The 71,403-nt window shown below is 42.9% G+C and overlaps 4 protein-coding genes across 9 annotated transcripts in view; 2 read left to right on the top strand and 2 right to left on the bottom strand.

The window, feature by feature from the left end:
* Positions 1 to 19,925: 19,925 nt before the first annotated feature.
* Positions 19,926 to 42,117, top strand: LOC115121014 (diamine acetyltransferase 1-like). The gene is made up of 6 exons (XM_029650011.2): positions 19,926 to 20,184; positions 35,789 to 35,840; positions 35,937 to 36,020; positions 40,128 to 40,229; positions 40,331 to 40,371; positions 41,616 to 42,117. Exons 1-6 carry the CDS (start codon positions 20,119 to 20,121, stop codon positions 41,790 to 41,792), a joined length of 522 nt encoding a protein of 173 aa, XP_029505871.1. The 5' UTR covers positions 19,926 to 20,118; the 3' UTR covers positions 41,793 to 42,117.
* Positions 42,118 to 46,912: 4,795 nt separating this feature from the next.
* On the bottom strand, positions 46,913 to 57,968 carry LOC115121015 (acyl-coenzyme A thioesterase 9, mitochondrial-like). 3 transcript variants are annotated; one of them, XM_029650012.2, is made up of 16 exons: positions 57,795 to 57,968; positions 56,700 to 56,794; positions 56,484 to 56,510; positions 55,286 to 55,331; positions 54,960 to 55,130; positions 54,847 to 54,884; positions 54,690 to 54,773; positions 54,429 to 54,532; positions 54,277 to 54,350; positions 54,054 to 54,121; positions 53,858 to 53,969; positions 50,965 to 51,055; positions 50,790 to 50,875; positions 50,143 to 50,230; positions 49,874 to 50,024; positions 46,913 to 49,777 (listed from the first exon to the last, which is right to left on the bottom strand). In XM_029650012.2, exons 1-16 carry the CDS (start codon positions 57,806 to 57,808, stop codon positions 49,719 to 49,721), a joined length of 1,308 nt encoding a protein of 435 aa, XP_029505872.1. In that variant the 5' UTR covers positions 57,809 to 57,968; the 3' UTR covers positions 46,913 to 49,718. The 3 variants fall into 3 exon arrangements, with proteins under 3 accessions (XP_029505872.1, XP_029505874.1, XP_029505873.1); XM_029650014.2 differs by having other exon boundaries at positions 57,742 to 57,817; XM_029650013.2 differs by lacking the exon at positions 56,484 to 56,510.
* A 4,180-nt stretch (positions 57,969 to 62,148) lies between these two features.
* Positions 62,149 to 64,788, top strand: LOC115121010 (diamine acetyltransferase 1-like). Its single transcript, XM_029650004.2, has 6 exons — positions 62,149 to 62,408; positions 62,773 to 62,824; positions 62,918 to 63,001; positions 63,749 to 63,850; positions 63,945 to 63,985; positions 64,311 to 64,788. The coding sequence occupies exons 1-6, from the start codon at positions 62,343 to 62,345 to the stop codon at positions 64,485 to 64,487; spliced, it is 522 nt and encodes a 173-aa protein (XP_029505864.1). The 5' UTR covers positions 62,149 to 62,342; the 3' UTR covers positions 64,488 to 64,788.
* Positions 64,789 to 67,762: 2,974 nt separating this feature from the next.
* apoob (apolipoprotein O, b) overlaps positions 67,763 to 71,403 on the bottom strand; it is an 8,786-nt gene continuing 5,145 nt past the window's right edge. For 3 of the 4 annotated variants that reach the window (XM_065019338.1, XM_065019340.1, XM_029650001.2), the window contains 4 exons: positions 71,393 to 71,403; positions 69,895 to 69,986; positions 69,224 to 69,313; positions 67,763 to 69,118 (listed from right to left, as the gene is read on the bottom strand). The exon at positions 71,393 to 71,403 is cut by the window's right edge and continues 85 nt beyond it. In XM_065019338.1, the coding sequence (XP_064875410.1) occupies positions 69,083 to 69,118; positions 69,224 to 69,313; positions 69,895 to 69,986; positions 71,393 to 71,403 (229 nt within the window). In that variant the 3' untranslated portion in view covers positions 67,763 to 69,082. Of the gene's footprint in view, positions 69,123 to 69,223; positions 69,314 to 69,894; positions 69,987 to 71,392 lie in introns of all 4 variants that reach the window. The other variant, XM_065019339.1, reaches the window with a different exon arrangement.

Genomic DNA, 71,403 nt, shown 5'->3' on the forward strand with positions numbered 1-71,403 from the left:
CAACATCCCTGGTCATCTGTACTGCCTCTGACAACATCCCTGGTCATCCATACCCTCTGACTAAACAGACAACATCCCTGGTCATCCATACTGCCTCTGATCTGGCAGACTCACTAAAACAGACAACATCCCATCCATACAGCCTCTGTCATCCAGACTCACTAAACAGACAACATCCCTGGTCATCCGTACTGCCTCTGATCTGGCAGACCCACTAAACAGACAACATCCCTGGTCATCCATACAGCCTCTGATCTGGCAGACTCACTAAACAGACAACATCCCTGGTCATCTGTACTGCCTCTGATCTGGCAGACTCACTAAACAGACAACATCCCTGGTCATCCATACAGCCTCTGACTCAGACTCAAAACAGACAACATCCCTGGTCATCCATACAGCCTCTGATCTGGCAGACTCACTAAACAGACTCACTAAACAGACAACATCCCTGGTCATCCATACAGCCTCTGATCTGGCAGACTCACTAAACAGACAACATCCCTGGTCATCCATACAGCCTCTGATCTGGCAGACCCACTAAACAGACAACATCCCTGGTCATCCATACTGCCTCTGATCTGGCAGACTCACTAATCACACATGCTTCATTTGTAAATGATGTCTGAGTGTTGGAGTGTGCCCTTGGCTTTCCATAAACTAAAAAAAAACATTTAAACATTTTGCCATCTGGTTTGCTTAATAAGGAATTTGAAATGATTTATACTTTTGATACTTAAGTATATTTAAAACCAAATACATTTTTTACTTTTACTCAAGTAGTATTTTACTGGGTGACTTTCACTTGAATAATTTTCTATTGAGGTATCTTTACGTTTACTCAAGTATGACAATTGGGTACTTTTTCCACCACTGCCGACACACACGACAGGCAGTATTGACGCCAGTGCATGTTTATGCATCTCTCTCGTTGCAGTGTGTCCAGCAGGATAGACACCAGGAGGTGACGCAGTAAGTAATGTCTACCATAATACCACATGATGTTACTAATCAGTCCTGTACCCAATACTAACAGAGGGATGTTTTATCCAATCACTGAAAAGCCTGTTGGCCAAAGCAGGAGCTGTGAGTGACAACCCCAACACCTGGTAAAAGCGACACTCAACAGCTGACCAACCAATCAGATCTAGTCTCAGCTGTTGATTAACCAAATCAGTCCAATTGACAGACAAAAAAAATATTTTAAAAAATTAAAAAGCTGATAAATCAGTTACCTGTAACTTTTACAACCACAAGATGGTGATCAAACTCCTCACACACTTGTCAGAGAAATCAAATCACACTGCAGTTTATAGAAGGAATCCATTTAATTAGAGCTCCTAGCACTTAAGGTGCAGAAACCCTAGTGTTATTGTAAACAGAGAGGACAGCTGCAGACCCGTTGATGGTATATAGCACACTTTAGGGATATACCTTCTGGACTGTTTGAGTTTTGTAAAAACATTATTACATGCACCGTTTATGGAGCACTGTGCTGCTCCAGCCTTGTGCTAAGAGGAACCCCAAATGCTGCTTGAATTGAATATATATTTATCTAATCCTGGATAGACTGATGTTTGTCTCTCCCTAGATTATCCCAGGGGTTAAAGCAACAACAAAGAATCTCTGAAACTTAAGTCAACCTCAGATCGATTGTCTGTGACTAAGTTCACTTCCACCTTTCATGCTGTTAGGGAAAGAGGATCATTTTGTAAATGCAATCATTTAAACCTCCAGAAATGAGCCCAATAAGATATTGGTCAAATTGTCAAATTATTTTAATATATTGGACCATGCATATAAGGAAAGGGGTAGTTAGTCAGTTGCACAACTGAATGCATTCAACTGAAATGTGTTTTCCACATTTAACCCAACTCTTCTGAATCAGTGATGTGCAGGGGGCTGCATAACATCGATGTCCACAGCACCCGGGAGCTGTTGTCAGGGGTTAACTGGGCAGAACAGCAGATTTCTCCACCTTGCCAACTCGGGGATTCTAAACAGAGACCTTTTGGCTACTGGCCCAAACCGCTAGGCTACATGCCGCCCTTAAACAGTGTATAGCCTATACATGGTCTATATTATAAGATATTCCATTAGCACTAAGCATTATCACATGTAGCCAACCAATGCAGCATGGTGGATATAAATACATAGGCTGAAGCATGGGGCTTGTCCATCTGCATTTACTCCATTGGACACAACATCCTGATTGGTATTATGATTATTCACTCGCGCAATTGTAATAGTAGCGAAATAAACGTGTTGTCAATGGAAAACTTGGATCCCCCTCTTTTTTTTAAAGGCCAAAACTGCTTTCAAACATGTTTTCCCCGTGATTGCATTAAGAATAGTTGTGTATTGACTGCTTGCACACAAAACGGCAAAGAGCAGTAACAACATAACAGTAAATTCGAGAAAAATGGCCTAAGCTTTTTTGCTGTCCAGGCAAATATGTTAAGGTAGAAACAGTAATAATGCACTGATGCATTCTCTTATAAATTAAGAAACTTTATACACAAACCATGACCACTGATCAGACCTATGACCACTAAAATGCTTATACAGCCCTCTGCCTTTGTATGACCTTAAACATCTTTATGGGTAATGCAAAAGCAAAGTGCATTATCTACAATCTAAATGTGATTATCAACTTTTTGTTTTTCTGTTTGAGAGTTCTAACTACAATCCAACTGTATTTAATGGCTTTATGTAGTTGAGTTGTTTTGAATGTTGTATTGTAGTAGGCCTAGCCCTCAATGCATTTCCTTTTTAGATAAAACTATACTAATATTCACATCACCAAATAATTGATTAAAACATACTGTTGTGCAATGAAGGTCTACAGTAGCCTGAACTGCCCACTGCACCATGGTGTAGCCGGAGGACAGCTAGCTTCCGTCCTCCTCTGGGTACATTGACTTTAATACAAAACATAGGAGGCTCATGGTTCTCACCCCCTTCCATAGACTTATACAGTAATTATGACAACTTCCGGAGGACGTCCAACCTATCAGAGCATATGCAGCATGAACTGACACGTCCACCCGATTCAAAGGATCAGAGAATGAATCTAGTACTGAAAGCATAAGCTAATGATAGCTAGCATTGCACAGCATAAAATGTGGTAGTTGACTCAGAAAAACAGTTTAACGAATTAAATTTATTCCAAAATTAAGGATAAGTAGGAGACAGCACTAGCTTTATTTGGTAGTATATAATTTCACTTAGCTAGTGTCAAATGCAGCTAGCTAGTTTAGCCTACTTAAAACACCAGGCTCTGTTTGAGGGATGCTATGTTAGCTAGCTGGCTATCCAACGCTGGAACTCTTCCAAGTCAAGGTTAGCTTTTGGCTTTATTTATTTATTGCCACCGGGGCCTGCTGGTGTTACTGCTAAACTGATTGAGGCTGACTACACGGTCCTGCATGATTGAAGGTTTGGCTTGGAAAGGTTTGTTTGCCTGGTCACAGACAGCTGATGTGTTCTGCAAGCGAAGGGAAAAGCTGAGGAGGAGAGCGCATAGATCAATGCGAGAAGGGATTACACACACGTTTGAATGTGGATGTGACTATGAAAATGAAATGTTTGCATGTGATCAAGGGTGTATTCATTGCGGCGATTCTGTTGAAACATTTCTTGAATGGAATCAAACTGAACGGGGATAAACATACCTGACTTTGTCCAATAGAAACTCTTGTTTGCAACTGCTGGACTAATGATTCCACCCTATATCAGCTAGATGCAGGCAAGAGTCTGCAGGGCGGTATTGAATGTGTCACCTTAATTACTCAATTCTACCTGTGCACCTACGTTGTACATTTTTAATTCATAGGCTAGGTTGTAGCAACCTCATGATGGGTATAGGGATAATTAGACTATCATGTAGTAGGCTAAACTGATCTGTTACATTGAGCTGGGTGAATGGAATATGAATGATGGTCATCCAATATGTTGTAATGGCAATAAGGTCATGTTCATAAAAAATAAAAAATCCTCCCTCATCTAAAAACATCTCCAACCGCCGTTGGTTTCATTGTAACCCTAAAATTATGAATGTGTGAACTGGTCATCTTTTGGGCTAACCTCAAGAATAATCTTGCCCAAATTGAAGGACCAGACATGAAATGTGTTTAGAATATTTGAGGAAATGGATGTGAGAAAGAGGATTCAGTGGGGAAGAATGGACTGGAAGTCAAGGGCTGTAGATGAATGATCCCAAAGGGGGGGGGTCTCTGTAGTGTTTGGATTGGAGCGCAGGTAGACATCAGTCAGGCCATGGTAAGAGAACTCCAAGTTACCCTGGAGGTGAAGTGAGTTGTTCTGGACTGCAGGTGCTGAATGTTTGGCGGTATAGCTGAAGTCGTACAGGCATATGGACGAGATGTCCACTGAGTGAGCCAACCTTAGACCCCAGGAAAGCAAGCAGAAGCAAATGTGACAAAGAAAAAAAGCATCCTTTGAAGGAAGAACACCTTGAGGAACCAGGCTCAACTAGGGAGACAATCCTGTTTTGGCTGGTTGGGTAGGATACTGGGCATGAGGTAGATGGTGTCTGAAATGAGGCAGAGACTGGAGGACTGTGCCTGAATTAATGCAGGTTCAGAGAGATGCGCATATTGTGAACTGTCCTGTTGTCAGAATGGATGTAGGACCAGCAGCCAAGGAGTTATACAATGTGGTCTTGGACACCATGTTAGGATGCCATGGAAGCGGCAAATTGGTCAGCATTTGTTTCAGATGGGAATGGAACCATTGTTGAGAGGTGACGGAACCAGAGTTGGTGATGAATAGTGGATTGGATGGATAGGCATGCTGAGCTTGTCTGAGCTGCAGGAAGTAGGTGAGTGGTTCTTAAGGGCAGCCAGAACATGTAAACTTGTGTGGTTCTGCCAAACAAAATGTTTTTCCAGTTTTGCTGTGTTTAATGGTGAAGGTATCTCTAGCGAGGATGGCGGCGTCAGACATGCTGGGATGACAAGGGTTGTAGATAGCGATGAGGTGATACACTCTGAAAATCACAGGAATCCCCAAATAATGGCAAAAGAAACATTGATTATAACATGGAAGAGTCTGCAATGGAGAAAGACCACAGCATCTAGATGTGAAGCGTAATGGACTTGCGACGAGTGGTGGGGGGGGGGGATTTTGGTGCATTGGAGGCCCTTGAAGAGAAGGGTGACCCAGTAAGCAACTTGAGACAGAAGTTGATCCCGGCCAGGTACATCCAGATGGAGGATGTCCGCATGGAGATAAATGAGCTGGCATGGGTGACAAAGGCAGACATGGTAATCAAGTCATTGAAGGGAAAAGGAAGGTGATAGATGGTATGGAAACACGAAGAGTCTCCAGGCTTTCCAGTAAGAGGACAGTGTACTTGGTGCAATGGCTGAATAGGATGGAGTGCCGTGACTGGGAGATGAGGCAAAAGAGTGGATCGGTCACGGGAAGGTCATCATGGAGTAAAGGAGGGACTGGGGTTGGTAGGGGGTTCTGCATACGAGGCCTGGCACCTGAGGCAGGACAGAAAATCAGCGATTGAGTTACATTGGCCAGGTACATATGCAGCTCTGAGAAGGAACGAATGGGTGATAGATTGCCAGGTTAGACGTCTTAGGAAACTCATGATTAGGAGGGAATAAGAACGGCCCTTGTTAATGATAAGTACCACGGAAGGTTGTCGGAATGGATGAGTACGGTCTTTCTGTACCATTTGTTCCCCCAGGAAGAAGCGGCTACGACAAATGGGTGCAACTTGAACAGGGGGGTGGAAGGGGCTGCAGGAGAGATGACAAGTTCGAGAGGCCATGGGGCAGTAAACCAACAGCCGCTGTAGAAACTCCATACCCGGTGGAAGGGGTAGCGGTGAACAGCTGTACATCTTCGGGATGTACAGCTGACAAGACAGACATGGAATAAGGCGATGTCGTGCCAAGGCCTGAGCTCAGCGAGGCATGAGGGGTCAAAAACCTGGTTATGCATCTTGTTGACATTCATCCAAGGACACCTCACTGCAGAAACATTCTTATCAAATCATGTGAGTATTTTTAACATTTTCCTGGGATGCTTGATTGTTTTGTTTTTCTTGTTTTACTGCTTAGCAGAGGTATACATGCTGGGGTTATTTACGTTAGTGGATGAGGTGCACGTAGTGGACTTCCTGCTAAGGCACACCTAGCTGTAGGATTAGCAGAGGCTTGCTATGCATCTTGCATAACTGGTTATGCCTATTGTTGACATTCATCCAAGGACACCTCATAAGAAAAATTCTTATGAAATCATGTGACTTAGTTATTGAAAAGGATTTCTGTAAACGCACCCTAATACAAAAAGGAAACCAGAAATGTGACGTATGTTTTATTGTAACCCTAAATGATGAATGTGTAAACACTGGTCTTTTTGGCTAACCACATTAGAACATTTAAGGATGTAAACTGTCAGAACAGATTTAAGCCAAGTTTATTTTTATAGGGTCAGTGCACATGTCACGTGTGCTCCCTCTCCGCCCTCCAGGTCACCAGGCTGCTCATTATGGAGCACACCTGTCATCACCGTAATGCGCACTTGCGTGTCATCAGACTCACCTGGACTCCACCCCCCTTGATTACCTGCCCTATATATGTCACTCCCTTTGGTTCCTTCCCCAGGTGTCATTGTTTCTGTTTCCTGTCTGTGTTTCTTGTTTTGTTAATTTGTTTATTACATTTTGCTTACCGACTCCAAGTACACACGTTACAGCACATTAATTAACGTTTCAATAAAGGTGCCTGTTTTAGCCAACCGGCTAATTTTAACCCACAGTCCCTGGGCAGGTTATTAAGAAAAATACAAACAATGAGCAGTGATCACATGCATAGTAACATAGAACATGCTAAATGTAGCATAGAACATGCTAAATGTAGCACACTCAGATGTAATTTACATACAAAGAATTTGTGTTTTGAGAGTCTGAGTTTGCCAGAGCAGAGGCAATAATGATAACCAGGGATGTTATATTGATCAGTGAGAGAATATGACCATTTATGTCCTGCTAAGCATAAATGTAACTGGTACTTTGGGTGTTGTCACGAATCTCGCCGAAGATGGTGCCTCTTCCTGTTCGGGCGGCGCTCGGCGGTCGTCATCGCCGGCCTATTAGCTGCCATCGATTCCCTTTCCGTTTGTTTCTGTTTATTGGGTTTAATTGGGTACACCTGTTTTGAGTTAGTATTTGTTTGTAGGCTATTTAAGGGCACTAGGCCCGCTGGGTATTTGTGCGGGCTTGTTCTCTGTTATTTTGGTGTTGGTGTAGAAGTGTATTCCTCATTATTTTCCGGACAGTTTTAGTCCGGTGTATTTTGGTCGGGTGGTTTCTTACGCCCTAGTGTTGGCATGTCCATGTCTCCGCTGTCATTGGAATAAATAGATACACGTATGACCTTACCTGCTCTCTGCGTTTGACTCCTCCACCGCACCATTTGTAGAAGTCATAACAGGTGTCATAAAATGTATGGAGTAAAAAGTAGATCATTGTGTTTAGGAATGTAGTTAAGTAAGATGTCACATATATAAATAATAAAGTACAGATACCCCAAAAAACTACTTTAGTACTTTACACCACTGGCTACAGATATCATGGACTGTCTCTTATCGATGGTGGTTATGATATCGTTTAGTACCTTGAGCGTGGCTGAGGTGCACCCGATGACCAGCTCGGAAACCGGATTGCACAGCGGAGAAGGTACAGTGGGATTCGAAATGGTCAGTGATCTGTTCATTAACTTGGCTTTCAAAGACTTTAGATAGGCACGGCAGGATGGATATACAGTATGTCTCCATAGCCACCGTCTCCACCCCGTGAGAGCCCTCTGTTGCCAGGAAATGGTGGGGTTATGATGAGCCAAACAGGGAAGGCCTAGTACAACGGGAAACGCAGGAGAGTCAATGAGAAAGAGACTGATTCTCTTATCGTGACCCCCCTGCGTCTCCATGGCCAGGGAGATGGTGGCCTCCCTGATTAGCCGGGACCCTAATGGTCGACTAACCAAAGCATGAACCGGAAAAGGTCTATCCACAGGAATAATGGGGATCCCTAAACTAAGTGCTAACGCTCTGTCAATAAAACTCCCAGCTGAGCCTGAATCGACGAGTGCCTTATGCTGGGAATGCGGGGAGAACTCAGGGAAACAAACAGGTACAAACAGGTGGACAACAGAGGACTCTGGATGAGAGTGGTGCAGACTCACCTGGGGTGACGCCCGAGTGCTCTGCCTGCTGCCTCGACTCCCAGAGGGACCAACCCGGCACTGACCGGCAGTGTGCCCTCTGCAGCCACAGATGGTGCACGTTAAGGCCCCTCCTCCAGCCTCCTTACGCGCAGCCCCTCCCAACTCCATGGGCACCGGAGCGAGAGTGCTGGGAGATGGAACCGACAGAGCCCCCTCAGGACGTCCATTCAACCGGATGGACATATCCACCAGTTGGTCAAAGGTGGTGGTGGCATCCCTGCAGGACAACTCCCGTCGGACGTCCTCACGTAAGCTCATCGATAGTGGTCGATGAGGGCCCTGTCATTCCATCCTGCTCCGGCGGCCAAGGTCCGGAACTCCAGCGCAAAATCCTGTGCGCTCCTTGCCCCCTGCCTCAAATGGAAGAGTCGTTCAACCGCCGCTCTACCTTCGGGCGGATGGTCAAAGACGGCCCGGAAACGGGTAAACTCCTCGAAGTGGTCCAACGCCGCGTCTTCCTCTCCGCACACGGCGTTCGCTCACTCCAGAGCTCTCCTCGAGAGGCCTGAGACGAGGGCGGATACTCTCTTCCTTCCTGAGGGAGCTGGGTGAACAGTGGCCAGGTAGAGGTCCAGTTGTAAAAGGAACCCCTGGCACTGTGCGTCCGTCCCATCATACTCCCTGAGAAGGGAGAGACGTATCCCACTGGAGATGGATCCGGACGGGACGGATAGAGGTAACCCCGGTTGCGCTGGTCGAGGCGCTGGAGAGACCTCCTTTCTCTACCAGCGGTCCATTGTCTGGACAACGCGATCCATCATGGCACCGAGATGATGTAGTATAGCCGCGTGTTCCTGGACCTGTTCCTGGACTCCTCTAACCAGGGTACCTGCTCCTGCTGACTCCATGGTAGGTGTAGGGTTCTGTTAGGATTGTGTATTGGAGGTGATGTCAGGTGCAGGAGAGCAGAATGTAGTGAACAGGTGCACTTTTTATTCCAGTCAAAATGACAGCACAAAGTAACATAAAATGTGCCCAGAACATAGACAAACAGTAATGCTCATAACAATATCAAAATACACGTAACACAAACAATCCTACACAAAGACATGATGGGGAACAGAGGAATAAATACATATGAATTGATTGGGGAAGGAAAACCAGGTGTGCAGGGAAGAAGACAAAACAAATGGATACATGAAAAATGGAGCGGCGATGGCTAGAAAGCCGGTGATATCGACCGCCGAATGCCGCCCGAACAAGGAGAGGAGCGACATCGACCACCGAATGCCGCCCGAACAAGGAGAGGAGCGACATCGACCGCCGAATGCCGCCCGAACAAGGAGAGGAGCCGACTTCGGCGGAAGTTGTGACAATCTGATTCAATTAATGATGGAGTGGAGTTTTCATTTTTGCCCAACATTTCATTTAAGGTGCTCCAAAGCTTCTTACTATCATTCATTATGTCATTTATCTTTGCTTCATTGTGTAGTTTCTTATTCTTTTTATTCAGTTTAGTTACAATTTCTCAATTTTCAGTACGTTTATCAATTGGTTGTCCGACCAGACCTATTTGTCATTTCTTTTGCCTCATCCCTCTCAACCATACACTTTTTCAATTCCTCATCAATCCACAGGGATTGAACCGTTTTTACAGTCATTTTCTTAATGGGTGCATGCTTATTAGTAACTGGGATAAGCAATTTCATAAAAGTGTCATGTACAGCGTCTGGTTGCTTGTCATTACACACCAACAAATATTCTTTACATCAGCCACAGCTCCACCTTTGGCATTTCTGTATAGTTAGGCATGTTGTTGACATTCATACAAGGACACCTCACTGCAGAAACATTTTCTTAGGAAATCATGTGACTTATAGGTATTGAAAAGGATTCCTGTAAACACACTCTAATACAAAACGAAAGCTGACTATAGACTAACCAGAAATGGGACATCTGTTTATATTGTAACCCTAATTTATGAATGTGTGAACTACCTTGTCGTCTTTATGGCTAACCACATTATAATCTTTAATGATGTAAACGGTCAGAACAGGTTTTTAGCAACGTTTGACTTTCATTGCTCACTCTGGCACACTGGGTTTTACCTCCAAGGTATGATTTCATACATCAAGGCATCAGGGGAAAAGTTGAACCTAGTCAGTTTTGTGATGAGAACCTCACGGGTAACAGTATCAAAAGCTTTCTTTAGGTCTAGAAATACAGCCCCAACACCACCCCCTTTGTCCATCTTGGACATTTTCCAGAAGAAAGTAGTTGGCTGTTTCTGTGGTGTGTTTGCTCTGAGGCCAAACTGCATGGAGTGTAATGTGAAGGTGCTGTTGTTGAGGTGGGCAATCAGTTGCTCAGCTACACACACAGGTAGTATACTAATGGTCCCGTAGTTACGTCAGTAGGGTCGCCTGATTTACAGATGGCCGTTATTACGGCCGACTTGCAGACCTTTGGAAACACCCCCTGACAAACAGATGTGTTGGTGAACTTAATTGGGCCAATTAGTATCTTTGTAGTTTTTAAGCAAGGTAGAGTCCAGCCCAAACACATATTTGGCTTTAGTTCTTTAGTGAGCTAATCAGCTTGTTTATCTCTGGCTCAGAAACCTCCTTAATGATGAAGAAAGGTTGAGTGTAATTCACTGGCACTGAGCCCAAGAAACTAGTGGAGGGGTTATGTGTTAGTACCTTGACAGAGTCAACAAAGTAGGAATGGAAGGCTGTTGATATTTCGACTGCATTCTGTATTAGACTGTCATTCACATTGATTTCTAGTCATTTTGCAGTGTTACTATGGTCTTTCTCTGTTAACTTTTTTAGATTCTCCCAGATCAATTTAGAATTTTTCACCTTGCTTTACCAATTTTGTTGATAAAAAAAGTTTCCCCTGGCCTGTCTGATTTCTTCCATCACCTTATTTCTCAACATGGCAAACCTACCTGTCATGCTCTAATTTGGACTTTAGGGCTGTTTTTAGAGCATGTTCTTTCACCAGAGCATGTTCTTTCATCGTTTTCCAGATTTCTCCATTTTGCCAAGGAAGAGTGCTTTTTTTGGCCATAAATACTAAAGGCTGAGAAATGAGGGGTCAGGAGACACTGTGGCCCCCTCCGATGATACCCCCGGACAGGGCCAAACAGGGAGGATATAACCCCACCCACTTTGCCAAAGCCCAGCCCCCAAACCACTAGAGGGATACCTTCAACCACCAACTTACCATCCTGAGACAAGGCCGAGTATAGCCCACAAAGATCTCCACCACGGCACAACCCAAAGGAGGGGCGCCAACCTAGATCGGAAGATCTCGCGTCAGTGACTCAACATGCTCAATTGACACACCCCTCCTAGGGACGGTATGGAAGAGCGCCAGTGACTCAGCCCCTGTAATAGGGTTTGAGGCACAGAATCCCAGTGGAGAGAGGGGAACTGGCCAGGCAGAGACAGCAAGGGCGGTTCGTTGCTCCAGAGCCTTTCCGTTCACCTTCACACTCCTGGGCCACTACTGAAGAGATGAGTCTTCAAAAAAGACTTGAAGGTTGAGACCGAGTCTGCGTCTCTCACATGGGTAGGCAGACCATTCCATAAAAATGGAGCTCTATAGGAGAAAGCCCTACCTCCAGCTGTTTGCTTAGAAATTCTAGGGACAATTAGGAGGCCTGCGTCTTGTGACCGTAGCGTACGTGTAGGTATGTACGGCAGGACTAAATCGGAAAGATAGGTAGGAGAAAGCCCATGTAATGCTTTGTAGGTTAGCAGTAAAACCTTGAACTCAGCCCTTGCCTTAACAGGAAGCCAGTGTAGAGAGGCTAGCACTGGAGTAATATGATAAAATTGGTTTGTTCTAGTCAAGATTCTAGCAGCCGTGTTTAGCACTGAAGTTTATTTGGTCTTTTATCCGGGTAGCCGGAAAGTAGAACATAGCAGCAGTCTAACCTAGAAGTGACAAAAGCATGGATACATTTTTCTGAATCATTTTTTGGACAAAGATTCTGATTTTTGCAATGTTACGTAGATGGAAAAAAAGCTGTCCTTGAAACAGTCTTGATATGTTCGTCAAAAGAGAGATCAGGGTCCAGAGTAACACCGAGGTCCTTCAGTTTTATTTGAGACGACTGTACAACCATCAAGATTAATTGTCAGATTCAACAGAACATCTTTGTTTCTTGGGACCTAGAACAAGCATCTCTGTTTTGTCTGAGTTTAAAAGTAGAACATTTGCAGCCATCCACTTCTTCCTTATGTCTGAAACACAGGCTTCCAGCGACGGCTATTTTGGGGCTTCACCATGTTTCATCGAAATGTACAGCTGTGTCAGCAGCATAGCAGTGAAAGTTAACATTATGTTTCTGAATGACATCACCAAGAGGTAAATTATATAGTGAAAACAATAGTGGTCCTAAAACAGAACCTTGAGGAACACCGAAATTTACAGTTGATTTGTCAGAGGACAAACCATCCACAAACAGAGACAAACTGATATCTTTCCGACAGATAAGATCTAAACCAGCCCAGAACTTGTCCATGTTGACCAATTTGGGTTTCCAATCTCTCCAAAAGAATGTGATCGACGGTATCAAAAGCAGCACTAAGGAGCACGAGGACAGATGCAGAGCCTCGGTCTGACGCCATTAAAAGGTAATTTACCACCTTCACAAGTGCAGTCTCAGTGCTATGATGGGGTCTAAAACCAGGCCGATAGTTTTTTATATTTTCTGGGTCAAGGTTTGGCTTTTCCAAGAGGCTTTATTACTGCCACTTTTAGTGAGTTTGGTACAGATGCGGTGGATAGAGAGGTTTATTATGTTCAGCATAGGAGGGCCAAGCACAGGTGATAGGAGGGACAGGCGGCAGGTAAGGGTAATGTTTAACAACTGTTAAACATCTGAGCTTGTGGTTGTTTGTGGGGGGAAAGGGTGTGTGTGTCCCATATCTGTTATGTGTGTGTGTCCATATTATGCATATTATTAGTCAATTGTGGAAATTAAGATACACAAGATTTTGAATATACAGTGGGGAGAACAAGGTTGGAGTCTGTTTGATTGAGTGTGTGGACAGGTGTCTTTTATACAGGTAACGATTTCAAACAGGTGCAGTTAATACAGGTAATGAGTGGAGAACAGGAGGGCTTCTTAAAGAAAAACTAACAGGTCTGTGAGAGCCGGAATTCTTACTGGTTGGTAGGTGATCAAATACTTATATCATGCAAAAAAAATGCAAATGAATTACTTAAAAATCATACAATGTGATTTTCTGGATTTTTGTTTTAGATTCCGTCTCTCACAGTTGAAGTGTACCTATGATAAGAAATTACAGACCTCTACATGCTTTGTAAGTAGGAAAACCTGCAAAATCGTCAGTGTATCAAATACTTGTTCTTCCCACTGTATACATACATACAGTTGAATTCGGAGGTTTACATACACTTAGGTTGGAGTCATTAAAACTTGTTTTTCAACCACTCCACAAATTTCTTGTTAACAAGTCGGTTAGGACATTTGGCAAGTCGGTTAGGACATCTACTTTGTGCACGACACAAGCAATATTTCCAACAATTGTTTACAGACAGATTATTTCACTTATAATTCACTATATCACAATTCCAGTGGGTCAGAAGTTTACATACACTAAGTTGACTGTGCCTTTAAACAGCTTGGAAAAATCCAGAAATTTATGTCATGGCTTTAGAAGCTTCTGATAGGCTAATTGACATCATTTGAGTCAGTTGGAGGTGTACCTGTGGATTTATTTCAACGCCTACCTTCAAACTCAGTGCCTCTTTGCTTGACATCATGGGAAAATCAAAAGAAATCAGCCAAGACCTCAAAAAAAAATTGGAGACCTCCACAAGTCTGGTTCATCCTTGGGAGCAATTTCCAAACGCCTGAAGGTACCACGTTCATCTGTACAAACAATAGTATGCAAGTATAAACACCATGGGACCACGCAGCCATCATACCACTCAGGAAGGAGACGCGTTATGTCTCCTAGAGATGAACGTACTTTGGTGCGAAAAGTGCAAATCAATCCCAGAACAGAAAAGGACCGTGTGAAGATGCTGGAGGAAACAGGTACAAAAGTATCTATATCCACAGTGAAACGAGTCCTATATCGACATAACCTGAAAAGCCACTCAGCAAGGAAGACGTCACTGCTCCAAATCCCCCATAAAAAGCCAGACTACAGTTTGCAACTGCACATGGGGACGAAGATCATACTTTTTGGAGAAATGTCCTCTGGTCTGATGAAACAAAAATAGAACTGTTTGGCCGTAATGACCATCGTTATGTTTGGAGGAAAAAGGGGCCGAAGAACACCATCCCAACCATGAAGCACGGGGGTGGGAGCATCATGTTGTGGGCGTGCTTTGCTGCAGGAGGGACTGGTGCACTTCACAAAATAGATGGCATCATGAGGGAGGAGAATTATGTGGATATATTGAAGCAACATCTCAAGACATCAGTCAGGAAGTTAAAGCTTGGTCACAAATGGGTCTTCCAAATGGACAATAACCCCAAGCATCCTTCCAAAGTTGTTGCAAAATGGCTTAAGGACAACAAAGTCAAGGTATTCGAGTGGCCATCACAAAGCCCTGACCTCAATCCTATGGAACATTTTTGGGCAAAACTAAAAAAAGCATGTGCGAGTAAGGAGGCTTGCAAACCTGACTCAGTTACACCAGCTCTGTCAGGAGGACATGCACGATTGGTTACGGGATCGTAAAACGTAAGTCCAATCAAAGTAAGCTAAATATGATGTGTCTGGCCATGGTTCTGATTTCTGTGTGTAAGTAGAAAAACATGTTGACTGACCCTACTTGTAGAGAAACGCCAATGCCATCCTCTCTTTCATGTTGAGAAACTGTCTATTACTCTGTCATACAGTGCACACTTGTTTTTTGATGTCCTAGGCTACCTGGCTAAAATGCTTTCTCGCTAGTTTAACTTCCATTCATGTGCAACGTTAGCTAGTTAACATTAGCCTTCTACATATAGCTACACATAGAACTCCCATCGTCTCAACAATGTATGCATTAATAGTTGGATAGTTGGATCAGAATCGCCTTTATAATCATTGGTCAGTGTGTAGAATGAAGTAAAATCCCAAGTCAAAATCCATATCTCCATCCATGGCTAATTTAGAAAAGGGACAAGTTTTGCTAGCTAGCCACCGGAGGACAACAACAACGTGATGCAACAATTCTAGTTTTTCTGTCAATTATGTGTGCTCTCAATGGGATTTGATAGGAGTGACACAAATCCACGCTGCTTTCCCTTGACACTTTTTTTTTTGGTGCGCCACGACCATTCACAGTTGAGGTCGCTCAGTTTATATTAACACTGATTGGCGTCCAAATTTATTTTATTTTTTATTTCACCTTTATTTAACCAGGTAAGCAAGTTGAGAACAAGTTCTCATTTACAATTGCGACCTGGCCAAGATAAAGCAAAGCAGTTCGACACATACAACGACACAGAGTTACACATGGAGTAAAACAAACATACAGTCAATAATACAGTAAAAAAAACAAGTCTATATACAATTTGAGCAAATTAGGTGAGAAGGGAGGTAAAGGCAAAAAAGGCCATGGTGGCAAAGTAAATACAATATAGCAAGTAAAACACTGGAATGGTAGTTTTGCAATGGAAGAATGTGCAAAGTAGAAATAAAAATAATGGGGTGCAAAGGAGCAAAATAAATAAATAAATTAAATACAGTTGGGAAAGAGGTAGTTGTTTGGGCTAAATTATAGGTGGGCTATGTAGTAATCTGTAAGATGCTCTGACAGTTGGTGCTTAAAGCTAGTGAGGGAGATAAGTGTTTCCAATTTAAGAGATTTTTGTAGTTCGTTCCAGTCATTGGCAGCAGAGAACTGGAAGGAGAGGCGGCCAAAGAAAGAATTGGTTTTGGGGGTGACTAGAGAGATATACCTGCTGGAGCGTGTGCTACAGGTGGGAGATGCTATGGTGACCAGCGAGCTGAGATAAGGGGGGACTTTACCTAGCAGGGTCTTGTAGATGACATGGAGCCAGTAGGTTTGGCGACGAGTATGAAGCGAGGGCCAGCCAACGAGAGCGTACAGGTCGCAATGGTGGGTAGTATATGGGGCTTTGGTGACAAAACGGATTGCACTGTGATAGACTGCATCCAATTTGTTGAGTAGGGTATTGGAGGCTATTTTGTAAATGACATCGCCAAAGTCGAGGATTGGTAGGATGGTCAATTTTACAAGGGTATGTTTGGCAGCATGAGTGAAGGATGCTTTGTTGCGAAATAGGAAGCCAATTCTAGATTTAACTTTGGATTGGAGATGTTTGATATGGGTCTGGAAGGAGAGTTTACAGTCTAACCAAACACCTAAGTATTTGTAGTTGTCCACGTATTCTAAGTCAGAGCCGTCCAGAGTAGTGATGTTGGACAGGCGTGTAGGTGCAGGTAGCGATCGGTTGAAGAGCATGCATTTAGTTTTACTTGTATTTAAGAGCAATTGGAGGCCACGGAAGGAGAGTTGTATGGCATTGAAGCTTGCCTGGAGGGTTGTTAACACAGTGTCCAAAGAAGGGCCGGAAGTATACAGAATGGTGTCGTCTGCGTAGAGGTGGATCAGAGACTCACCAGCAGCAAGAGCGACCTCATTGATGTATACAGAGAAGAGAGTCGGTCCAAGAATTGAACCCTGTGGCACCCCCATAGAGACTGCCAGAGGTCCGGACAGCAGACCCTCCGATTTGACACACTGAACTCTATCAGAGAAGTAGTTGGTGAACCAGGCGAGGCAATCATTTGAGAAACCAAGGCTGTCGAGTCTGCCGATGAGGATGTGGTGGTTGACAGAGTCGAAAGCCTTGGCCAGATCAATGAATACGGCTGCACAGTAATGTTTCTTATCGATGGCGGTTAAGATATCGTTTAGGACCTTGAGCGTGGCTGAGGTGCACCCATGACCAGCTCTGAAACCAGATTGCATAGCAGAGAAGGTATGGTGAGATTCGAAATGGTCGGTAATCTGTTTGTTGACTTGGCTTTCGAAGACCTTAGAAAGGCATGGTAGGATAGATATAGGTCTGTAGCAGTTAGGGTCAAGAGTGTCCCCCCTTTGAAGAGGGGATGACCGCAGCTGCTTTCCAATCTTTGGGAATCTCAGATGACACGAAAGAGAGGTTGAACAGGCTAGTAATGGGGTGGCAACAATTTCGGCAGATAATTTTAGAAAGAAAGGGTCCAGATTGTCTAGCCCGGCTGATTTGTAGGGGTCCAGATTTTTCAGCTCTTTCAGAACTTCAGCTGAATGGATTTGGGAGAAGGAGAAATGGGGAAGGCTTGGGCGAGTTGCTGTTGGGGTGCAGTGCTGTTGACCGGGTAGGAGTTGCCAGGTGGAAAGCATGGCCAGCCGTAGAAAATGCTTAATGAAATTCTCAATTATGGTGGATTTATCAGTGGTGACAGTGTTTCCTATCTTCAGTGCAGTGGGCAGCTGGGAGGAGGTGTTCTTATTCTCCATGGACTTTACAGTGTCCCAGAACTTTTTAGAGTTAGTGTTGCAGGAAGCAAATTTCTGCTTGAAAAAGCTAGCCTTGGCTTTTCTAACTGCCTGTGTATAACGGTTTCTAGCTTCCCTGAACAGCTGCATATCACGGGGCTGTTCGATGCTAATGCAGAACGCCATAGGATGTTTTTGTGTTGGTTAAGGGCAGTCAGGTCTGGGGAGAACCAAGGGCTATATCTGTTCCTGGTTCTAATTTTCTTGAATGGGGCATGTTTATTTAAGATTGTTAGGAAGGCATTTAAAAAAATATCCAGGCATCCTCTACTGACGGGATGAGATCAATATCCTTCCAGGACACCCCGGCCAGGTCGATTAGAAAGGCCTGCTCGCTGAAGTGTTTCAGGGAGCGTTTTTCAGTGATGAGTGGAGGTCGTTTGACCGCTGACCCATTACGGATGCAGGCAATGAGGCAGTGATCGCTGAGATCTTGGTTGAAGACAGCAGAGGTGTATTTAGAGGGGAAGTTGGTTAGGATGATATCTATGAGGGTGCCCGTGTTTAAGGCTTTGGGGGTACCTGGTAGGTTCATTGATAATTTGTGTGAGATTGAGGGCATCAAGTTTAGATTGTAGGATGGCTGGGGTGTTAAGCATGTTCCAGTTTAGGTCGCCTAGCAGCACGAGCTCTGAAGATAGATGGGGGGCAATCAGTTCACATATGGTGTCCAGAGCACAGCTGGGGGCAGAGGGTGGTCTATAGCAGGCGACAACGGTGAGAGACTTGTTTTTAGAGAGGTGGATTTTTAAAAGTAGAAGTTCAAATTGTTTGGGTACAGACCTGGATAGTAGGACAGAACTCTGCAGGCTATCTTTGCAGTAGATTGCAACACCGCCCCCTTTGGCAGTTCTATCTTGTCTGAAAATGTTGTAGTTTGGAATTAAAATTTCTGAATTTTTGGTGGTCTTCCTAAGCCAGGATTCAGACACAGCTAGAACATCCGGGTTGGCAGAGTGTGCTAAAGCAGTGAAAAGAACAAACTTAGGGAGGAGGCTTCTAATGTTAACATGCATGAAACCAAAGCTATTACGGTTACAGAAGTCATCAAAAGAGAGCGCCTGGGGAATAGGAGTGGAGCTAGGCACTGCAGGGCCTGGATTCACCTCTACATCGCCAGAGGAACATAGGAGGAGAAGAATAAGGGTGCGGCTAAAAGCAATAAGAATTGGTCGTCTAGAACGTCTGGAACAGAGAGTAAAAGGAGGTTTCCGGGGGCGATAAAATAGCATCAAGGTATAATGTACAGACAAAGGTATGGTAGGATGTGAATACAGTGGAGGTAAACCTAGGTATTGAGTGATGAAGAGAGAGATATTGTCTCTAGAAACATCATTGAAACCAGGAGATGTCATTGCATGTGTGGGTGGTGGAACTAATAAGTTGGATAAGGTATAGTGAGCAGGACTAGAGGCTCTACAGTGAAATAAGCCAATAAACACTAACCAGAACAGCAATGGACAAGACATATTGACATTAAGGAGAGGCATCCTTAGTCGAGTGATCAAAAGGGTCCAGGGAGTGGAGAGGTTGGTTTGGGGGTCACGGCGATTTAGACAGCTAGCCAGGACATCGGTAGCAAGCTAGCATAGGATGGAGGTCTGTTGTTAGCCACCTCTTGCGTTCCGTCAGTAGATTAGTGGAGTTCCGTGTTGTAGAGGGGATTAGTCCAAATCACACAACAACAAAAAAATTAAAACAATAGATATAGTTATAGAGGCCCAAGAAGAAACATAATAATAATAAAAATAAATAAATTGTCCGATTGTCTATTCTGAGAGCAGCCGGTAAGACAGCTAGCGGTTAGCAGGCCGCAGATGGGCGTTCAGGTAACGTCGCGACGGAGGAGCCAGCCGGTGACTTCCCTATCCTTCAATGCTACAATGTCATGTTCGTTTGGAACAGACAGCATCAGATAGATGGGATGGCCTACACGTAGAGACATAGGGGCGTTATTTCGCAAGCTCGGATGTGTATCATGTGAGATACATTGAGCCTCTTGCGAATTTTAGGAAAATTATGAAAAACAATACTACAAAAAATATAATCATATTGATCCATTAATATAATAATATTGATCCAACCGTAAACACACGCCACTGTGTAATGAAGCCTCTCTGATGCATGTATGACAGTACAACAGACACGCCTTGTGTAAAAACAACCCGCGCGTGGGCTGGCTCACACAACAATGGGATAAAAAGGCGCTCCCAATCTAACCTCTCCACAATGTCTTTCAATATATCTAGCGAACATTTTGCTTAAAGGGACTTGGTTTGAATAGAACCAGCAAGGTAGCTAACGTTAGATAACTAACTAGCTTTTAAGTCGACTGTTCAGCTCTTATTAATATAAGAAAATGACAGATTTTAAAATACGGAAAGCTGAACCCAAAGATGTGCCTGACATACTGCGACTGATAAAGGTAAGCCGCAAACTAAAATCACTGATTGCTTAGCTAGAAAATCGACCTGGTTTCACCCTTCGTCACTCTTCTCCGGCGACAGTATTTCCGTGTGTATCGTTGATTTGCTATCTAAAGATGCTTGAGGAGTTAGTTGTATTTTGGTATTTAACTAGCTAACTATGAAAAGCTTGTGATGGATGAAGCAAATCTTGCCAAGAGTAACGGGACAATTGACAGCAATTAAAATTGTACTTCCTTCGGGACGTTTGACATGCCTGTACGTACCGTAATGTTAATATAAGTGAGCAATTATCTTTGGAATATAACGTACGGAGTAAAAGCGCTCTCAAATTCGTGGTTGTGATGGGGTACCATAGTTGAACTTAAATCCTGAGGCATTTCAAAGTTATGTTCTTCACGAATCAGCAGTGGCGACCCATTTTTCAGATTTGAGCGCCACGTTCTTGGCAAAAAAAAAGAAAAAAAGATGTATCTATCGGTGCTCATCGGCCATAAACATTACACAACAAGTTGGAAATCGCTAATTCAACAATGAGGGGTTTGGAAGGTATCATTGGCTAACTGCAAGCATTGAAAATCAATCATTAGCCTGCTATTCATAGGAGTGGCTGTGTGGTCCCAAGTCTGAGGGTCTCTTTTCCAAGTTTAAAATGATAAACATTCAACATTGGCCATGCTGTTAATGAAGCATGATTTGTGCCATGCTCAAATCAACTCAACTCATGGCTACAGCTGTATGTCTTAAAATAGCCAAATAAGCTGCAGCTATATGTCTTAAAATAGCTAAATAAAACTTATACAGCTGTGTGATTAGCTTTGGTTCCCTCTACAGCCTGGGCATTTTCAGCATCAGCATGGGAACCAGTCTGTCTGGAAGAAATGGAAAGTATGTCACATAGTTAGTTAAGCAGTCATTTACACAAATGCACTTCTGCCATACAATCTTAAATGTTACTAAATGTGTAAATATTTGAATTAAAATCTTCCATTGTCTGGTTGGAAGAGTTTGTCTGAATGCTATGCTTCTTTCAGCCAGAGGCTGGGTGATACTTATTAAACATGTAAGGACATCCTGCCATGTCTTTCTTTCAGCCAGAGACTGGGTGATCCTTATTAAACATGTAAGGACATCCTGCCATGTCTTTCTTTCAGCCAGAGACTGGGTGATCCTTATTAAACATGTAAGGACATCCTGCCATGTCTTTCTTTCAGCCAGAGGCTGGGTGATCCTTATTAAACATGTAAGGACATCCTGCCATGTCTTTCTTTCAGCCAGAGACTGGGTGATCCTTATTAAACATGTAAGGACATCCTGCCATGTCTTTCTTTCAGCCAGAGACTGGGTGATCCTTATTAAACATGTAAGGACATCCTGCCATGTCTTTCTTTCAGCTAGAGACTGGGTGATCCTTATTAAACGTGTAAGGACATCCTGCCATGTCTTTCTTTCAGCCAGAGACTGGGTGATCCTTATTAAACATGTAAGGACATCCTGCCATGTCTTTCTTTCAGCCAGAGACTGGGTGATCCTTATTAAACATGTAAGGACATCCTGCCATGTCTTTCTTTCAGCCAGAGGCTGGGTGATCCTTATTAAACATGTAAGGACATCCTGCCATGTCTTTCTTTCAGCCAGAGGCTGGGTGATCCTTATTAAACCTGCCATGTCTTTCTTTCAGCCAGAGACTGGGTGAAGGACATCCTGCCATGTCTTTCTTTCAGCCAGAGGCTGGGTGATCCTTATTAAACATGTAAGGACATCCTGCCATGTCTTTCTTTCAGCCAGAGGCTGGGTGATCCTTATTAAACATGTAAGGACATCCTGCCATGTCTTTCTTTCAGCCAGAGGCTGGGTGATCCTTATTAAACATGTAAGGACATCCTGCCATGTCTTTCTTTCAGCCAGAGACTGGGTGATCCTTATTAAACATGTAAGGACATCCTGCCATGTCTTTCTTTCAGCCAGAGGCTGGGTGATCCTTATTAAACATGTAAGGACATCCTGCCATGTCTTTCTTTCAGCCAGAGGCTGGGTGATCCTTATTAAACATGTAAGGACATCCTGCCATGTCTTTCTTTCAGCCAGAGGCTGGGTGATCCTTATTAAACATGTAAGGACATCCTGCCATGTCTTTCTTTCAGCCAGAGACTGGGTGATCCTTATTAAACATGTAAGGACATCCTGCCATGTCTTTCTTTCAGCCAGAGACTGGGTGATCCTTATTAAACATGTAAGGACATCCTGCCATGTCTTTCTTTCAGCCTCAAATTGTCATTTATATTTGGTCAAGAGTCTGTCCCCGACTTAGGAGCAGATCAAGTTCTCTTCACTTAATCATATTGTCTGTGTGTTCAGGACTACCCTCGTGGTGTTCAGGACTACCCTCGTGGTGTTTCAGAATGGTGTTGATATTTGACCAGTCATTCACACCTTCCTTTATTATTTTGTAGTCTTCTGTAGAAAAGAGCTTACAGCTAAAACAATACACAGCGTTGTTTTAGATTGTGTTTTTGCTATCAATTGTAAATAATATTTGTAGGTCTATGTAGCCAAATTGTATTTATGATCTTATGTTATCCATTCATGCTTTTTTTATATCTCTAAATCAAGCCACAGCCAGCCAGGATTACAGACACCTGTGTCCTTTCAGACTATATAAACTAGTGACATGCAGTGTTTGTCATTATACCCTGATGAAGACAGCTTGGCTTTTGGTTATATAATGATTGCTTCTGAGCTCCTAGTGTGCAACTCTATTTTTCCAAGGATTCTACTCTGCTAGCTATCACCTCACCTATACATGCTGACCACACCACTCGCGTTAGGTGTGCAAGCGTTGCAAAATAAATGTACACATGTTATTCAGTCATTTCATCCAAACTGCTCACGCAGGTTAACGAATGTCTGGTAGCCAGGCGCTAAAATAGAACTGAGTTCTATTATTGACGCGCTGCAAGTCCTGCCTCTCCCATCTCCTCATTGGTTTTTAGGAGCATATGCCCACGTGTGTGATTGAAAGATGAACTGAGGTCCACACTCCAGGCCAGTTGGTGGTGGTAATGCACCTTAAAGTTGGTTGATAGTAAACAGTATATACTTTATGGCAGCAGCATAAGTGGTAGGTGGGTGTGTATGTGTGCAAAGGCAGATATACAGTGCCTTCAGAAATGAGTCATACCCCTTGACTTATTCCACACGTTGTTGCGCTACAGCCAGTGGTGTAGTGGTGCCTGGAGAAGTGGGTATACTCCATTCTTTTAAAAAATGTCCCAACCTGGCCCCCGGGCTTTTTCACCCTGTGTGAAAAATTAGATGACAAACAGTGACATGTACTCTGAATGACCTAAATTGATAAATCCCATTTTGCGCTTTCACCGTCAGACCAAGGCCAACCTAAGATGGAGTTCATTCGGAAAGTATTCAGACCCCTTTACTTTTTCTACATTGTTACATTACAGCCTTGTTCTAAAATGGATAAAATAAAATAAATCCTCACATCTTCCCACAATACCCCATAATGATGAAGTGGAAAAAGGTTTTTAGACATTGTTGCACATTTTATAAAAAATAAAAAACTGATACCTTATGTAAATAAGTATTCAGACCCTTTACTATGAGACTCTAAATTGAGCTCAGGTGCATCCTGTTTCCATTGATCATCCTTGATGTTTCTACAACTTGATTGGAGTCCACCTGTGGTAAATTCAATTGATTGGACATGATTTGGAAAGGCACACCTGTCTATATAAGGTCCCACAGTTTAACAGTGCATGTCAGAGCAAAAACCAAGCCATGATGTTGAAGGAATTGTCCGTAGAGCTCCGAGACGGGATTGTGTCGAGGCGCAGATCTGGGGAAAGGTACCAAAACAAATTTGCAGCATAGAAGGTTCCCAAGCACACAGTAGCCTCCATTTCTTAAATGGAAGAAGTTTAAAACCACGAAGACTCTTCCTAGAGCTAACCGCCGGGCCAAACTGAGCAGGGCCTTGGTCACTCTGACAGAGCTCCGGAGTTCCTCTGTGGAGATGGGACAACTATCTCTGCAGCACTCCACCAATCAGGCCTTTATGGTAGAGTGGCCAGATGGAAGCCATTCCTCAGTAAAAGACACATGACTGCACGCTTGGAGTTTGCCAAATGGCTCCTAAAGGACTCTGACCATGAGAAACCAGATGCTCTGGTCTGATGAAACCGCGATTGAACTCTGTCCTGAATGCCAAGCGTCATGTCTGGAGGAAACCTGGCACCATCCCTACGGTGAAGCATGGCAGTGGCAGCATCATGCTGTGGGGATATTTTTTAGGGACTTGGAAGCTAGTCACGATCGAGGAAAAGATGAACGGATAAAAGTGAAGAGATATTCTTGATGATAACCTGCTCCAGAGCACTTAGGACCTCAGACTGTGCTGAAGGTTCACCTTTCAACCAGACAACGACCCTAAGCGCATAGCCAAGACATCGCAGGAGTGGCTTTGAGACAAGTCTCTGAATGTCCTTTTTTTTGGCCCAGCCAGAGCCCAGAATTGTGCAGCGACGCTCCCCATCCAACCTGACAGAGCTTGAGAGGATCTACAGAGATGAATGGGAGAAACTGCCCAAATACAGGTGTGCCAAGCTTGTAGCATCATACTCAAGGCTGTAATAGCTGCCAAAGGTGCTTCGACAAAGTACTGAGTAAAGGGTCTCAAGACTTATGTGATAATTCATTTTTATATTTAATGCATTTGTATAACATTTCTAAAAACCTGTTTTTGCTTTGTCATTATAGGGTATTGTGTGTAGATTGATGGAAAAAAATATTTATTCCATTTTAGAATAAGACTAATGTAACAACATGTCTCAAGTCAAGGGGTCTAAATACTTTCAGAACGCCTTATATATGAATTCATTAGGCCCTAATCTATGGATGTTCTTGACTGGGAATACAGATGCATCTGTCACAGATACCTTAAAAAAAACGTAGGGGTGTGGATCATAAAACCAGTCAATATCTGGTGTGACCACCATTTGTCTCAAGTACCGCAACATCTTCTTCTCATAGAGTTGATCACGCTGTTGATCGTGGAATGTTGTACCACTCTTCAATGGCTGTGTGAAGTGGCTGGATATTGGCGGGAACTGGAACACACTGTCGTACACGTTGATCCAGAGCATCCCAAACCTGCTCAATAGGTGTCTGGTATGCAGGCCATGGCGAAATTGGGACATGTTCAGATTCCAGGAATTCTGTACAGATCCTTGCGACATATTTGCCACTCTGGAAGGTTATGTATGTAATAATGTAATGTATGTAATAAATAATGAGACAATGCATTTTGAAGTAACTATTGCATGGTGAGGCACACGTCATTGATTGTGCAATCAGTAGTGTGCTGTATCCATGACTACCCATCAAATCAATCACCAAAGCAATTAAAACATCTTTGCCAAGAAGGGTTATGGTTGATTTACCTTAATGTTTCACAAGAGTGAGACGGAGAAAGATGAGCAGACAAAGAGAAAGACACGAAGCGAGATGGAGAGACAGCCAGAGAGAGACTGAGAACGAAAAACAGAGAGGGAGCGACAGATCCAGAGAGCCAAAGCAAGAGATTCAGAGAGAGAGCCAAAGAGAGAGCTTGACACATTGGAAAGAATACAAAAACCGAGTAAACTAGAATGCTATTTGGCCCTAAAGAGAAAGTACACAGTGGCAGAATACCTGACCCAAAATGAAGGAAAGCTTTGACTATGTACAGACTCAGTGAGCATAGCCTTTCTATTGAGAGGCTGCCATAGGTAGACCTGGCTCTCAAGAAAAGACACTATGTGCACACTGCCCACAAATGAGGTGGAAACTGAGCTTTTATTTTACCTTTATTTTACCAGGTAAATTAACTGCGAATACATTCTCATTTACAGTAACAACCTGGGGAATAGTTACAGGGGAGAGGAGGGGGGATGAATGAGGCAATTTATACATTTGGTGATGATTAGATGTCCATGATGGTGTGAAGGCCATATTGGGAATTTAGTCAGGACACCGGGGATAACACCCCTACTCTTACGATAAGTGCCATGGGATATTTAGTGACCACAGAGAGTCGGGACACCCGTTTAACGTCCCATTCGAAGACTGCACCCTACACAGGGCAATGTCCCCAATAACTTTCCTGGCAACCAGTGAACCATAATGACATTTGAAATGTATTTTATTATTTTGGAACTTTTGTGAGTGTAATGTTTACTGTTCATTTTATTTCACTTTCATTTTCTGTTTCACTTGCTTTGGCAATGTAAACATATGTTTCCCATGCATATAAATCCATTTGATATTGAGAGCCAGGGAGAGCAAGCCAGAGAGAGAACTACAGAGCCAGAGAGAGCAAGCCAGAGAGAGAACTACAGAGCCAGAGAGAGCACTACAGAGCCAGAGAGAGCACTACAGAGCCAGAGAGAGCAAGCCAGAGAGAGAACTACAGAGCCAGAGAGAGCACTACAGAGCCAGAGAGAGAACTACAGAGCCAGAGAGAGCACTACAGAGCCAGAGAGAGCAAGCCAGAGAGAGAACTACAGAGCCAGAGAGCGCAAGCCAGAGAGAGCACTACAGAGCCAGAGAGAGCACTACAGAGCCAGAGAGAGCACTACAGAGCCAGAGAGAGCACTACAGAGCCAGAGAGAGCACTACAGAGCCAGAGCGAGCAAGCCAGAGAGAGAACTACAGAGCCAGAGAGAGCACTACAGAGCCAGAGAGAGCAAGCCAGAGAGAGAACTACAGAGCCAGAGAGAGCACTACAGAGCCAGAGAGAGCAAGCCAGAGAGAGCACTACAGAGCAAGCCAGAGAGAGCACTACAGAGCCAGAGAGAGCACTACAGAGCCAGAGAGAGCACTACAGAGCCAGAGCGAGCAAGCCAGAGAGAGAACTACAGAGCCAGAGAGAGCACTACAGAGCCAGAGAGAGAGCAAGTCAGAGAGAGAACAGAGCCAGAGAGAGCACTAGAGCCAGAGAGAGAGACTACAGAGCCAGAGAGCGCAAGCCAGAGAGAGCACTACAGAGCCAGAGAGAGCACTACAGAGCCAGAGAGAGCACTACAGAGCCAGAGAGAGCACTACAGAGCCAGAGAGGGCACTACAGAGCCAGAGAGAGCACTACAGAGCCAGAGAGAGCACTTCAGAGCCAGAGAGAGCAAGCCAGAGAGAGCACTACAGTGCCAGAGAGCACTACAGAGCCAGAGAGCGGGAGACAGGCAGAGAGCGAAAGCCGTAGAGACAGGTAGCCAGCGAGAGAAAGCCCAAGCGGGACAGACAGAGAGAAAGAGACAGACCGACAGTGCAGAGCCTCACCTGTTTTGAGCCCCACATTTTTAGCAAAAAATAAATAAATAACAGGTCTTGCCTGTTTTGCATGTTATTTTGGCAGTAATATGTGTCACATCAGTTTGCAAACAATGTTAAAAAAAATATATATAATTGAGTTAATTAAGCCGCATACAAACATGGTCCTCTTATTTGATTTTTTTCTTAAGGCAGCTCAAAAATGCCGGCGTTTCAGCCTAGCTCAGTGCTTTCTGTGGTGGTGGGGCAAGCCAGCAGAAAATACAGAGCTTTGCGCTGTGATTGGCTCTGTGTTCTGTCACTCATGGGGAAGCTACGTCACCGCAAAGTGTAAGGTGATATACCTCGGAAATTCTAGCCCTTTGGCTACTGACATAGCGTTACATTAAAGTGCCCATCCAAGAAGGCTCAAGGTCATTGGCCACAGATAAAATGACATCAAATCACGTTATATGTACAGTAGCTTTGATTGGACTGATCATGTCAAAATCATACTTTCAAAATCATAGCTAGCAGTCATCATGAATCAAGTCGACAATCTACTGGCAAATCCTTTTCAATCCTTGTCATATGAAGAGAAATTATAGATAAAACGTATTGGTGCTCATCGGTTTAAGGGTCTCTTTTCATAGTTGAAAATGATAAACATTGGCCATGCTGTCAAAGCACAAATTGTACTGAGCTCAAAACAACTTTAACTAGGAACTGCAAAATCTGACTTTAGTGAGTTCAAGACAACTGGGAACTCGGAGGAAAAACTAGCTACGACTGGGAAAATATGTTTTGAACTTTCATCCAACTCAGAATTGTAAATGGGGAATCGGGCCTCTTTCCTGAAGATCACTGACGTCGTCATGAGTCTAGATTTTTTTTTTCTCCCCCTGAGTTCCCAGTTGTCATGAAAGCACCATAAATCCAGAGAATGCCAGACTTTGATCAAGTTTGATAACAAAATTTGCCCACGAAGCACCGCCGTGCCATCTTCCTGTTCAAGTGAACACAGCAAAACAAGGTGAGTCCAAACATGTATTGTATGCTGCTGCATAAATGATGTAATATACCAGGGAGATATTTATACTGTAGCTAAGAAATTAATACTAAGTGTATGTTGTGTAGTAAGCTGTTAGTAGCCCATGTGCCTCACCCTAACCATTTGGTCTATTTTTCACCTCTTAATTTTGCCTACTGTTCTGATTTGGTGCACAAGTAGCCTATAACCTGTTTTTGAAAAATGTAATCATCGACTATTGTAAGCTTTCATTGTCTGTTTATATGCCCCCTTTATTTATCCCACGGTTCTGACTTGGTGTACAGGAAGAACACTAAGAACGGTCCATGTTCTGAATTCTGTCGCTGTAAATTTCAAAAGTGCTGAACAAATTGTCCTATTGACTACGTCCGTCCTAGCTTGCTCATTGTCTTAATTGAAATTACAGATTGCCTTTTATCCACTTGTTGTCCCTTTATAACAGTTTGTACATCTCAATTGTCAGTAGAAACCACTTTTGTTTAAGCAAGTCAGTCATGTCAGCTTTTTTTTTTAAAGCAGTTCATGAGGTTGAACTGTTTCGCTGCCAGACAAGGCTCCGCTGATAGCCAGGTGTAGCAATGGTATAGTGCAATTAATGTGTTGTTGTGTAGTAGCTTTGCTGGCATGCATCCTACTTCATATATTTTTTTTGTCCCACCAAGATGTGCATGCTAAAATCGCAACTGGTTAAGACTACTGTATCATTGTAGATTTATCTGATGAGCAAGGTGTCTGTGGCTCTAGTGGCAATGAGTCAGATGTCTACAGAACAGGTCTATACTAATACACACACACTTTTCTATCTTATATGATTTAGTTTCTTTAACAATCTCAAGCCCAATGCCTAGGCTTAAAGAGGATATTTTAGTACACAAGCATTAGTAAGGTTTACTAGAAAATGCCCTCATACTCTGCAGCAGCACGTCAGCCACGCCTGTGTGTTCGTTCTCACAGACATACGTCAGTTCTGTCTCCCGTCGGCTTGGACATTGAGCAAACAGTTCGATGTCGGCCCGGCCTTGATGAGGAAGTCGACCACCTTCCGGGTACCCCATCAGCAGGCCAGTCAGGGCGGTCTCCTGGGCCTCACCTGTCTGACCATTGATGTTGGCACCTGCAGACAACAGAGGGAGGATATAAGAGGGTTCTGCTTGGAACACACTTTAAAGTACCAATCTATTCCCATTGTTGGCTATTTCAATTTGTTTTGGAAAAGCCAAAAAGCCATCAACTCAATAAGTTTGAAACTATCTGAATATAACTTTATTTTGTTTCCAAAAGAGGGGTTTGATATTTTGCCTCAACACTGAGCTTTGATAGTAAATATGGTAGGTAAAGTCGTTCAACAAAAGCACTGGTTTATTTCAAACCCACACAGAGAAGCCCATACCTCTTGCCAAAAGCAGGGGGCTACCTAGGATAGGAGTGCGTGACTGGCAGGGGGCTACCTAGGATAGGAGTGCGTGACTGGCAGGGGGCTGGATAGGAGGAGGGGGCTACCTTGTGCGTGAAGGGGGCTACCTGGAAATGTGTGCGTGACTGGCAGGAGGAGCTTAAACAATTTGAAAGTTAAACAATTTAAAGGCAATGCTACCAAATACTAATTGATTGTATGTGAATTTCTGACCCACTGGGAATGTGATGAAAGAAATAAAAGCTGAAATATATAATCCTCTCATATTATTCTGACATTTCACATTCTTAAAATAAAGTGGTGATCGTAACTGACCTAAGACAGGGCGTTTTTACTAGGATAACATCCAGCTTTCTTTAGCTTTCTCTTGAAGTCAGACTAGGGTCGCTAATGTTAGCTAGCTAGCTCTGGATGAGGGAAATTGGAGTCGTTGTCCACAAAGCAGCACTACAGCTGTCTAGCTCCCGCCTATCCTTTTTTTTGATTGGTGGATACATCTCATTATTTTAATACTTATTTTGAATATTCAATGAGGGTTGTTGACGTCAACGGCCTATATTCAGTGGAGAGAGATGCTATGCTACTAGTCTCATGTCATGAATATGCATAGCGATCTCAGGACCACTCCGATGTAAAGAGTCCTACTAAAATCAGTACACTCGTAATAACTTAAGCATTACAAAACTTATATTGGCTCAAATAAACCTAACATATCAAATAAGCAAGTTTTGGGGTGACCAAATTCAACACTCTTAACTCTTCCGCAGTAATCTCGTACGCCCAGGTACTTCTCTGCAGCTACCACCTACACTCATTAAAAACCCACATCGCCATTCCACTGGTTGGAAAGGCGGTTGGAAGTACTGCCAAATCGCCGGTTGGAAGTACATCGCCGGTTGGAAGTACTGCCAAATTCTCTAAAATGAAAATGGTAGTGTCTTATGGTGGACATTCCTACGGTCAGCATGCTCCTTCAACTTGAAACATCTGTGGCATTGTGTTGTGTGACACAACTGCACATTTTAGAGTGGCCTTTTATTGTCCCCGGCACTATATATATATATATATTTTTTTTTGTGTACACACACACTTGATTTTATATATATTTTCCCCCCTAACCCTACCACCCCTCCCCTAACCCTACCACCCCTCCCCTAATTAGAGTAAAATAATGGACAACACTTAGGCTTCTATTTCCAGCTTATACATACTACATACATTTTACAATAGTTATATTTTGTTTGTTTATAGTCCCATCTTTCAGCTACCCTTAACTTCTATCTATATCTAAAGACCATCCAGTTTTGATTTAATATTTGCTGTATAAACTCAGCAAAAAAATAAACGTCCCTTTTTCAGGACCCTGTCTTTCAAAGATAATTCGTAAAATCCAAATACCTTCACAGATCTTCATTGTAAAGGGTTTAAACACTGTTTCCCATGCTTGTTCAATTAACCATGAACAATTAATGAACATGCACCTGTGGAACGGTCGTTAAGACACTAACAGCTTACAGACGATAGGTAATTAATGTCACATATGAAAACTTAGGACACTAAAGAGGTCTTTCTGCTGACTCTGAAAAACACCAAAAGAAAGATGCCCAGGGCCCCTGCTCATCTGCGTGAACGTGCCTTAGGCATGCTGCAAGGAGGCTGCAGATGTGGCCAGGGCAATAAATTGCAATGTCCGTACTGTGAGACGCCTAAGACAGCGCTACAGGGAGACAGGATGGACAGCTCATCGTCCTCGCAGTGACAGACCACGTGTAACACCTGCACCGGATCGGTACATCCGAACATCACACCTGCGGGACAGGTACAGGATGGCAACAACTGCCCAAGTTACACCAGGAACGCACAATCCCGCCATCGGTGCTCAGACTTTCCGCAATAGGCTGAGAGAGGCTGGACTGAGGGCTTGTAGGCCTGTTGTAAGGTTGGTCCTCACCAGAAACAACGTCGCTTATAGGTCCATCGCTAAACTGGACTGGCAAAACGTGCTTTTCACTGACGAGTTGCGGTTTTGTCTCACCAGGGGTGATGGTCGGATTTGCATTTATTGTTGAAGGAATGAGCGTTACACCGAGGCCTGTGCTCTGGAGTGGGATCGATTTTTAGTGGTGGAGGGTCCGTCATGGTCTGGGGCAGCATCATCGGACTGCGCTTGTCATTGCCTGCAATCTCAATGCTGTGCGTTACAGGGAAGACATCCTCCTCCCTCGTCAGGAGGAGCCTGCAGGAAGGGTACCACACATGACCCTCCAGCATGACAATGCCATACTGCTCGTTCTGTGCATTATTTCCTGCATAACAGGAATGTCAGCGACGAGCCCGGATCTCAATCCCATTGAGCACGTCTGGGACCTGTTGGATCGGAGGGTGAGGGCTAGGGCCATTCCCCCCAGAAATGTCTGGGAACTTGCAGGTGCCTTGGTGGAAGAGTGGGGTAACATCTCACAGCAAGAACTGGCAAATCTGGTGCAGTCCCGGAGGAAATGCACTGCAGTACTTAATGCAGCTGGTGTCCACACCAGAGATACTGACTGTTTGATTTTGACTGCCCCTTTGTTTCAGGGTCACATTATTACATTTCTGTTAGTCACATGTCTGTGGAACTTGTTCAGTTTATGTATCAGTTTATGTTGAATCTTGTTATGTTCATACAAATATTTACACATGTTAAGTTTGCTGAAAATAAACGCAGTTGACAGTGAGAGAACGTTACTTTTTTTGCTGTGTTTACACTACTGGTCAAAAGTTTTAGAACACCTACTCATTCAAGGGTTTTTCTTTTATTTTTACTATTTTCTACATTGTAGAATAATAGTGAAGGCAACAAAACTATGAAATAACACATGGAATCATGTAGTAACCAAAAAAAGTGTTAAATCCAAATATATTTGATATTCTTCAAATAGCCACCATTTGCCTTGATGACAGCTTTGCACACACTTGGCATTCTCTCAACCAGCTTCATGAAGTAGTCACCTGGAATGCATTTCAATTAAAAGCTTCTTAAAAGTTACTGTGTTTGAGCCAATCGGTTGTGTTGTGACAAGGTAAGGGGTGTATACCGATGATAGCCCTATTTGGTAAAAGACCAGGTGCATATTGTGGCAAGAACAGCTCAAATAAGCAAAGAGAAACAAAGTAATGATGGACTGTCAAGACATGAAGGTCAGTCAATAAGGAACATTTCAAGAACTTTTAAAGTTTCTTCATGTGCAATCGCAAAAACCATCAAGCACTATGAAGAAACTGTCTCTCATGAGGACCTCCACAGGAAAGGAAAACCCAGAGTTACCTCTGCTGCAGAGGATATGTTCATTAGTTACCAGCTTCAGAAATTGCAACCCAAATGATTGCTTCAGAGTTCAGACACATCTCAACATCAACTGTTCAGAGTAGACTGAATCAGGCCTTCATGGTCAAATTGCTGCCAAGAAACCACTACTAAAGAACACCAATAAGAAGAAGAGACTTGCTTGGGCCAAGAAACGCCAGCAATGGACATTAGACTGGTGAAAATGTGTCCTTTGGTCTGTAGTCCAAATTGGAGATTTTTGTTCCAAATGCCGTGTCTTTGTGAGACGCAGGGTGAACAGATCTCTGAATGTGTATTTCCCCATTGTAAAGCATGGAGGAGGTGGCGTTATGGTGCTTTGCTGCTGACACGGTCTGATTTATTTAGAATTCAAGGCACACTTAACCAGCATGGCTACCACAGCACTCTGCAGCAATACACCATCTGGTTTGGGCTTTTTATTTTTTAACTAGGCAAGTCCGTTAAGAACAAATTCTTATTTACAATGACGGCCTACCGGGGAACAGTGGGTTAACTGCCTTGTTCAGGGGCAGAACGACATATATTTACCTTGTCAGCTCAGGGATTCAATCCAGCAACCTTTGGTTACTGGCCCAACGCTCTTCCTACCACCCCAATAGCTTAGTCCAACCATAATTTGTTTTTCAACAGGACAATGACATAACACACCTCCAGGCTGTGTAAGGGCTATTTTACCAAGGAGAGTGATGGAGTGCTGCAGAGTAGACTGTGATGACTTGGCTTCCACAATCCCCTTACCTCAACCAAATTGAGATGGTTTGGGATGAGTCGGATCGCAGAGTGAAGGAAAAGCGGCAAACAAATGCTAAGCACACTCCTTCAAGACTGTTGGAAAAGCATTCCAGGTAAAAGCTGGTTGAGAGAATGCCAAGAGTGTGCAAAGCTGTCATCAAGGCAAAGGGTGGCTATTTGAAGAATCTCAAATATAAAATATTTTGATTTAACACTTTGGTTACTACATGATTCCATGTGTTATTTCATTGCTTTGATGTCTTCACTATTATTCTACAATGTAGAAAATAGTAAAAAGAAAGAAACCATTTAATGAGTAGGTGTTCTAAAACTTTTGACCGGTAGTGTATTTTTCAACTGTGATGTTTCACAAAAGTTCTGAACCTTTCCAATGTCATAGTTTCTAAAGATTGTAAAATAAAGAAACATTTTTGCTTAAGTTTGTTATATTATTGATCGATTGACTAGTACTTCAAATCACCCAATAGTGCTATTTGCAGAGTTAGCTCCAGGTAAATGTTGCGATTCTTCAGCCATTCCTGAACCTGCGACCAAAAACAAGCTAAGCAAATTATCTAATGATTCTCTTTGCAGAAAAATCTGCGGAGCTGGGATGGCTGTGTCCTCCATATACAGAATATAACATTCTATTGTTTGCAAGAATTTTATATAATAGCTTACACTGAAACTGTTTTGAATCTGGCGTTGTTTTGTGTATCATAAACCATGTGCTATAGAATCAGTATATCAAAAATCTCTTCAACGATTTTGCAATCTATATGGCACAGCTGTCAATTTTTAGGTCTTTTAAATAGAGAAGTATACCAGTTTAATTTATCACAATTTTCTTAAACCAATTTTGGTCTTTAATGCAGGGCCGACAGACAAGTTCCTTACTTTCCCCCTTCCACTTGCCTCGTCCATCTTTGCGGTAATGCTGCAATTAGTTAGTTGTAAATTTGGGTAGAGCAGACGTTTCCATATATTGTCGTTATAAGCTTTTTGTGCGTATGGAACATTTCTGGGATCGTTTATTTCAGCTCATGAATCATGGAACCAACATGTTTTATATTTTTGTTCTGTGTAGTTTAACACCATCTCCTCTAATTTGCTCATGCAACAGCAATTCAAGAAAATCTAAATGCATATTCCAATTTAAACTGATTGAGACCATGCAGACGCAGTTTGAATATTTCACTGGTGAAACCTGAATAATTATCATTCACGATTGACAGTGATGATGCCATGGACTATTTTGAAGTTAAGCCTAACTCAGTGTTTGCAGATATTAAAAATAGAAAGTTTTGAGACAAAAGGCAGATGTTGCAATTGGAGGATGAATTTTACGCATATTCTATAATGATATTCAATATGTCGGTAGAAATGTGATTTATTTGCATTGCTCTACGGGTGGTGGTTACAATGACCAGGGAAAATCCAGCCTTTTGTACCCCATTTGGGTATTTTAAATGTGCTCATCCTATCTGCATTCAGAGATCAACTCTGCAAACTTGTTTTGAAGGTGATAAAAACAGACCATTTTCGCTGGATATCCGTCTGTATCACAGTTAGCTCCGTAATTTTGTACCTTTTTGTGTTTATTACGTTGGCAACAGGCCCGGTTTCCTCCATTTGATTGTGTTTTATAAAGTTAAATGCTGTTCTCTTCGTTGACTGTCACTTATCTCCGTGAATGATAAACTTTCCCTATTGACTCGCTGTTCTTGGTTTTGAATCTGAAATGTTTCTTCTGGCCAGGAACTGGCTAAATATGAGGGAATGGAAAACCAAGTGAAACTGACTGAGGAAGGTGAGTCTGAATGAAACTAAAGCATTTCTGTCTCGGTCACCATGTGATTGACTGCAGTGCATAGATTACAAGGCATTTCTAACGTTGTAAAAACAGATCTGCTCGAGGACGGATTCGGTGACAACCCATTATACCACTGCGTCATGGCAGAAGTCCCCAGTGAGCCGCAGAGCAACAACGGTAAGATTCTGTATATCAAATGATCTTGTCTATTCCCTGGATCACACCTGTCCATCTCAGAGGATTGGATGGATGTGTTGAGTGTGACAGACCGATATTGTATTATAGCAAACTATATCTGATGGGCTTGACTGAAACGGTGCCTCTCCTAAGCATAGAAGAACGTGTCTGCCCCATGGGGATCCCTGGTGTGTAGCTACTGACCCTATGCCAAACATAAATCAAACCTGTAATTAGGGATGTTACGTGACCATATTACCGCCACACCTGCACCCATGAGTCATGATGGCAGTCAAATTCCATGTGACGGTATTTAGGCTTCTCAAAGCTCTGATTCTGCTGATGGTCATTAGAAGCCAACCAAACTTGCTAACTGCCTGGTACTCGGCAGTCTATTGTCCCTCTAACCACTCTGACATCAATGCAAATGTAATCGAAAATCTAATCAAACACTTCATGAGAGCCCATGAGCTCATGTTGCGCAACATTTCTATAGGCTATGCACCTGTGTGAGAAAACAGTGCTGGCCTCTACTGAAAAGAGGAAGATTAGCTTTCTATAGGCTATGCCTACTATATTTATTTCTCAACATTCCTAATATCAAGCGCATTGCTTCTCTGTACAACAGGAGTATAGCCTACCTGGCTGGCATGAAAATGAACCATGGGAAAAGCTTCCTCCATTCTCTATTTAAGCCCCCCTGTTTTGAGACTGGTGCATGATAATGGTCCATTCTAAATCAAAACAAATTTCACACATATACTAAATGTATGTAAAGACTAAATTAAATCAAGAACAGTCTGATAGGTGACACTATTAGCCTATCACTTGTGAATGATGCCCAGCTTGTGTGCAGTAAGGCAAACTGTGCATCCCTTTTTTGGGGTAACTTTTTCAAATTCTACTGTAGCCTAGTTCATAGGCCCATATGTTTAAGGTTTGTCTCACAACTAAAGTGGCCAAATAATAACTTCTTTACATAGTGTGTAGAGCCTAACTGCATACGCAGTGCTTGAGGAAGAATCTTCACCATAAAAATGCACCTTTATAATAAAATAAATACATGAATAATTGCAATTTGAGGTTACTTTTGAGAATTGAATTTTGGAACATTTGTGCTTATAGCCTACTGCCATCTGTACATTGCTGCACTTATAATGTAACGAAATAAACTATTAGGTGATAGTATTTTAAGCTAAACATTTTGATCTGTTGCATCCGCCTCATTGCTTAAAGGTTTTTTGATGCTAGTGGTTGTATTAATTTGGGATCTATTGCATCACACAACTGTCCCAGGCTATGTTTGGAATATTTTTTTCTCACAGGTCAACGTTTGTACTATGGGGGATAGTAGATTGATATAGGCTAGTGCTTTTGCGGTTTGTTAGGCCTACTCATCTTGCTGGCTGACTAAAAGTAAATGTGGATAGTTCTTCCTATATCTTCAATGTGCGCCTCGGAATTGGATAAGGATGCACGCAGTTGTGTGCCTGATGTGTGTCTTCACTTGTAGCCTCTGAGAAAGACCCGATCACGTGATAGGCCGAGAGAGCCATGTAAGTGAGAGGTGCTTCGGAGCACGCAGCCGGGAGAAGGGAATGATAATTATTATATTCAGCCCAAGGGCACAACGGCCTCAGGCCGCAAAAGGCATGGATGTATTTAGGGGGTATTATGACCACAGAATGTGGAAGCAGCCGGGAAATTTGAGGCATTATCAAGTGTTTGTCAAATTGTCAATGAGAGGCTGATGAAATGTGTGCAGCCTGCACAAATAACAAAGCAGAACTCATGCCTTTTAATGGAACTTTTTTCAAATCATCATTAGTTGCTTCATGCAACCTTGGAATATATCAAAAATACAAACGTCGAGTTATATGTTTTCATCACAACTAAAGTTTAATTAAAAAAATATAAATTAAGCATATAGGAATACCTGTTTTTGTTAACAGCTCAACACAGAATAGCCACATGTACGCACTCCTCCAGAAATCTTTGAGAAAACATTTATTTTATTCAGCTATGTTCAATTGAATTCTTCAAATTATAAAATAAAATAATGCCATGGAATTCTAAGCAAATCTTGTCTGCTAAATTAACTAGTGTAGCCCACAGCCATATGACATACCTAGGTCAGGACCTAACATAAGGACAAGGTGTATGCTAATCTGTTCTTTTGAAATAGACTACATTTTCTTCATATCATGTTTCTTTAGACCAGTCTAAAATACATAGATGTATTGTGATGGTGTACACTATATTACATGGATTTGTTAGACTTTTTAAAATGGTAGATCCAAAGGTCTGCATCAGTGGCTTGTAGGCTATGCGTGGAAGCCAGGAGATGCTAAATGCGTTTGTTAATTAACGGTCAAGTACCAGTTATTTGCTTGACAATCACCAGCTGACAAGATTTCATGACAGCCACAGTCCTTACTGTTAGTTAGCTCAGTTTATACTGCCCTTACTGTTAGCCCAGTTTGTACTGCCCTTACTGTTAGCTCAGTTTGTACTGCCCTTACTGTTAGCCCAGTTTATACTGCCCTTACTGTTAGCCCAGTTTGTACTGTCCTTACTGTTAGCTCAGTTTGTACTGCCCTTACTGTTAGCCCAGTTTGTACTGCCCTTACTGTTAGCTCAGTTTGTACTGTCCTTACTGTTAGCCCAGTTTGTACTGTCCTTACTGTTAGCCCAGTTTGTACTGTCCTTACTGTTAGCCCAGTTTGTACTGCCCTTACTGTTAGCCCAGTTTGTATTGTCCTTACTCGATACAGAGACACCTTTTTCTTTACAATAGTTACAGTGCATTCGGAAAGTATTCAGACTGCTTGACTTTTTCCACTTATTCTAAAATGATTCAGTTTGACAGTTTCTTGGCAATTTCTCACATGGAATAGCCTTAATTTCTCAGAACAAGAATAGACTGACGAGTTTCAGAAGAAAGTTCTTTGTTTCTGGCCATTTTGAGCCTGTAATCAAACCCACAAATGTTGACGCTCCAGATACTCAACTAGTCTAAAGAAGACCCGTTTTATTGCTTCTTTAATTAGCACAACAATTTTCAGCTGTGCTAACATAATTGCAAAAGAGTTTTCTAATGATCAAGTAGCCTTTTCAAATTATAAACTTGGATTAGCGAACACAACGTGCCAATGGAACACAGGAGTGATGGTTGCTGATGATGGGCCTCTGTACTCCTATGTAGATATTCCATAATCAGACGTTTCAAGCTACAATCGTCTTTTACAACATTAACAATGTCTACACTGTATTTCTGATCAATTTGATATTATAATGGACAAAACATTTGCATTTCTTTCAAAAACAAGGACATTTCTAAGTGACCCTAAACTTTTGAACAGTAGTGTGTATATGTATTTATTTATATAAATGTGCAAAGATGTATAACTTGGTTTTGCTTAGTCATTTGGTGTGTGTGTGTGTGTGTGTAGATTGAGGAAATTTATTTATTTAATCCATTTGAGAATAAGGCTGTAAGGTAACAAAATGTGGAAAAGGGGAAGGGGTCTGAATACTTTCCGAATGCTCTGTATATTGATGTGATGCACAATGACATGACTGGGTGTCTGGGAGGAGACAAACATTTCAGTTACACTTTGGCACATTCTCTGAGAAGTAACTAGGTGTCTTGTTTGAAATGTTGTTGCTGTACACACAGAAACGCATACAAACGCACGTCTCTCTGATCGAAAGGCCAGTGTGTATAGTGTCTAGGCCTACTGCTGTTGTGGATGTCACTCACATGTAGGCCAGACACACTTGTATGACACTCACCCGCTAACCAACTTCCGTTGGAAGCTTCTCTGAGCCAGAGCAGTCTGTCTCCACGCGTCAGTTCTCACAACACAACCAACATCTCCTCTTTACACAGTCCCCTGGCAACCAGACTGAGTTAACCGCTGAAAGTTCAAGATAATCTTAACCATGGATATATGCGCAGCTCTGCCCTTCCAAGTCCTAAACACCCTTAAACATTTAGGGAAATGCTCAACTGACCATAGATTAGCTACCTGGGTAACTCCGGTACGAGCTCTGTTACATTACATCTGGCTTGTTTTTATGTGTGGGGTTTACTTCTGTGTCCAGGTCCTGTGGTGATTGGGTTTGCCATGTACTACTTCACCTATGACCCCTGGATCGGCAAGCTGCTTTACCTGGAAGACTTCTTTGTCATGGAAGAGTACAGGGGTAAGCAAAGTAACTATTTTCCTCTCCTACTCTGTCGCTCTCTTTCCTCTCTGACCTGACCAGTAACCATAATCTCTCCTTCTCTGTCATCCTTCCACCAGAGATCGGCATCGGCTCAGAGATCCTCAAGCTCCTCAGTGACGTGAGTAATTTTGGAGTTATGACTCTGTAAACATAGTAAAAACTAGATGGGCGCTGTCAGTCAGTTGTTACATGGCTCTGGCCAGAATCCTGTTGTAGGTCAATGCCTCTAACAGAATCCCATTTTGAGCCCATTTCAGTGAGTTATGATTTTTTTGTACATACCGTTGATTCTGTTCTTCTTCTGTGTGTTTTGTTTGCTTATTGCTGTTGAAATAGTCAATGAATGTGCGTTGGGAAAAGAGAACATGTACACTATATATAAAGGTATGTGTAAACCCCCTTCAAATTAGTTGATTCGGCTATTTCAGCCACACCTGTTGCTGACATGTGTTTAAAATCGAGCACACAGCCATGCATTCTCCACAGACAAACATTGGCAGTAGAATGGCCTTACTGAAGAGCTGTGTGACTTTCAACGTGTCAGAGTAGGATGCCACCTTTCCAAATGTCTACCCTGCTAGAGCTGCCCTGGTCAACTGTAAGTGCTGTTATTGTAATGTGGAAAGGTCTCGGAGCAACAACTGCTCAACTGCGAAGTGGTAGGCCACAAGCTCACAGAACGGGACTGCCGAATGCTGAAATCGTTTGTCCTTGGTTGCAACATTCACTACTGAGTTCCAAACGGCTTCTGGAAGCAACATCCGCACAAGATCTGTTCGTCAGGAGCTTCATGAAATAGGTTTCCATGGCCGAGCAGCCGCACACAAGCCTAAGATCACCATGCCCAATGCCAAGCGTCAGCTGGAGTGGTGTAAACCTCACCACCATTGGACTCTGGAGGAATGGAATCGTGTTCTCTGGAGTGATGAATCACACTTCACCATCTGCCAGTCCTACGGACAAATTTGGCTTAGACGGGTGCCAAGAGGACGCTACCTGCCCCAATGCATAGTGCAAACTGTAAAGTTTGGTGGAGGAGGAATAAGGGTCTGGGGCTGTTTTTCATGGTTCAGGCTAGGCCCCTTAGTTCCAGTGATGGGAAATCAACAACACAGCATACAATGACATTCTAGACGATTCTGTGCTTCCAACTTTGTGGCAACAGTTTGGGGAAGGCCTTCTCTTGTTTAAGCAAGACAATGCCCCCGTGCACAATGCGAGATCCATACAGAAATGGTTTGTCAAGATCGGTGTGGAAGAACTTGACTGGCCTGCACAGAGCCCTGACCTCAACCCCATCAAACACTTTTGGGTTTAATTATGTGTGCTAACACCTGCTCTCCCTTCCTCTCTCCCCCTCAGATGGCATTCGAGACTCGCTGCAACAGCATGCACTTCGTCGTCGCCAAGGACAACCAGGAGTCAATAGAGTTCTACAAGCGTCGTGGGGCGGCCGACATCACTCTGGATGAGGGATGGAGACTCTTCAAGATCAACAGGAGCTCCCTCTTCAAGATGTCCTCCGGCTCCAAAGAGTGAGCTGGCCTCAAGACACATAGAAAGATGGACAAGAGTGACAGACTTGGTCAATTTATATTACTTAATTATTTGCCTGTCTTTCACTTCAGCGGTGGGGGGTGTGACTTCTGACAGTAGATTATTATTAAAAGGGGCATTAAACATGTGTGTGTGCACCAACTTTCTCAATCTAGTCACTCATTTAGGTCACGTATTTTATCTGAAGCCATCGTTTTAGTAGTTGTAGTTTTTAATCAACACACCTTAGGATTCCTAGCATTCTCTGTTTCATTTTATTGACCAATATATTTTACTATTCTATAATACAGTGATTTTTATAAAATTATTTTTCTCTGTAGTTTGATTGTGTTTATGTTGGTGGTTATTATGTTCTATGGTGACTGATTTCTGTGGGGCTAGGCGGGAAGTGGGGTGAGTTCATTGCTTTACAATGAAATCCCTGGCCCCCCATTTAAGGTAGGCTTAGGTCAGGGATCAGATGTTATGAGTCATGATAGTGTGGAAGGGGAGGGGACAGCTTTACAGAACATGCATCACTCCATATGCCCTCCCTCCCCGTCATCCTCCGTCTCTCGTGGGAGTAATTTCAGAATGGTGACGTCATCAAGAAACTTAAATAACAGCCTTGTCCTCTTTCTCCTCCTCCATCTCTCTTGTCCTCTCTGTCATACCTTCTCTTTGTGGAAGGGGGATGTGTGGTCTGTTATAACAGTCTATGGAGAGCAGAGGAGTGGAACACTGTTAGTTACTGCACTGACCTTGGAAAGGCGCCAAACTGTCACAGTATCTAATGCTCAGACACACACACACATCTTAGTCAGATCTAGCAGAAACCAGGGACGTAGAAATGCATATCAGTGGGATGTCTGGTGGTCACTGACTGTATTTTGAACATTTACTGCAGCAATGCCTAAACAACAAACACATCCAGAACCCAACCCTGTAGTGGCCCAGTAGAGTTTAGAGAATATTAAAAACACTGTCTCCTGTCCTGTCCTCTCCTCCCCCAACCCCTTGCCCAGGCAGAGACAGATCCTCTGTGTGCTAGGAAGTGCGGAGAGTATAGGGGAGAAGAGACCGCATCCTTTATCCCCAGACAGGCCATAATATTTTCATTCTAGACTCCCATGAGCCTCGCTGAACTTCGAAACTGACTTGTTTATGTCCAGAGCTCTAAACGGTGCCCCGTTACTGACTAACCATTGGCATTTATTTAAAGACACACCAAGGAGATTAACTTTTTTATTTACAGAAGAACCTTGGTAACCTTCTATTCTAGCACACACAGGTGTTCATCACCCTGTTGTACAAATACACATAATCATGACCCCAGTGAGTCACAACCCCCACTGCATAATGGTCAAGGTCAAGGGTCAAGTTACACTCAGACACTCCCACCCCCACCTCTGTACCAACTTGCCTTTCCCACAGTAAGTGTTGGTCGAGGAGTTGGCTAAAGCACGTCTAGATGTGGGACCAGGCCAAATAGTAACTTTCCATATGTTTTTCTATGGTTAAATGTATTTTTTTTTTTAAATGTGTGTGTGTGTGTATATATATATATATGCACACACACTACCAGTCAAGTTTGGACACACCTACTCATTCCAGAGTTTCTTTATTTGTACTATTTTCTACAATAATAGTGAAGACATCAAAACTATGAAATAACACATGGAATCATGTCCAACCAAAATATTTTATTTTTGAGATTCTTCAAAGTAGCCCCCTTTGCCTTGACAGCTTTGCACGCTATTGGAATTCTCTCAACCAGCTCCGAGGTAGTCACCTGCAATGTATTTCAATTAACAGGTGTGCCTGGTTAAACGTTCATTTGTGGAATTTCTTTAATTCTTAATGCGTTTGAGCCAATCAGTTGTGTTGTGTCAAAGTAGGGGTGGTATACAGAAGATGGTCTTTTACCAAATAGGACTAAGTCCATATTATGGCAAGAACAGCTCAAATAAGGACAGAGAAATGACAGTCCATCATTACTTTAAGACATGAAGGTCAGTCAATCTGGAAAATTTCAAGAACTTAATGTTTTTCTTTGAGTAGGTGTGTAAACTTTTGACTGGTACTGTATGTTTCCAATATGTAATTTATAAACAATACAAAACATGACTACATCATAGAAACATTACTCCTGCCCACTAGCCCCCACCCCTAGCACCCTTATCATGTTCTGCCACATGGCCTCAAACTACATGATTTTGTTTCTTTGTCGCCTACACACTTTCAAATTTGAGGTAATAAAGCATTTGAACTTTCCATTGGGTGAACGACAGAGGATTGGCTGCATTTCAGTTTGAGTATTGGGACCCCTTACCTTTTCCCACATTTTGTTACATTACAGCTTTATTCTAAAATCAATTCAATAGTTTTTTTCCCCCTCGTCAATCTATACAGAACACCCTATAATAAAAAAGCAAAAACAGGTTTTTACACATTTTAAAATAAGAAAGATCGCATTTACAAGTATTCAGACCCTTTACTCAGTACATTGTTAAAGCAGTGATTACAGCCTTGAGTCTTCTTGGTATGACGCTACAAGCTTGGCACACCTGTATTTGGGGAGTTTCTCCCATTCTTCTCTGCAGATCCACTCGAGCTCTGTCAGGTTGGATGGGGCACGTTGCTGCACAGCTATATTAAGGCCTCTTCAGAGATGTTCAAGTCCGGGCTCTGGCTGGGCCACTCAAGGACACTCAGAGACTTCTGCATTGTCTTGGTGTGCTTTGGGTTGTTGTCCTGTTGGAAGGTGTACCTTCGCCCCAGTCTGAGCACTCTGGAGGAGGCTTTCATCAAGGATCTCTGTACTTGGCTCTGTTAATTTTTTCCTCGATCCTGACTATTCTCCCAGTTCCTGACACTGAAAAACATCCCCTCAGCATGATGCTGCTACCACCATGCTTCACTATAGGGAGGGTTCTAGGTTTCCTCCAGACGTGATGCTTGGCATTCAACCCAACAAGTTCAAACTTGGTTTCATCACACCATAGATTCTTGTTTCTCATGGTCTGAGTCCTTTCGGTGCCTTTTGACAAACTCCAAGTGGGCTCTCATGAGCATTTTACTGAGAAGTGGCTTCCGTCTGGCCACTCTACCATAAAGGCAAGATTGGTGGAGTGCTGCAGAGATGGTTGTCCTTCTGGAAGGTTCTCCCATCTCCACAGAGGAACTCTGTTGGTCTGTCAGAGTGACCATTGGGTTATTTGTCACCTCCCTGAGTAAGAGCATTGAGCATCAGTAAGAGCATTGAAGATGGGTCGTGGCTGGGTCTTCCAGCATGACAACGACCCGAAACTCACAGCCAGGGCAACTAAGGAGTGGCTCCGTAAGAAGCATCTCAGGGTCCTGGAGTGACCGAGACCGTCTCCAGACCTGAACCCAATAGAAAATCGTATTGCCCAGCGACAGCCCCGAAACCTGAAGGATCTGGAGAAGGTCTGTATGGAGGAGTGGGCCAAAATCCCTGCTGCAGTGTGTGTAAACCTGGTCAAGAACTACAGGAAACGTATGATCTCTAATGCTTTTCTGATGTATCAAATACTTATGTCATGCAATAAAATGCAAATAAATTACTTAAAAATCATACAATGTGATTTTCGTTTTAGATTCCGTCTCTCACAGTTGAAGTGTACCTATGATAAAAGATTACAGACCTCTACATGCTTTGTAAGTAGGAAAACCTGCAAAATCAGCAGTGTATCAAATACTTGTTCTCCCCACTGTATGTGGTGCCAAACTGGATCAGAACATGTACTGCTTTCTCAGTCAGGCAGGAGGCCACTTCCTGCTGTTGATGATCAACCCAGAACTGTGTGAGTGTTTGCCTCAAAAAGCATCTTGCTTCAATCAGCTTATTCCAGAATAAAATAATTACTTCCATTTTAACAGCAACAGTTCCAACCTTGACTTGTTTTCAACAATAACTTCTACAGTAAGATGTACAGTAGGCCAGATCATTTTTCATCTTCATCTGTACTATTAGGGTTGCACTAAGTACAGTAGCTCACTTACTTGCTTTGGCTAACGTTAGCTAGCTATTAGCGATAGTACTGTACTCCCTTATTTCTGCTTATCATCACCTGTTAGACAATTACAACTGCTAGCTGACTTACTTTTCCACTGTCGAAGCAATGTTTCCTGCCTCCAATCTCCTCATTGGTTTATGGAAGCAGGTACCCAAGTACCATCTCCTCATTGGTTATACCCACGTGGGTGACTGAAAGAACAAATGGGTTGGTGGCTGTAATGCACATAATTTATGAAAATTGCCAATCGCAATATAAAGTCAAGAGAAGAAAAATCCTGGAAGGAGAGATGACTAGAAACGATTCGGTTGACCGTTTTATGTGTGGATTAATTGGTGGAGTAGAAGACCTTGTGCATTTCAGGTCAAATAACAACTCAATGTTTATATCCCTGGACAAATTAGCAATTTATCCTTTGCTGCCTGACGGGCAGTAATTAAACTTTGGGCAATTTATGTTGTTCCTACCCAGTGTGTAGGTGTTCTGATTTAACTCCCTGGGTTTACCGTCATACTGTGGAGGTTTGGTCAGGACATGTCGTTTTAATTTGTTCGTTTTGAGAGAATAATTACTAAGCACATCCCCGCACAAAACACATTGTGGTCGCTCCTCGTTATCTCTCAAAGTTTATATGAAACCAAGAGCGACAGCGATGAGTTTATGAACTGAATCAGAACTTGTGGTTAGCTGGAGTCCATGTGCTGACAGCGGTGAGTTATGGCGACTGAGAATGACGCGTCAGTGGCTGACAGCGCATCATCTGCTGCTGGCTGCTGAACGACAGCGCTGCAGCGTGTGGGTCGCGAGTGATGTATTACAAGTTAAATAAAGATTTGTGCAAACTGGAAGTGTGACTTCTTTCCCCAAGGATTTCCTCAGGCTGAGGTACTTGTCAGTTATGAGTTATTCCATACCAAGGCTAGATGGGGCTGAATGGAAACAACACCACACAACTGCAATGCAACTAATTCATCTCATTGGAACATGGAATATTCAGACTGAACAGTCATCAATTAAAATATGGATTTCTTGGCTGAATTAAAGTTGAATTAAACCTTCAAAAAGGTACACACCTACACAATGAAAGTTTTATCAAAAAGTCATTTACTGCATCAATTATAGTCACAGCCTCTCCCCTTCATTTGATTAACTAAAGGAAAGGGGTGGATATTTGATTTATTAGAATCCCCATTAACCGACAAAAGACTACATACATTAACATGTAGTGTGTGTGCATCTATCAGTTCCACATACATGTCAGTACATGCACACAAGTAGGTTACATGGGGGGGGGTTGCTGTCGGGTTGTTTTGTTTTTTGAAAACAACTTTGCTGTTCACTTGCACTATATAAGATGGAAGGGAGTTCCATGCACTCGTCTCTGTATAATACTGTACGTTTACTTTAATTTGTTCTGGACCTGGGCACTGTGAAAAGACACCTGGTCGCATGTCTGGTGGGGTAAATATGTGTAAGTTGACTACGCAAACAATTTGGAATTTCCAACAAATTAATGTTTCTCAAACTATCTTCAACTCTCAGCCAAGAAAGACTGGCATGCATAATATTAATCTTTGCCCTCGGATAACAATGAAGCAAGACGTGCCGCTCTGTTCTGGGCCAGCTGCATCTGAACTAGGTCTTTCTCTGCAGCACTTGATCATATAAATGGACAATAATGACAATAAGATTAAACTAGGGCCTGCAGGACTTGATCATATAAATGGACAATAATGACAATAAGATTAAACTAGGGCCTGCAGGACTTGCTTTGTGGATTGCGGTTTTAAAAAAGCAGTTGTCTTTATTACGGACAGACATCCTTTATCTTTACAACCATTGAATATATCTTTTGACCACGACGGTTTACAGTCTATGGTAACACTAAGTCATTTAGTCTCCTCAACTTGTTCAACAGCCACACCATTCATTACCAGGTTCAGCTGAGGTCTACAACTTAGGGAATGATTTGTAACAAATACAAAGCTCTTAGTTTTAGAGATGTTCAGGACCCGTTTATTACTAGCCACCCATTCCAAAACAGACTGCAACTCTTTGTTAAGGGTTCCAGTGACTTCATTAGCTGTGGTTGCTGATGCGTACATATATGGTTGAATCATCAGTATACATGGACATCCATGCTTTGTTTTAATGCCATTGGCAGTAAAAATAGTAGAGCAAATTGGGCCAAACAGCGCAACACTCCAGGCAGAAAACGGAATGTTCTATTCTCAACCAAACCCATCTTTTCAAAGAAAACGTCATTTAATTATCCTGTATCTGTATTTCTAATGTATTCCAAACGCAGATGTTAACCAGATGATCCCAATCATTTAGGCAGTAAACGATGCCCCCCCCTGGTCGGTTCTATTGTGAATTGTCTGATCAGGCCCTACACCCAAACAAGGGCACTGCGTTCATCCACCTCTGGCCTGCTCGCCTCCCTACCACTGAGGAAGTAAAGTTCCCGCGCAGCCCAGTCAAAACTGTTCGCTGCTCTGGCCCCCCAATGGTGGAACAAACTCCCTCACGACGCCAGGACAGCGGAGTCAATCACCACCTTCCGGAGACACCTGAAACCCCACCTCTTTCAGGAATACCTAGGATAGGATAAAGTAATCCTTCTCACCCCCCCCCCCCTTAAAAGATTTAGATGCACTATTGTAAAGTGGCTGTTCCACTGGATGTCTTAAGGTGAACGCACCAATTTGTAAGTCGCTCTGGATAAGAGCGTCTGCTAAATGACTTAAATGTAAATGTCTGGGACTCATTGTTTTCCTGTTCACTACTCAAATATATTTGACTTAATGTTAAAGACGAAATTAACTGCTACACAGAACCACAGCGGACCGATAGTAAAGTGAGTATTTTTATCCTATTCCTTTTTATAATAACTGTGTCCCTGTGCAACATGCTGAGCTCTGCCCACTGGGGGCGTGGCTTAAGGAGCGCTTTTTGAAGTAAGCGTTTGTATCGTGTGAGGCTTGCTATATAAAGCAGGCAAACAGGCATCCCGCTACTGTTTCAATTGAACATTAGAATGGGCAAAACGAGTGACCTAAGCAACTTTGAGTGTGGTTTAATTGTCAGTGCCAGGCGCTCCGGTTCTAGTATCTCAGAACCTGCGGCCTCCTGGGCTTTTCATGCACGACATTGCCTAGGGTTTCCTGAGAATGGTGCAACAAACAAAAAACATCCAGTCAGCAGCAGTCCTGTGGGTGAAAACACCTCGTTGAGAGGTCAAAGGAGCCTGGCAAGACTAACAAGCGGGCCACAAACAGGAAAATAACGACGCAGTACAACATTGGTCTGCAGAACGGCATCTTGGAACGCACAACTTGGCGGTCCTTGTCACAGATGGGCTACTACAGCAGTCGACCACACCGGGTTCCACTCCTTTCAACTAAAAACAAGAAGAAGCGGCTCCAGTGGGCACAAGATCAATAACACTGGACAATTGAGGAGTGGAAAAACATTGCCTGGTCCGACGAATCATGCTGATGGTAGAGTCAGAATTTGGCGTGAGCAGCATGATTCCATGGACCCATCCGGCCTGGTGTCAACAGTACAGGCTGGTTGCGAAGTGTAATGGTGTGTGGAATGTTTTCCTGGCACACGTTAGTTCCCTTGATAGCAATTGAGAAACATTTCCATGCCCTGAAGAACTCAGGCTGTTCTGGAGGCAGAGGGGGTCCCGACCTGGTACTAGATGGGTGTACGTAATAAACTGTCACTAAGTGTATATAGTACATAGTGAGAAACAAATGAAGACATATTGTTCATGCAAATACACACACACACACAGCGTACAGTAAGGATGGCGGTTGGGGTGGCTGGACACTAGGGCTTTGGCAGGCAGTTGTTGTGTTGGGTCAGGGTTCATCTTGTCTCACTGAGACTCCAGGGTCTGGTTAAAGTGTCTCTTCCCATCCAGGTACAACATGGACTCTATAGAGATAGACACACATGAGACCAATGTTAGACTGTGTGGAATCAATAGACTTTAACTTTAACCTCTTTGTGTTGGCACAAACGTAAGAGTACCTCCGTAGCTCTGCGGTACTATATTGGGGACGTCTTTGTCTGTGACGAAGGTGAAGTGGAAGACGTTAGTGGTGTTGTGATGCCGGGTCAGGGGGTCAAGAACCTCTGTATGAACTCTGACCTGGATGTAGTTCCCCTCTGTGTAACACACCTGGAGACACAGAGAAGGACATGTCAGCACTGAAACTGGAGCAGATCAAACAACACACCAATGCATATGCACACACACACACACACACACACACACACACACACACACACACACACACCTGTGATGAGAGCAGTAACAGGGAGCCAATCTCTACAGGCTTCTGGAAGAGGATATCGTCCACGGCAACCAGGTTAGGCCGACACCCCCTGGAGGGAGGGAGGGAGGAATACACACACAATGAGGATGCACAGGTGTATGTGATGCACCGGGACAAATGTATATCTTCTCTAACAAACACACACAATCTAGCAAAACAAAATTGGTTCTGTGAATGTTCAGGGAATGTTATTGGATAAATGTACATTTACATTTGAGTCATTTAGTAGACGCTCTTATCCAGAGTGACTTACAGTAGTGAGTGCATACATTTTCATTTGTACTGTTCCCCAGTGTGAATCGAACTTGGCGTTGCAAGTGCCATACTCTACCATCTGAGCCACCCGGGACCAATTATGTATGTTACAACATCACACTATAACTTTATGAGACTTGTGGGAACGCTCCTTGCTTGTTGTTATGGGAATTTTGAATAACATAACAATCAACATTAATAGGACATTCCTGTAATATTTCCTCATAACCAATTTCATTAAATACAGACATAATTTCTGAGGTGTGTTTATGGTAAATGTTTCATGTTACAACATCGCACTGTAACTGAGAATGGTCTTGGTTTGCTGGGAACAGACTTGCTCACTCACTCACCCGTAGGCACATGCGTTAGCCCAGCCCAACTCGTAAGCTTTCCTCATCAGAAACCCTCCAAAGATCCTGTTAAAGATATTCCTCTCCTGAAAACACACATCTTAGTCAGCACAAATTAGAAAAGTTTCAGGTTGTAAATCTCACTCCCTCCCTCCCTCTCTCCTCTCTCTCTAACCTGTGGATGGCAGATCTCCAATCCTTTGACTTTGGCGTCCTCCATCCATACGGAGTTAGGAGGCAGAACTCTGCTACGGAAACTCACTGTCCTACCAAACACACACACACACCAATACTCACAAAAAAGTTTTCCTGGATTATATGTCATAATTAATTATTTGTCATAATTAAGATGTAACATTCATAAAAATGCAGAATATTTTAACAGCTTATGTTTCAGTGAGGTAGAGTTTGCTATTGTAAATTGTCTTTCTTCCTCTCCTGTGGCTGTCCTCATGAGAGACAGTTTCATCATAGTGCTTGATGGTTTTTGCGAATGCAGTTAAAGAAACTTTAAAAGTTCTTGAAATGTTCCGGATTGACTGACCTTCATGTCTTAAAGTAATGACTGTCGTTTCTCTTTGCTTTCAATAACTTTTAAAGTTTCTTCAAGTGCAGTCGCAAAAACCATCCATCACTATGATGAAACTGGCTCTCATGAGGACCGCCACTGGAAAGGAAGACCCAGAGTTACTGCATAAGATGACCTGGCCTACACAATCACCCGACCTTAACCCAATTGAGATGTTTTGGGATGAGTTGGACCGCAGAGTGAAGGAAAAGCAGCCAACAAGTGCAGAGCATATGTGAGAACTCCTTCAAAACTGTTGGAAAAGCATTCCAGGTGAAGCTGGTTGAGAAAATGCCAAGAGTGTGCAAAGCTGTCATCAAGGTAAAGGGTGGCTACTTCGAAGAATCTCAAATATAAATATTTTTTTATTTGTTTAACACTTTTTGGTTACTACCTGATTCCATATGTGTTATTTCATAGTTTTGATGTCTTCACTATTATTCTACAATGTAGAAAATAGTAAAAAATAAAGATGAACGCTGGAATGAGTGTGTGTATATATATATATATATATATATATATATATATATAGTGGGGCAAAAAAGTATTTAGTCAGCCACCAATTGTCCAAGTTCTCCCACTTAAAAAGATGAGCGAAGCCTGTAATTTTCATCATAGGTACACTTCAACTATGACAGACAAAATGAGGAAAAAAATCCAGAAAATCACATTGTAGGATTTTTAATAAATTTATTTGTAAATTATGGTGGAAAATAAGTATTTGGTCAATAACACAAGTTTATCTCACTACTTTGTTATATACCCTTTGTTGGCAATTACAGAGGTCAAATGTTTTCTGTGAGTCTTCACAAGGTTTTCACACACTGTTGCTGGTATTTTGGCCCATTCCTCCATGCAGATCTCCTCTAGAGCAGCGAGGTTTTGGGGCTGTTGCTGGGCAACACGGACTTTCAACTCCCTCCAAAGATTTTCTATGGGGTTGAGATCTGGAGACTGTCTAGGCCACTCCAGGACCTTGAAATGCTTCTTACGAAGCCACTCCTTCGTTGCCCGGGCGGTGTGTTTGGGATCATTGTCATGCTGAAAGACCCAGCCACGTTTCATCTTCAATGCCCTTACTGATGGAAGGAGGTTTTCACTCAAAATCTCACGATACATGGCCCCATTCATTCTTTCCTTTACATGGATCAGTCGTCCGGGTCCCTTTGCAGAAAAACAGCCCCAAAGCATAATGTTTCCACCCCCATGCTTCACAGTAGGTATGGTGTTCTTTGGATGCAACTCAATATTCTTTGTCCTCCAAACACGACGAGTTGAGTTTTTACCAAAAAGTTATATTTTGGTTTCATCTGACCATATGACATTCTCCCAATCTTCTTCTGGATCATCCAAATGCTCTCTAGCAAACTTCAGACAGGCCTGGACATGTACTGGCTTAAGCAGGGGGACACGTCTGGCACTGCAGGATTTGAGTCCCTGGCGGCGTAGTGTGTTACTGATGGTAGGCTTTGTTACTTTGGTCCCAGCTCTCTGCAGGTCATTCACTAGGTCCCCCCGTGTGGTTCTGGGATTTTTGCTCACTGTACTTGTGATCATTTTGACCCCACAGGGTGAGATCTTGCGTGGAGCCCCAGATCGAGGGAGATTATCAATGGTCTTGTATGTCTTCCATTTCCTAATAATTTCTCCCACAGTTGATTTCTTCAAACCAAGCTGCTTACCTATTGCAGATTCAGTCTTCCCAGCCTGGTGCAGGTCTACAATTTTGTTTCTGGTGTCCTTTGACAGCTCTTTGGTCTTGGCCATAGTGGAGTTTGGAGTGTGACTGTGAGGTTCTGGACAGGTATATTTTATACTGATAACAAGTTAAAACAGGTGCCATTAATACAGGTAACAAGTGGAGGACAGAGGAGCGTCTTAAAGAAGAAGTTACAGGTCTGTGAGAGCCAGAAATCTTGCTTGTTTGTAGGTGACCAAATACTTATTTTCCACCATAATTTGCAAATAAATTATTTAAAAATCCTACAATGTGATTTTCTGGATTTTTTTCTCTTTATTTTGTCATAGTTGAAGTGTACCTATGATGAAAATTACAGGCCTCTCTCATCTTTTTAAGTGGGAGAACTTGCACAATTGGTGGCTGGCTAAATACTTTTTTGCCCCACTGTATATATATATATATATATACACACACACACATTTCATTTTTTGTGACACTCTTGAAAACAATATGGTGCATCGAGAGAAATAATTGTGTTCGTTCAAAGGGGTGCACCTCTCTCAAGTGTCTTGTTTCATATCGTCTCAACATTATGAAGTCAATTAAGATCGACACCTTCAGTGAACTTCTCTCATTTTACAGGGAACATCAATGTGACAACAATTTGATATGACAGGATGACTCCCAATAAGTCCTTTATGGTGATATTTGTTCTAAAAATGATAATTGTGATTTAAAAACACTTTATGGAAGTAAAGTTGCTAATTGTTCACGTCATCATTTTACTGACGCGCGTGTGTGTGCATTTGTGTGTCATACTTGGTGTCCAGGGTGTTGAGGAACAGGCTGTGTACGATCTTCCTCTCCTCAGCAGTAGGGGCCACCTTCAGTAGAGACGCTGTACTCAGCTCTATACGACGCGTCTTATTGACTGGCAGGACACACACACAGTAAATAATAGAAACAAACACAGTAATATATATATATATATATAAACACATGTAATGTGTCTTACTCTCCCCCTGCTGAAACAGTTCCTCCTCTTCAGGCCCCTCTGGTTTCAGAGGATTAACAAACGCTGCCCTGACAGACAAACAGAGAGAGCCAGACAGATAGATAAACAGAGAGAAAGACAGACAGAGAAATAGAGAGAGACAGAGTAATAGAGACAGTTAATAATGGTTGGATACTATAGATGGATGAATGGCTGGAATGACGGATGGATGGTTGTTGTGTACCTCTTGTTCTCAGGGTCTCTGGCCACCATAACAAACGTAGCATCCAGAACTGGAGTGTAGGCCCCATCATGGTACTATACATACACAGAGACATAACATCACCATTGTGGACTTTAGTGTGTGTGTGTGTGTGTGTGTGTGTGTGTGTGTACCTGAGACATGTGCATCTTGGCTTCGATGGAGGTCTTCCCCACCCAGGTCACGTGACCAGTGAACTTGATGTCACAGTCAGGATGTATGACTTGTTTCCTCATGTCTGTGACATCACATACAGGGAAAATAAGCCACACCTACCAGAATGCAACAGCAACAAACTATTCAATGATACTGGGAAAAGTGTCCCAGGATTAGACTTGAGAAACCCTGGTCTACGCAGTACATCCTGGTGTTGTATCAGCATTGTTGTGTCATACCTATCTTGTCCACCAGGGCAGTGACGATGGACAGAGGAGATCTCTGAAGTGCCTTGTTATGGGTGTGAGAGTAACAGATCAACACTGAGGAGAGAGAGAAATAACACTATAATAACATGTACCAGTGTGCATTGTGGTTGAGGTGATGATGTCATACCTGCTAGACTGTCCAGATCCTCCAGGATACGGCCAAACCTGGAATAGAGAAACCGGACTGAGAGGGGGGAAAGGGTGTGTGTATTTGAGCATGTGTTTGTGAGCATGTGTTACCTGACACCTTTGTGGTAGTTAAGGTATTTCTCTCTAAGGGTAGGGTCTGTGCCCAGGGGAAGGTGGACCTCTATGTAGCTGTCCTTCATTCTGCGGACAGGAAGCTCATCTTGAGAACCAGCCAGCTGATTGGACAACGACAAACGGTCAGCTAACGCCTGCTGGTGGTCCCTACAGGATGGGAGGAGAGATATGGAAAGAGATTCATCAGGAATGAGCTGTGAGTTTAACAAAGTCATGAACATATCTAACAGTCAACACAGGTCTTCCTTGTCGTGGTATCAGTATCTCAATACAAAATAGGTATACTGGTTCTGTTATTGTACCTCCAGTTAGTGGACGCTCCCACAATCTCCCTCAGCCGGTTGCGCACTGAAAAACAATCCACACAGTTGATCAGCTCTCAGTGTTTGTGTGTACTGATACTGTTCTCAGAACAGAACATTCTGGTTAAATGACGAGCACAGGAATGAATTCTTTTGCAGGGCGTATTTGATGAGAAGGCTTGGTTGAGTGCGCTGTGGCGGAAGAGTTTAGAGCAGCGCTACGGTATTTAATATTGCTCAATTTATTTTTAAAGCCTGGGGGAAAAGGAGAAATGTGTTTATATAATGTGACAAAATGGTAAATTGCGAAATGTAATTTTGTGTTTTTTTGCACATATTACTTCAAGAAATAATACTGTCTTAGCCAATGTGGGCTGGGCACCAATAGGTGTATGACACTCAAATTAATCCTAGTCAATCAAAATACAACGGGAAACATATGATCTCAGACAGAATGATAGCAGCAAGCTCCAGAGAGTAGAGAGGTCTGGATGGAATACTCTACATCAGTTCTACTGTTGTTCCAGCTGGCACATGGAACCACAGTGGCTCTGCACTGCAGCCTGAGGGTATGTGTGCAATGGGGAGAAATCAGTACTGTACTGACAAGTTAATACAGTGTAATTTGAGATTTGCCCATTAATTTGTGGCCCACCTGACTGGAGTCGCTGTGTTGTCATAATGTTGAGACGATATGTACCCATATGAAACAAGACGCTTGAGAGAGAGATAGCCCTAAAATCACCAAGGCAGAAGCCACCTCAAAACATGGGTCCATCTCTGAGGAACATACAGTAGTGTAGATACAGTACATAATGCAAGTTTGTATAGAGAACATTAAAGGTATGTCTACTAAAATATACTACAGGAGGGTTGCAGCATCTGTAAGAAGAGCTAGCCACTGCCACAGGCCAGGGATGCATTCACAGTTCAGTCTGTAGAAAATGGAAGAGGGTAACAAGCCCGTACAACCAGGCCAGCTCAACACAGAACACAGAAGGCTGCTGGATTTAACAACAGAAAGTGACAGGGTGCTGGATATCACAAGAGAGATTGACGGTGTGTGAGAGTTTGTTAGCAAGACAGTGTGCTTGAGAGACAGTTAGCTAAGCTACATGCAGGCAGATTTATGTTGAATTAAAACGGAATTAAGAAAGTGCTTTATACAGTTAGGATTCAGGTTTGTTTACCAACACACCATTTGACACTAGCAAGTGAGCATTCCCTGTGGAGACAAGACAAGTATTGGGTCAGAGGTAACAAAAGGAGACTGGATTGAGACTCAATGTCTTGCCATCATACCTCACAAGTAGTTCACGTTAGGTTCATAACACTGAGTGAGGCAGCTAATCAATCAACCAACCAATATATCAAACACATAATCAGTCAGTCAGTAAGGTGGGTATGGCCTTACCCTCAGACATGTCCGGGGCCTTCCCCTGCAGAGACACAGGGCCCAGGTAGAACGCCCTCGTTGTCAGAGATGCCACCGATCTTAGAAAACGGAACCTGTGGAATGGAATGAACACTGAAATGTCAACACAACAAGCCCACAACATTCTAACTCAGAGTTCCAATTGCAAAACACCCCTGTCCCGTAAACCCATTAATAGACGTGTATGGGAATCCCAGATGTCTGTCAAGTCCCTGGCACATAGCCCACTGATACTGCCAGTTACAGCTGCTCAATGGGATATCTGGTCAGTCAGAGGGTGCATCTCAATACTCTGGGTGTTGCCGTCAACAAACATAATTTTACAGTAACGTTAGGTTACAGTCGTAGCTAGTAACTAGACAGACTTAACAGTCTATTGCAGCCTAGTGGTTAGATCGTTAGGCCAGTAACTTAACCGAGCTGACAAGGTAAAAATCTGTCAGTCTGAGCAAGGACGTTAACCCACTGTTCCCCGGGCGCCGAAGACATGGATGTCAATTAAGGCAGCATCTGTGATTCAGAGGGGTTGGGTTAAATGCGGAAGAAACATTTCAGTTAAACTTTCAGTTGGACAGTTGACTAGGTATCCCCCTTTCCCTTTATATAGCTAAGTATTTAGCCAGGGGGATGGAAAGAAGCCTCTAATATATTTATGACAGTAAAACACACGCCTTTTGTTAAACACGTTAGCTGGCTCACCCAGAACTAGGATGAAAAAGCGCCTCAGCAATGTATCTAACAATATATTTAGGTTAGGACTTGATTGAAATAGAACCAGCAGGTAGCTAACGTTAGCTACGTAGCCAGGCTAACTAGCTAAATGTTCTGTCAAATCGTCTGTTTGACTATTATTAACCTAAAGGAAAATGGCACATTTTTAAACACGGAAAGCAGAACCCAAAGATGTGATTGACATACTGCGACTGGTAAAGGTAGGCCGCAAACTAAAATCACTGCTTGCTTAGCTAGAAACCAACATCGGTCAATAGCCTTAGCTAGCTAACGTTACTACACAAAATACCATAGTTAGCTTTTCTGTCAAATCGACTGGTTTAACTCTTCTCCACCCCATACCTCGGCAACAACATGTCCGTGTGTATCGTTTATTTGCTATTAAAAGACGCTTGAGAAGTTAGCTAGTTAAATACCAAAATACAACTCTGAAAAGAGAGGACAGATGAAGCAAATTTTGAAAAAAGTGGTAGCACTGAAAAGTGTACTTCCTTGGACATTTGGCCTGCCGGTGCATACCGTAATGTTAAAAATAAGTGCGCAATTATTTGGGGAATATAATGCACGGTTTATAAGCAATCTCAAATTCGTGTATTGTGATGGGGTACCACTGTTGAATTTAAAGCTCATGAGGCATTTCTAGGTTATATAACATTCACATATTAGCCATAATTGAGACTCACTTAGATAATTTCATTCCTTATAGAACAGTAACAATAAAATGATATAACATCTATATTCAATCTTTATTCAACTAGGCAAGTCAGATAAAAACAAATTCTTATTCATAATGACTTCTACACCGGCCAAACCCGGACGCTGGGCCAATTGTGCGCCACAATATAGGACCCCCAATCACGGCCCGTTGTGATACAGCCTGGATTCGAAACAGGGTGTCTGTAGTTACGCTTCTAGCACTGAGACCGCTGCTCCACTCGGGAGCATATAGAAGAGACAGGATTGCTTATGGGGAAAGTGTTGCTATATTTATTCAGAACCATATCCCAATAATGCTTAGAGATAGATCTCATGTCAAGTGTTATTGAAGTACGGTGGCTGAAGGTTCACCTGCTTCATCTAAAGCCTATAATTTTGGGGCGTTGCTATAGGCTAGCAGTCAGTATCTGCAGTACCAGTCAAAAGTTTTGACACACCTACTCATTCAAGGGTTGTTCTTTATTTTTACTATTTTATACATTGTAGAATAATAGTGAAGACATCCAAACTATGAAGTAACACATATGGAATCATGTAGTAACCAAAAGTGTTAAACAAATCTAAATATTTTATTTTTGAGATTCTTCAAAGTAGCCACCCTTTGCCTTGATGACAGCTTTGCACACTCTTAGAATTCTCTAAACCAGCTCCATGAGGTAGTCACCTGGAATGCATTTCAATTAACAGGTGTGCCTTGCTAAAAGTTGTTTTGTGACAAGGTAGGGGTGGTATACAGAAGATATTTGGTAAAAGACCAAGTCCATATGAGGGCAAGAACAGCTCAAACAAGCAAAGAGAAACAACTGTCCATCGCTACGTTAAGACATGAAGGTCAGTCAATCCGGAAAATTTCACGTTTTTCTTTGAGTACGCGTGTCCAAACTTTTGACTGGTACTGTATGTTTCCAAGATGTATTTTAGAAACAATACAAAACATACAAATGACTACATCATACAAACATCACTACACCCCTCCTGCCCACTAGCCCCCACCCCTATCTCTAGCACATGGCCTCAAACTGCATTTAAAAAAAATCTTTGTTGATATTATGGCAAGAACAGCTCAAATAAGCAAAGAAAAACAACACTCCATCATTACTTTAAGACATGAAGGTCAGTCAATCCGGAAAATTTCAAGAGCTCTGAAAGTTTCTTCAAGTGCAGTCACAAAAAACATCAAGTGCTATGATGAAACTGGCTCTCATGAGGACCACCACAGGAAAGGAAGACCCTGAGTTACCTCTGCTGCAGAGGATAAGTTCATTAGACTTACCAGCGACAGATATTGCAGCCCAAATAAATGCTTCACAGAGTTGAAGCAATAGATACAGCTCAACATCAGCTGTTCAGAAGAGACTGCGTGAATCAGGCCTTCATGGTCAAATTGCTGCAAAGAAACCACTACTAAAGGACACCAATAAGAAGAAGAGACTTGCTTGGGCCAAGAAACATGATCAATGGACATTAGACCGGTGGAAATCTATCTTTCTTGGGGACCTGAATATTGACTGGTTTTCATCAAGCTGTCTGCTCAAGAGGAAATTTCTCAACGTAACCAGTGCCTGTAATCTGGTTCAGGTTATTAAACCTGAATGCCAAGCGTCAAAGCTGGAGGATACCTGGCACCATCCCTACGGTGAAGCATGGTGGTGGCAGCATCATGCTGTGGGGATATTTTTCTGAGGCAGGGACTGGGAAACTAGTCAGGATCGAGGGAAAGATGAACGGAGCAAAGTACAGAGAGATCCTTGATGAAAACCTGCTCCAGAGTGCTCAGGACGATCAGACTGGGGCGAAGGTTCACCTTCCAACAGGACAACAACCTTAAGTATAACAGGGTTGGTTATGTTTCCACTTGCCTCTAAAGAAATATGTATTTAATGTTCAAGCATTCTTATTGGTTAGTTCAACTCTGATGACAATAAGGTGTTTTGTGATTGGCCCCGCTTGCAGATAGCGGGAGATTGCGAACGTCAGGTCTTCCCAGTATGAAAATGTGATGCAAGGGGTAGGTCACGTTCTGAATACTGTTTTCTATTTTCTATTTTACAATGTGTACAGGTTTGCTGTACGTTACTGATTTATACATGTGTGGGTATATGGTCCCTGTTAGGGATTGAGGGGATTTCTGGGATGTGCTTTGGCATATAATTGCTGTAAATAAGTGTGTTAGCAGCATACACCGATGTAATGGTCACATAAGCCCACTGCTAACACAGTTGTCTTCATGCTACAGATTTTGCCATCAACAGCCATCAATACCGTTCAGCCCTGCACAACTAACCTGCTGTTTCCCATTTAACAACAGAAATAAATGATGCTCAACTGGGACCACTGGCCGAAGTGATTTATTTTGAGAAAACACAACGCATGGAGAGTACATATACATCTGTTACATAAGCACACAGCCAAGACAATGAAGGAGTGGCTTCGGGACAAGTTTCTGAATGTCCTTGAGTGGCCCAGCCAGAGCTCAAACTTGAACCCATTCTAACATCTCTGGAGAGACCTGAAAATAGTTGTGCAGCGAAGCTCCCCATCCAACCTGGCAGAGCTTGAGAGGATCTGCAGAGAAGAATGGGAGAAACTCCCCATAGACAGGTGTGCGAAGCTTGTAGCATCATACCCAAGAAGACTCAAGGCTGTACTCGCTGCCAAAGATGCTTCAACAAAATACTGAGAAAAGGGTCTGAATACTTATGTAAATGGTTATTTACTTTTTAAAAATGTTTTAAAATACATTTGCTAACATTTCTAAAAACCTGTTTTTGTTTTGCCATTATGGGGTATTGTGTGTAGATTGATGGGGGGAACAATTTAATCCATTTTATAATAAGGCTGTAACATACATTTTTGGGGGAAACTGTCAAGGGGTCTGAATACTTTCTGAATGCACTGTACATAAATACATGTAAAAAGGAGTAATATAAATAGATTAATGGTAATGGAAATCAATCATCAATCATTTAGAGAGTTACATCAGACATCTATTGTCTCCATCACATAGATCATTTGTAATTACCATCTAAATCTCCTCATTATGCCTGGGTTGTGAGGCCTTTGTCATAAATAGTAGTTATCCACATTCAATGAGCTATTCCGGGCTGGGCTCATTATCATTCTATGGTTCCTCACTTGCTACCAGAGGTGTAACATAGTTAATTACAACTACTCTAGTTACAGTAATGGATATACTTTTCTGAGTACTTATAATATTTTTCAGTAACTTTTCTTCTACTTGAGTAGGATATTTCAGTACTCTCCAACTCTGGTAAGTGAGTGAGTCAGTAAGTGAATAGTTAATAGTATATTTAATTTTTAAATGAGCTACTATTAATTTTTACTTTAGTCGTTTTTTTAACCAGTAATTGTACTTCTACTTGAGTCAAATGTAATTAAAGTAACATTACTTCTACTTGAGTATATTTACGTACTCTTTCCACCCCCTTATTTACAAACACTTGAGAGTAAAGTCTGAACTGTATTGGCTACAATCCAGTAACAACATCCGGTCCTTCATTTCACATGTACATTTCACATTTTATGTCATGTAGCAGACGCTCTTATCCAGAGCGACTTACAATTAGTACATTAGTCTTAAGATAGCAAGGTAAGACAACAACACATCACACAATCTTATCAAGTACCTTTTCCCTCAACAAAGGGAAACAATGAGCAGGCCGTGACTACATTCCACTGTAGTCAAGGCCTTTGCGAAATTTAACACATTTATTTAAAATATTACAGTAATTATATTATAGTAATTACATTTAAAAACGTGCTCAAATACAGAGTAGGCTAGATACAGTTAGTAAACTATAATTTGTTGTCAATATCTCGTGACCGGAGAAAGCATCCAATGAAAACAACAGGGAAACTCGTGACGTCTCCTAGATCCCTCGTTCCAATTGGCCAAAAATGACCGAGTTCCGGTTAACCGCCCCAACCCCCACGAGCCCCTATAAAAGCCTTGTGAGAGACAAAGAACGATCTAGTCCAGCTGATCCGACCCAGACAGGTCCCTGCTGCATGAAAACTCTCCCGACATAGGCGTCAGGATCCCAGACTGACTGCGGAGGTTTAAACTCCTGGGACGCGAATGAAGAAACTTCTCCTGCTTCACTTCACATACAGAGGTTTAGTGAGAAAAGGGAAAAAGAGTAAAAGAAGAAAATGGATCGTTTTAAATTGCGAAAAGCTGAACCCAAAGATGTGCCTGACATACTGCGACTCATAAAGGTAGGCCTAACCCCCCCCCCCATTGACAAGGAGTTGACCCGTACTTTGTTGTTGTTTTTTGTAGCCCTGGCTAAACCCAGTCGAAACCGTTTTGTTTGACTGCATTGAGAGACTCCGCAAATGTGTGTGTCTTGAAGGTGACATAAATACCGGTAATGTCTGCTGCATATCAGTAGGTATCACAGTTCGCGCTGTAGTTTTGTACCTTTTCCTTTATTGCATTGGCAACGAGCCAGTTTCTCTGTTTGTGGTTATAATGTTAAACGCTGTTCTCTTCGTTGCCGGTCAGTTATCTCAGTGACTTGTAAACTCCTCTTATTGACCCTCTCTTGGGTTTTGATTTTGAAATGTTTCTTCTGTTCAGGAACTGGCTAAATATGAAGACATGGAAGATCAAGTGATACTGACTGAGAAAGGTGAGCGTGAATTATAGCTAATAATTTCTGTCTCGAGCACGGTGTGACTGCAGAGTTTATAAGGCGTTTTTTGTTTTACGTTTGTGTTAACAGATCTGCTCGAGGACGGATTCGGTGACCATCCATTTTACCACTGCATCGTGGCGGAAGTACCCAGTGAGAAGCAGAGCAACAACAGTGAGATTCTATATCTCCAATAATCTCATCTATTCTTTGGAGCACACCTGTATATCTGAGGATTGGCTGGATATGCTGAGTGTGACATACGAGTATTATAGCAAACTATCAGATGGGTGTGACTGACATGGTGCCTCTCATATGCATATGTTCCTGCGCCATAGGAATCCCTAGTATGTACCTTCCCCTATGCCATACATACATCAAACCTGTTAGCCCAGTTTGTACAGGACATACAGTAATGTTCTGTCCTTACTCTATACAGACACACCCATTTCCTTACAATAGTTATGATATGACAGTTGTCGTCTTTGAAACATTGTTGCTGTACGCTCACACTTCTCTCAGTGAAGGCTGGTTTGTGTGTCTGACCTACTTCCTGTTATGGTGTGGATGTCACGCCGATGTAGGCCAGACACACTTGTATGACACTCACCCGCTAACCAACTTCCGTTGGAAGCTTCTCTGAGCCAGAGCAGTCTGTCTCCACGCGTCAGTTCTCACAACACAACCAACATCTCCTCTTTACACAGTCCCCTGGCAACCAGACTGAGTTGACCGCTGAAAGTTCAAGATAATCTTAACCATGGATATATGCGCAGCTCTGCCCTTCCAAGTCCTAAACACCCTTAAACATTTAGGGAAATGCTCAACTGACCATAGATTAGCTACCTGGGTAACTCCGGTACGAGCTCTGTTACATTACATCTGGCTTGTTTTTATGTGTGGGTTTACTTCTGTGTCCAGGTCCTGTGGTGATTGGGTTTGCCATGTACTACTTCACCTATGACCCCTGGATCGGCAAGCTGCTTTACCTGGAAGACTTCTTTGTCATGGAAGAGTACAGGGGTAAGCAAAGTAACTATTTTCCTCTCCTACTCTGTCGCTCTCTTTCCTCTCTGACCTGACCAGTAACCATCTCATTCTGTCATCCATCCACCAGGGTTTGGCATCGGCTCAGAGATCCTCAAGCTCCTCAGTCATGTGAGTAACTTTGGAGTTATGACCCTGTACAAACATGGTAACAACTAGATGGGAGCTGTCAGTCAGTTACACGGCTCTGGCCAGAAATCCTGTTGTATAATTAGGTCAATGACTCAAACAGAATCCCATATTGAGCCCATTCCAGTGAGTTATTCTTTGTAAAGACTTCTGTGCGTTTTTGGTTATTGCTGTTGAAATGATTAATGAATGTTGGGGAAAAGAGCTGTAGGTATAAGATGGTGTTTGCAGGAAATGCTGATTTAGATGTGGGGGGGGGCTCGCTGTGTGTTAACACCTGCCCCCCCCTTCCCCTCTCCCCCCTCAGACAGCAGTCAAGACTCGCTGCAGCAGCATGCACTTCATTGTCGCCGAGGGCAACCAGGCGTCGATAGAATTCTACAAGCGTCGTGGCGCAGCTGACCTCTCTCTGGAGGAGGGATGGAGACTCTTCAAGATCGACAAGAGCTCCCTCCTCAAGATGTCCTCCGGCCCCAAAGAGTGAGCTGGCCCCAAGACACATAGAAAGATGGGAGTGAGAGACTTAGGCTAATTAAATTGACCCGTCTCTCACTTCAGCAGTTGGGTGGGTGGGGGGTGTGACTACTGACAGATTACTATAAAAAGGGGCATTAAACATTACTAATCATATGTGTACTAACTTAATTTAGGGTTCCGTTTAGATTTTATCTGAAGCCGTCGTAGTAGTAGTAGTATGTATAATTTTTTTCTGCTAATCAACACCTTAGGATTCCTAGCGTTCTCTATTTTGAATGTTTGTTGGTGTAATTAAACGTTTCAGAGCACATTTGTGTGGTGACTGATTTCTCTAGAGATAAGATGGGAAATTAAATCCCTGGCCCCTAATGCAGGTGAGGTTGGGGATCATGATGGTGTGGTAGGGGAGGGCTTTACGCAGCATGCATCACCTCCCTTCATCCTCTGGCTCTCGTGGGAGTCATTTCAGAATGTCATCAAGACACTTGTATGCAGCCTTGTCTCTCTTCCACCTCTTGTCATACCTTCTCTGTGAAAGGGGATGTATGGTCTGTTAGTCTACGGCGAGGAACACTTGGTTACTGCACTGGCCTTGGCAAGACACTAAACTGTCGGTGTCTAATGCTCACGCGCACATCCTAGTCAGATCTAGCAGAAACCAGGGGTGTAGAAATGCATATCAGTGGGATGTCTATTGTTCAGGCATTGCTGCAGTGAATATTAAAACGGTCAGAAGCCAACCCTGTAGTGGCCCAGTGGAGTTTGTAATATTCTCTAAACACAGTCTCCAACCTCTTGCCCAGGCAGAGACGGATCCTCTTTACTGTAACCCTGTCAATCATCTAGGCACTTGTACTCCACCCTAAATCTTCCTAAGAACTCCTAGCTCCTGGAAATGTTTCTTTGGCGTTACTCCATTAAATACAACGAAGGACATCAATGGGGCAGGACCAAGTGTGTGTGTGACTTAGTTTTCCCACATGTTACATTACAGCCTTTACTCGAGTTGAGTAAATTCAATTTTCTTCAGTCTACACACAATACCCCATAATGGCAAAGTGAAAACAAGTCATCAGAAAATGTGGCGAACAAAATTTCAACAATCCTTACTTGCATTGTGTTCAGATCTTTTACTATGAGACTCAATTGAGCTGCGGTGCATCCTTTTTCCATTGATCATCCTTGATGTTTCTACAACTTGATTGGTGTCCACCTGTGGTAAATTCAATTGATTGGACATGATTTTGAGGCACACAGTCAGTGTAAAAACCAAGCCATGAGGATGAAAGAATTGTCTGTATAGCGCCGAGACAAGGGAAGGATATCAAAACATTTCTGCAGCATTGAAGGACCACAAGAACACAGTGGCCTCCATTCTTAAATGCAAGTTTGGAACCACCAAGACTGTTCCTAGAGCTGGCCGCCCGGCCAAACGAGACAATCGGGAGAATGGCCTTCGTCAGGGAGGTGAGAGAACCTGATGGTCACTCTGACAAGCGCTCTAGAGTTCCGTTGAGATGGTTGTTCTTCTGGAAGGTTCTCATCTCTGCAGTACTCCACCAATCAGGCCTTTATGGAAGCCACCCCAGCCCGCTTGGAGTTTGCCAAAAGCCACCTAAAGGACTCTGACCATGAGAAACAATATTCTCTTTGGCCTGAATGCCAAGCTTCAATTCTTGCGGAACCTGGAACCATCCCTAAATTGAAGCATGGCGGTGGCAGCATCATGCTGTGGGGATGTTTTTCAGTGGCAGGGACTGGAAAACTAGTCAGGATTGAGGGAAAGATGAACAGATCAAAGTACAGAGATCCTTGAAAACCTGCTCAATATCTCAAACTGGGGCAAAGGTCTGTTGTCCTTCCAACAGGACAACGACCCTAAGCACACAGCCAAGACAACACAGCAGTGGCTTTGAGACAAGTCTTTGAATGTTCTTGAGTGGCCCTGCCAGAGCCCAGACTTGAACCCGATCTACCATCTCTGGAGACCTGAAAATAGCTGTGAAGCAACGCTCCCCATCCAACCTGACAGAGCTTGAGGATCTGCAGAGAACAACTCTGAGAAACTCCCCAAAAACAGGTGTGCCAAGCTTGTAGCGTCATACCCAAGAAGATTTGAGACTAATCGCTGCCAAAGGTGCTTCAACAAAGTACTGAGTAAAGGGTCTGAATACTTATGTAAATGTGATATTTCAGTTGATTAAAAAAAATATCTAAAAACCTGTTTTTGCTTTGTCATTATGGGCTATTGTGTGTAGGTTGATGAGGGGGAAAACAATCAAATTAATCAACCTTAGAATAAGGCTGTAATGTAACAAATTGTGGAAAAAGTCAATGGGTCTGAATATTTTCCGAATGCACTGAACATCTGAGACAGCGAAGAGAAGAGGGAAAAAGAGACAGCATCTTTTATCTCCAGACAGGGAATAATATTTTAATCCTAGATTCCCCATGAGCCTCGCTGACCTTTGAACCTGACTTGTTTATGTCCAGAGTTCTAAACGGTGCCCCGTTACTGATTAACCATTGGCTGAGGCTGAGAGAGCCTGTGATGTTTCCATCTATTTAAAGACACACCAGGGAGATTAAACACTAACTCCCCATGAGGCCTTGAGAGCTTTTCTAACTCTTTTCAAACTAAACACAATGTTCTATTCTAGCACAGGTGTTCATCACTCTGTTGCACAAATAGACATGATTATACACAGGCATTCACAGCCACGCAAACATGACCCCAGTGAGTGACACATGCCAAGGCATGATGGATAAGGTTGAGGGTCAAGTCATACCAACCAACACTCCCACCCCCAACTCACCTATCACTCACTCGCTCACCCTCACTGCAGAGTTAAACTGGACTGTCTACGTCAAAACAACTAGTGAACATTGTGTAACTCCCACCACAGGGTTACAGCAGATTCAGTACGTTCAGTAGTGTTGTTAACCTGGTCCCATCAGGTAGTGTTGGAAGAGGAGTTGGCTAAAGTACATCAAAATGTGGGACAGGCTAGAACTGCTGTAGTTCCTCGCCGTATCTTTTTCTCCGGATGAACGTTTTATGGTTAAATGGTTTTACAGGCAGGGAAGATAAATCCGTTTGAATAACCAATAACACACATCTGGAAAAATAGCCTTTGGACATGACCCACTTATCTCATAGCATGGACAGACTACCCTCCCTGTTTGTGTCTTTGTGAGAACACCAGAGGCATACACAGACCATGACTTTCCATGTATCCAGCACCAGTAAATATGTGCTGAAGTTTAACTGTAATAACACAATCACATAGGAGTTTGGTTTATTAGGGCCATATCTCTGTTTATAGACAGTAGTTTTCTGGGAACAGACAATCAACACAAAAATCAACCAATTCAAAATGAAAATCATCACCTGAAACACAAAATACTTCAAATATACACCACATTTAAATATTCTTCAGTAGAAGTACATCTTTAACTTTTTAAATAATTGATGCAACATTATCGTAGTGCACTCTGTGGTGGATCAATGATGGGGGAATGTCTTTAGAAATAAATACATAAACATAACCAAAACAAGCATGAGCAACAAGATGTAGACATGAACACAGAAACGAGGTCAGAGGACAGCTTTCAGGAGTCTCCTGTGTCCATTGGCATGGTTACAACAGGTTGGCATGGTTAGTTGGCAAGGTAACTGAGCAAGAGGGAATGTGATGTATCATGTTACATGAGAGACAGCGGTATGTTAAGGTGCTCTGTCTAGGGTGTGTGTACACCATGGAGGCGCGGTGCATATAGGAGTGTTGAATGTGATTTCGATCCACACTGGTGCAGCACACCCAGAACTACAGAGTTTATATCACCTCTAGTAAGCCAGGTTATATCACTGAAAACAAATTGTATTTTTACGACAAGAGCCTGGTTCCAACCAATTTAGACATACAGTAGATTATGGTAATAACAGGCTCTCACCACTGGTGGGTGTGATGACATGATGTAACGTCCTTCAAAATTCTAATACTTTTCTGTTTTGTGTGCCAACACTACGTGCACCGTGAGGAGCTTTGTGTCACATCGTTGCCACCTAGGGAAACACTCTTGGGAAAAGAGGGCTGTTGTGAATATAGGTGATTCTCTCAGAAGTTGCAGTCCAACTCCTCTGACAACCGTTGTTATCATGCCAAGAATCCTAATCCCCTATATTAACATCAGTCATTGAGGATTTCACAATTTCATGAAACAAAAGGCATAGGAGAACAAATGCATAGGAGAACAAATGCATAGGAGAACAAATGCATAGGAGAACAAAGGCATAGGAGAACAAGGGCCTGAGGGCCAGCAACAATCCACACCTAGGAACACCACATGATTGAACATACACACCCAAACACACTCTGACACAACATTAGGCCCACAACATGAACACACACAGTCAAATAAAACACCCTGGGTTTTACGGCCAATATAGATGGATAATATCGGTGAAACAATATACCGTCCGGGCTCCAATTATAACCTATCCTCTACGTTTGAACCAAATGTTCCACGACGCAACAAAATGTGATTGTTTTGGGACCTTTAACTTTCAAAATCTCATGCGATGTGTCCAGGCTCTCTGTCTCAGCTAGCAGTGCTCTTGTCCTCGGTCTTCTCAGCCTGCCTGAGGGGAAACAGGAAGCAGGAATACACATCATTATTACTGAACACACCTCAGCTGAATCTCAAACATATTTTTTTCGATTCTTTGTCATGATGACTAACCTTGCCCTTGCCAAATGGCAGGTCCTTCCAGAGCGTCTGCACAGCATCCCGACCCTGCTGACTCCAGCTGTACACAGAGTCCCTGCTCACCTGAGATAGAAACAACCACACACACACAAAATTGAAACACCTTCTATGAAGTCTGACCTCAATCAGATAAACCATGTGACAGATTTAGTGCACAAAATGTCATTTAAAAACACCCAACACACACTAATCACTCATTAAGTGTCTAAACTATTCATAACTCACAGAAATACAGCCATTAAACCCCCCCAGTCAGCAGTCAGAGGTCCCAGCTTTCCTCCCTCCCTCTGAACGGCTGTCTCCTCATCACTTTCCTATCCTGCTGCTGTATCATACATCCTGTCTGTCTGATCTGGCTGTGTTGTGGCACACAGAAACACACACCTGTATCCTCTCTATCTCTGGGTGTGCCTCTCTCAGACAACAACATTAAACAGTCCTAAAATATACCAGGAATCCACACCAGAATAGGGCACCCCGCTTTGAAACCACAGGGCAGACTATCAATCACATACCCTCCCCACACACAATCGCTCTTATTTCACAGCCAGAACTTCCTACAGGAAACCACAGCCTTTCCCGTTAGAGAGGGGAAAAAGGGATGGAAGACACACACTAACATTGCACCCCACACCCACCCACACCTTGGTTAAGGAGGCAGCTTGCTGGGGGTAGAACATGGAAGCACTAAGAGCCATCAGCCCGACAGGAAACACCAGCCTCTTCACCCTGGAACCTAGAGACACAGAGTAGTGCTGAGCGAGGTCAGTTCCAGTTCGGTTTTAGAAAAATAGTCCCGGTTTTAGATGATTTATTATTACATTAAATGCATTGTGGGTTGAATGCTGTAACACAGAATTAAACAATGAATAAAAGTCCCATGATGGTTGTGACTGCCCATTACTGCTTATCACTTAATAACAATAATTTGTTCACCTTAGTTTAAAGCTAGAATCCTTAATTGAAACATTAAAGTGGACATCCTGCCTCATCGGTGGTAAAAAGCTGAGGGATGGGCCTGGATGTGGACACCTGCTCTTCGAACATCTAATTACAAAGTCATGGGTGATAATATGGAGTTGTTCCCTTTTGCTGCTATAACAGCCTCCACTCTTCTGGGAAAGCTTTCCATTAGATGTTGGAACATTGCTGCGGGGACCTGCTTCCATTCAGCCACAAGAGCATTACTGAGGTTGGGCACTGATGTTGGGCGATTAGGTCTAGCTCACAGTCGGCGTTCCAATTCATCCCAAAGGTGTTCGATAGGGTTGAGGTCAGGGCTCTATGCAGGACAGTCAAGTTCTTCCACACCAATCTCAACAAATCATTTCTGTATGGACCTCACATGCGCAAGGGGGCATTGTCATGCTGAAACATTAAAGGGCCTTCCCCAAATTGTTGCCACAAAGTTGGAAGCACAGAATAGTCTAGAATGTCATTGTATGCTGTAGCGTTAAGATTTTCCTTCACTGGAACTAAGGGGCCCGAACCATGAAAAACAACCCCATGACCATTATTCCTCCTCCACCAAACTTTAGTTGCCACTATGCGTTCGGGCAGGTAGTGTTCTCTTGGCATCCGCCAAACCCAGATTTGTCAGTTGGACTGCTGAATGGTGAAGCGAGATTCATCACTCCAGAGAACGCATTTCCACTGCTCCCACGTTGAAAGTAACTGACCTCTTCAGTAAGGCCATTCCACTGCCAATGTTTGTCTATGGAGATTGCATGGTAGTGTGCTCGATTTCATACACCTGTCAGCAACGGGTGTGGCTGAAATAGCCAAATCGACTAATATGAAGGGGTCTTCACATACCCGTGTATATCAATGGATGTGGCAACTAAGGATTCTAAGTCATCATCACATCTCTGCTCAGGCTGTAGCAGCCAGCCAGCCATCTACAGACTTGCCAGGACAAGTGGCAGCAGTTCGCAATGAATTCTGGTCATTGTAGTTAGTGACTATGTTGAATATTGGCCTGCTGAAAACTACAACTTCCTACTACATGGCAGAGTTCTTCCTTGATCTGATCTCTCTCTAGAGTAATGGCATATCGAGCTCACAGAAGAAGAAAAAATGACATGGATTTCAAATAATTGAACCGACGTCGATAAATTAGTTGTGTGTGCGCGTACACATTACCTTTGGCCAGG

This window comes from Oncorhynchus nerka, linkage group LG6 (genome assembly GCF_034236695.1).
Source record: "Oncorhynchus nerka isolate Pitt River linkage group LG6, Oner_Uvic_2.0, whole genome shotgun sequence".
In the NCBI taxonomy this organism is placed as follows: domain Eukaryota; kingdom Metazoa; phylum Chordata; class Actinopteri; order Salmoniformes; family Salmonidae; genus Oncorhynchus; species Oncorhynchus nerka.

What these genes read in the sequence shown, in the direction of transcription:
- LOC115121015 (XM_029650012.2), bottom strand. An exon ending in AACTACCACAAAGGTGTCAG is followed by an intron (nt 54,885 to 54,959) that starts GTAACACATGCT and finishes TCTCTATTCCAG; the next exon opens with GTTTGGCCGTATCCTGGAGG. An exon ending in GGATCTGGACAGTCTAGCAG is followed by an intron (nt 54,774 to 54,846) that starts GTATGACATCAT and finishes CTCTCTCCTCAG; the next exon opens with TGTTGATCTGTTACTCTCAC.
- LOC115121014 (XM_029650011.2), top strand. Translation starts at nt 20,119, where the DNA reads ATGACAGATTTTAAAATACGGAAAGCTGAACCCAAAGATGTGCCTGAC. An exon ending in TGAGCCGCAGAGCAACAACG is followed by an intron (nt 36,021 to 40,127) that starts GTAAGATTCTGT and finishes TTCTGTGTCCAG; the next exon opens with GTCCTGTGGTGATTGGGTTT. An exon ending in TCCTCAAGCTCCTCAGTGAC is followed by an intron (nt 40,372 to 41,615) that starts GTGAGTAATTTT and finishes TCTCCCCCTCAG; the next exon opens with ATGGCATTCGAGACTCGCTG.
- LOC115121010 (XM_029650004.2), top strand. Translation starts at nt 62,343, where the DNA reads ATGGATCGTTTTAAATTGCGAAAAGCTGAACCCAAAGATGTGCCTGAC. An exon ending in ACATACTGCGACTCATAAAG is followed by an intron (nt 62,409 to 62,772) that starts GTAGGCCTAACC and finishes TCTTCTGTTCAG; the next exon opens with GAACTGGCTAAATATGAAGA. An exon ending in TGTCATGGAAGAGTACAGGG is followed by an intron (nt 63,851 to 63,944) that starts GTAAGCAAAGTA and finishes TCCATCCACCAG; the next exon opens with GGTTTGGCATCGGCTCAGAG.